General features: G+C 52.9%; 4 protein-coding genes across 4 annotated transcripts; 2 read left to right on the plus strand and 2 right to left on the minus strand.

The window, feature by feature from the left end:
* Positions 1 to 3163: 3163 nt before the first annotated feature.
* Positions 3164 to 3568, plus strand: LOC119696377 (olfactory receptor 14I1-like; the record flags this gene model as incomplete). Its single annotated transcript, XM_038126092.1, has 1 exon — positions 3164 to 3568. A coding segment is annotated over exon 1 (378 nt), but the record flags the coding sequence as incomplete, so codon positions are not given.
* A 3-nt stretch (positions 3569 to 3571) lies between these two features.
* On the plus strand, positions 3572 to 6373 carry LOC119696269 (olfactory receptor 14J1-like; the record flags this gene model as incomplete). Its single annotated transcript, XM_038125994.1, has 2 exons — positions 3572 to 4033; positions 6332 to 6373. Coding segments are annotated over 2 exons (504 nt in total), but the record flags the coding sequence as incomplete, so codon positions are not given.
* Positions 6374 to 30083: 23710 nt separating this feature from the next.
* On the minus strand, positions 30084 to 31016 carry LOC119696348 (olfactory receptor 14J1-like). Its single transcript, XM_038126056.1, has one exon. It carries the CDS (start codon positions 31014 to 31016, stop codon positions 30084 to 30086), a length of 933 nt encoding a protein of 310 aa, XP_037981984.1.
* Positions 31017 to 53474: 22458 nt separating this feature from the next.
* LOC119696270 (olfactory receptor 14J1-like) lies at positions 53475 to 54469 on the minus strand. Its single transcript, XM_038125995.1, has one exon. The coding sequence runs from the start codon at positions 54405 to 54407 to the stop codon at positions 53475 to 53477; it is 933 nt and encodes a 310-aa protein (XP_037981923.1). The 5' UTR covers positions 54408 to 54469.
* Between the last annotated feature and the right edge of the window lie 15570 nt (positions 54470 to 70039).

Raw genomic sequence — 70039 nt, forward strand, 5'->3', positions numbered from 1 at the left:
CAAAGCTGGCCCCAGGTGACAGAGGAGAGACAGGATGGGCTTGGGGAATGTGGACCAAGATTGTCCACACTGGGTCAGACCTCAAGGCACAGCTACTCTGACCAAGCCAGACCTCCTCAGGAAAGTCCCTGGGTCAATATCAGTCACAGCATGCTGCAATCATCTCTAACAAGAAAAATACCCCCTTTAAAAGTACAAATGTGGATTTATTAGAATCTCTTTGAAATATTTTCCCAAAAAAAGTAGCAAAAGAACTTCCTGATGAACTGCATGAGAGCAGAGGGAAATCAAGGCAGAGCCATGGCTTGTCAGGACTTGCTTGATCCTAATGAGCCCCAAAGTGTTTTTGGAGTTGAGCCCTTGAACCTCAGGGCATGAGAGGAGATTGCACAAACTTTTCCAGGAGTTAAAGTCAGAGGAAACTCCCAAAGTGTCTTGAGGCATGAATGGGCCATGCTGAGGTCAATCCCCAACACAGGCCACACATGGACACCTTGGAGGAGAGAATTGGAGGCCAGGAAGAATAAAAAAAACTCTCAGAAGCCTCAGTGTAGAAAGGAAAATCCAAAGTACCTTAAAAATCTTGAGTATCTCAAAACATTAATGAGCTCCACTGAGTGTCAGTACAAAGCTCTCAAGGGACTCGTTAAAGCAGATAATTGGGGCCAGGATTGCACAAACCTCTCACAGAGTCTGCATCAAAAGGGAAACACCAAGTACCTGAAAATAACTGAAGTACCTGGAAGCATTAATGAGCCCCACTGAGTGTTGTTACTGACAAAGCCTCTCCAGGGACTAATTACAGCAGATCATTGGAGGCCATGATTGCAGAAACCAATCAGAGACTCCAAGGCAAAAGCAAAAGCCAAAGTCCTTTGAAAAGCCTGCAGTCCCTGGGAGCATGAAGGAGCCCCCAGGGCCATTGCTGAGCAAGGCTCCCCAGGGACTCCTTCCAGCAGATCCCTGAGGTCACTGGGCTGTGGGCTGGGGGGGATGCTGAGGGCAGGACAAGGGGCTGCCAGTGCCCAGCCTGGCTGGGGCTGTGCCAGGAGGCCCCAGGGCCTGAGGACAAGGTGTCTCCTGCCAGCCCTTGGTGGCACAGAGCCTGCTGTGCCCCAGGGCACCAAGACTTGGCTTCTCTTTGTCCCCACCTGTCATCACTGCCTGCAGTTCTCTGCTCTGCCTGGGGCCTGGGGACACTTTCTCAGTCGTGTCCCTCAGTGGGACCCATTAAAAGTGAAAGAAACTTTGGAGTGTGATTCTGACTTGGAGTTCTGGAGAGGTTTCTTCAGCTCCCTCTCAGGGACTGATGTTCAGGGCCTGAGCACAAAGCCCCAGAGGGTCATTAAAGTCCTTGTGCTGTGTCTGTGCTGCTGCGCTGGGCTGGGCTGCTGGCACAGAGGCAGCTCCAGGCAACCAAGAAGAGCTTGAAAAGCACATTTCTCTTGCTGAGCAGCTCTTCTGCCAGCCCAGCAGGGCTGGGGCACTGCCTGCAGCCAGCCTGGGCACAGCACAGAGGCACAGAGAGCTTCAATCAGTCAGGGCTGGCAAGGTGCTGAGAAGTGCCTGGGGCAGAATCCCTGCCAGCCCTTGGCACAGGAACCTCTGGCTGCAGGACAATGCAGCTGCAGCTCCTGGAGTGATCTACTACAGCTGGAACATCCCAATGCCTACAGACTCTGTGAGTACAACTCTGAGGATTTCTGGGGCAGGGAAGGTAAAATGCTTGTGAAGCTCTGACATGCTGAGGGGTTTCTGATTAGTAACAGAATATTTCCAGGGCAAGGATTTGTATAAAAATGAGGAAATTTCCGAAGACTTTGTATTCAGTTTACTACTATAGGAGGATGGCAGGAACAGGAGATAAATATTAAAGCTTAATTATGAATTTTGACAAGTGCCTGAGACATCTGAACTGTTGCTTTTAGTGATCAGTATGTTCACAGGAGATCCCTAATGTGCTTTCAGCCACTCTGCCCATGGACAGCAGCAGCATCACCTTTGCTGGACCCATCAGGCTCAGTCTGAGCTGTCCTTTCTCCAAGCTGCAAACAGAACCTGCCCCCAGCCAGTGCCCTGCAGACAGGCAGGCTTCTTTCTGGCCAAGGAGAGTGCCCAGATATTTGGGGTGTGTGAGTGCTGGCAGGGAGAGATCAGGCACAGGGAAACACCTTCAGGAGGAAAATCTCCAGGAAGCAGAGAGATCAGGCCATGAGAGAAAACAAAACCCAGAAATGCTGTGGCAGGGAGAGTTTAGAGATGTCCACAGGAGCCCCTCCAGTGCAGCCCCTCCCTCTGAACAAGCCCCCTCCCTCCTGTCCCCCAGCCAAGCCTCTGCCCTCAGGGCTGGGGTCCAGGGCGTGAAGCCCTTCCTGTGTAGGCAGAGCTGCAGCAGAGCCGTGGGGCAGCTCTGCAGCCCTGGGCCCAGTTCCCTCTGCAGAGCACAGGGCTGGGAGCAGCTGCCCGGCACTGGGGGCTCTGGCAGGGGGCACAGCTGGCTCAGGGTGACGCTGTCCCCAGTGCCTGGCTCTGGGCAATGCTGTCAGTGCAGCCAGGGAAGGAGCTGCATCTCCCTCAATCCAATGCCATCATAAGGACACTTGGAAGTCTCCCTGAGATTTCAGTCCAAGCTGGGAGCTTCAATCCAGGATGCAAACCTGTCCTAGAGCACCTCTGAGTTATAAGATTGATGGAGAAAGTCAGAGGTGTTCTGGCACTGAAAATGCTGCTGGGTTTGTGAAATGAGCAACGTGAGTCCTTGGCTACAAATGTGGAGCTGTGCTGTGGTGGATCCATCTGCTTTCAGCAGTACCTGGTGACATTTTAGGGGAAGCATGGGAAGGTGATAAACCTCCACCTGAGAAATGTTAAAGCCCAGAGAAACTCAGAACAGAACAGAATGACAGATCATCTCCCCATACTTTCCACTCATCACTTTTCCTCACAAAACTTGCTCTGTTCTCCCTGAGGGCAGCAAAAATGCTGAGGGTTTCTGATATACAAGAATACCTGGAGAGATATAGGAGTAATTAAAAAATTACAAAAACAGAACTCTTGAACAAGAAAGTGTGTCCATGTGTGTTCCAGAGGAGGGTGTATGGGAAATGGGTTTGAGTTTGCTTACAGGTATCTGCTCTAACTCTTCACTGTCCTTTCTCCATGAACAGGTCCCCAAGTGCAGCCCCAGCAAATGTCCAACAGCAGCTCCATCAGCCACTTCCTCCTGCTGGCATTGGCAGACACGCGGCAGCTGCAGCTGCTGCACTTCTGCCTCTTGCTGGGCATCTCCCTGGCTGCCCTCCTGGGCAACGGCCTCATCATCAGCGCCGTAGCCTGCGGCCAGCACCTGCACACGCCCATGTTCTTCTTCCTGCTCAACCTGGCCCTCACTGACCTGGGCTCCATCTGCACCACTGTCCCCAAAGCCATGCACAATTCCCTCTGGGACACCAGGAACATCTCCTACATAGGATGTGCTGCTCAGGTTTTTCTGCTCATCTTCTTTCTTGCAACGGAGCTTTCCTTCCTGACCATCATGTGCTACGACCGCTACGTGTCCATCTGCAAACCCCTGCACTACGGGACCCTCCTGGGCAGCAGAGCTTGTGTCCACATGGCAGCAGCTGCCTGGGCCACTGGCTTTCTCACTGCTCTCATGCATACAGGCAACACATTTTCCCTGCCCCTGTGCCATGGCAATGCCCTGGGCCAGTTCTTCTGTGAAATCCCACAGGTCCTCAAGCTCTCCTGCTCACACTCTAACTTCAGAGAACTTGGCCTTCTTGCTGTTAGCTCTTGTTTAGCATTTGGCTGTTTTGTGTTCATTGTTTTCTCCTATGTGCAGATCTTCAGGGCCGTGCTGAGGATCCCCTCTCAGCAGAGACGGCACAAAGCCTTTTCCACCTGCCTCCCTCACCTGGCTGTGCTATCCCTGTTCCTCAGCACTGGCATATTTTCTGACCTGAAGCCCCCCTCCATGTCCTCCCCATCCCTGGATCTGGCCCTGTCAGTTCTGTACTCGATGGTTCCTCCAGCCCTGAACCCCCTCATCTACAGCCTGAGGAACCAGGAGCTCAAGGCTGCAGTGTGGACACTGATGACTGGATGCTTTCAGGAGCATTAAACTACTGGCATATTTCGGCAAATCACTTGTAATAAAAGTCATCTTTGATACTTCTTGTTGGCTTCATTAAGGATATTTCTTTTCTTTGTTTTACATGGTAATATTTTCCACTACGAAATGTCATTCCTTGTGTCATTTCTCATTTTGTTTCTCTCCATTTTCCCTGTAGCCACACACTGTGACAGTGAGGGGCTGTGCTCTTGGTGACTAAAGGATCTCCCAGCAAAGTTTTCTGCAGAGATGCCCTTTGGTTGCCTTCTCTGGAGCTGCAGCAGCAATGTCTGTGTGCAGAGCTGGGGGCAGATCAGTGCTGGCCCAGCAGCTGTGCCCAGCAGCAGCAGCAGCACTTGGTGTTGCCAGTGCTGCTGCCGTGGCCCTGCCCCGCTGCCCTGGTGGCCCTGGTGTTGCTGTAGGGCCTGAGTGCTCTCGGGGCCGGGCACAGTGCTGGGGGTGGCAGTGCCGGGGCTGCAGCAGGGACAGGCCATGGGCACTGCTGGGGCAGCGCTGACGCCTCAGGCCAGGGCCTGGGGGCTGCAGGCTCCTTGCCCAGGCTCTCTCAAGAACACAGCCAGGCCAATGCTCAGCACAGAAAACCCCCGTGAGCAGCCCCAGGCTGGCCGTGGGCAGGCTGGGGGCAAACAGCATGGCTGGGGCTCTGCAAGGGCCCTGGGGGAGATGGGAAGGAGCAGCAGAGCAGGGGCTGATCCTTCCCCAGTGCGCTGGACAGCCCAGGGCAGCGTCCCAGAGCGTCCTCATGGAGCTGCCAACACCATCCCCCCTCTGCAGCCCTGGCCTCTCCCCCAGCTGACACAGGTGCCCCATCCTTGCAGGCACAGGCACGGCAGCACTGGCTCAGGAGCCCCTGTTTGCATTGCACAGAGCAGGCGGGAGCACCCCCATGCTGCTGCTGTGGGGACATGAACCTGAGGGAGCACAAATGCCATCAGCCCCTGGGGCCACCAAGGGCTGGGGGACACCAGGGAAACCACTCAGCTTTGTCCTGGCCTCTGCAGGCAGCCAGAAAGTTTGTTCCCATCAGCAGGGAGTTTCCTGTCCCACTGCAGACGCTGTTGCTCAGAGCCAGGGCTGCCTGGCAGCCACCCCTAAACTGCCCTGAGCATTTCCTTGGCTTCACCTTTGCTTTCTTTACTCTTTCCTGGTACAAATGTTTTCCTCTTGCCCAGCCCTGTTCTGTGCCCTGCAAACAGCCCACCCCTGTTTGCCCTTTCCTCTCTGGCCCCACTCCCCATTGCACTTCCTGACTTGGCACCATGGGAATGTCCCTTGGGGAGCAGGATCATCCTCCAAGTGCTGCAGCAATTGTCTGCAGGCTCCTGCAGTGCCCCGTGCTGCTCCCTTGCCAGAGGCAGCCCAGGCCAGGGGGGCCCATCTGGGCTGCTGTGTCTGCCTGTGGGGCTCCCTGTTCTGGGCAGTGAGGAGGAGCTGCAGAGGCTCTGCAGGACTGACAGGATGGGCTTTGGGGCTGGCAGGAGAAGCTGAGGCACCTGGGCTGCTGGAGCTTCTGAACAGGAGGCCCAGGGCTCATCCTGACACTGCTCCAAGGGTGGTTTCAGAGAATCCCAGAATCAGCAAGGTTGGAAAAGACCTTGGAGATCATCATGTCCAACCTTTCCTCTTCTGAGCCTCCTCTTGTGTGGGAAAAAACAACCCCAGCTTCTTCAGCCACTCCTCACAGGACTTGTGTTCCAGACCCCTCTGCAGCCTTGTTGCCCTTCTCTGGACACGCTCCAGCCCCTCCATGTCTTTCCTAAATTGGGGGCCCAGAACTGGACACAGCACTCGAGGTGCTGCCCTGCCATTGCCCAGCACAGGGGAAGAATCACTGCCCTGCTCCTGCTGGCCACACCATTCCTGATGCAGGCCAGGAGCCATTGGCCTTCTTGGCCCCCTGGGCACACTGCTGGCTCATGTCCAGCCTGCTGTCCAGCAGTCCCTGCAGCTCCCTTTCTGCCTGGCTGCTCTCCAGCCACTCTGTCCCCAGCCTGTGGCGCTGCAGGGGTTGTTGTGGCCAAAGTACAGGACCCGGCACTGGGACTTGTTAAACCTCACTTTGTTGGATTTGGTCCCTGGATCCAGCCTGTCCAGGGCCCTGTGCAGAGCCCTCCTACCCTCCAGCAGATTTACATTCACACCCAGATTGGTGTCATCTGCAATTTTGCTGATGGTGGACTCAATTCCCTCATGCAGACCCTCAATGCAGATATTGAAATCCACACTGGCTGGCTCTGATCCCTCAGCCATCCTGTGGGTGCCCTATGGTGGCACTCAAGTTGATCTGTTCCATAACCTTGCTGGTCACCCCGGTCAGGCTGACAGGCCTGCAGCTCCCCAGATCCTCCTTCCAGCCCTTCTTGGGCATGGGGTCACACTGGCACCTCCAGTCCTCTCGGACCTCCCCACTGAGCCAGGACTGATGATAATTGACAGAGATCAGCTTGGGGAGCTCATCCACCAGCTCACTCATCCCCCAGGATGGTTACCATCTGATCCCATACACCTGTGAGCATCTGAGTGGCTCAGCAGGTCACCAGCTCCTTCCTCCTGGATTCCAGGGCCCTGTTCTGCTCCCTGTGCCCATCTACCAGCTCAGGAGAACACTTGTCCTGAAGACAACCTGTCCTAATATTGAAAATTGAGACAAACAATGTGGTAAGTAGCTCAGCCTCTTCTTCATCTTTAGTCCCTATTTTCTCCACTGCATCCAATAAAGAGTAGAGTTTCTTCTTATACCATGTTGTGCTAATAATTTATTTATAGAAACCTTATCTAATATTTTTCACAGAAGTGGCCAGGTTAAGCTCTAATTGAGCATTCACCTCTTTCTTTTTCTGTCTGCATGACCTAATAACATCCTTAAACACCATGTAAGTCGCCTGACCTTCTGTCCAAAGCTGAAGAACCATCTTTTTTGCCTTGAGTTCCCACAAAAGCCCCAAGGGCAGCCAGGCCAGTCATTTTTCCTCACCAGCTCATCTTTTGCCACACTGGGACAGGCTGCTCCTTCCCCCTTAACATTACTTTCTTGAAATGTGTCCATCCTCCCTGGACCCCTTTGTTTTTAAGGGCTGTTTCCCTTAAAAAAAATCAGTACTTGATATGGTACTCCCCAAATCATCATCCTAAACAGGCCAAAGTCTGCCCTTCCTAATTCCAGTGTAGAAGTTTTGTTGCTGCCCCTCCTTCTATCACAGAACATTGAAAACTTGATTATTTCATGGTCACTGTGCCCCAGGCAGCCTCTGACCACCACATCTGCCACCAGCCCTTCTCTGTTTGTGAACAGCAGGAGACAGAGCTTTCCTTGGCAGTGGGAGTGCTACCAAAAATTTGTAAAACAGAAAACTTTTAAACACAATGCAGCATTAAGAAGCAGCATTCTTTATTCAGCCGGATGCACGGGGGAGAGCTCCTCCCAAATCCGTGCAGACTGAGTACAGGCAAGTTTCTGTTTATTTTCTGTATTTTGCAACATATTCATTGATTGTCCTGGACTAAACACACATAGGGTAATAATTTCCCCAAAATAATTAAGACATTTCCTCTTCCCTCTACCCATGTGTTCTTCTGTCCTGGGGGTCTCTCTGGTGGTCCCTGGTGGTCGTGGACCCCAATGTTCCAGTGGGCCTGGCTGAGCTGGCAGGACACTGAGGCTGGTGAACTTCCAGTTCCCCTTCTCACACAAGGGGCATTGTGTGGTTTCCATAGGCCTGGGGTTTTGGAGAACAAGCTCCAGGTGTCAGCTCACCTGGTGCAGACAATTGATCATCTGGTAACATGAGGTCACAAAGTGGGCTATGACATGACAGAGTGGGTTGTGTGAGGTCATCGAGAAGCTATAACATCATAGGCTGCCTCTGTGACATCACAGGGCCAGCTGTAACATCACAGGGCAGAGGTCTGACATCACAGAGCAAACTATGACATCACAGAGCTGGTGGTGACATCACAGAGCAGATGATGTGACATTAGAGAATGGACTGTGACATCACAGAGCAGGCTGTGACATCCCAGAGGGGCTGTGTGACATCCCAGGAGGGCTGTGTCAGGTCACTGGGTTGGTCACTCTGCGCCAGCTCCCCCTCACAGTTTCTCCCAACAAGTCCAATGCTGTTCATGCCCAGCAGGGTCCCTGTCCCCCGGGATCCCCCTGTCCCCCTGGAGGCACAGCCTCCAGCAAAGGATGTTCCACAGGATCCACCCCAGAGCCTGACATGGAAACAAGGGGCCAGGGCTGTGTGAGCAGGACATCAAGGCCGGGGATTGTCCAGGTCACTGTGGCCTGGTTTGGGTTGCCCAGGGCAGGAAAGATGTCTGGCAGCTGGAGCAGGGTTAGGGAAGGGCCTCCAAGGTGGGGCTGGAGCCCTTGGGCTGTGAGCAGAGGCTGAGGGAGCTGGGCTTGTCCAGCCCGCAGCAGGGAAGGCTGAGGGGCTCCTCATCCCAGCCTGGCAGTGCCAGCGAGGAGGTGCTGGAGAACACAGAGCCAGGCTCTTCAGCGGGGGGCCTGGTGGGAGACAGAAGCCAATGGGTGGAAGGGGAAAGAGGGGAGATCAGCCAGGACAGGAGGAGATGAAATGAGTCAGGCTGGTTTCAGCATTTCCTCAACACCAAGAGCAGCCTGAGCTCCCTTCTCCATCCACCAGTGACAGCTTTGCAAATCAGGAATTGTTGGAGCTGTTTTGCCCCCACTCCAGGACGAGCATCCTGATACAAGAACTTAATTGTGTTTATATCTACCAGTTAAGGATGTTTCTATACTAAAATCAATTCTAGTATGGAAATCATTTGTGGATGTTGGACTCAGCTGACACTGCTGGGACATTGCACATAGCTCAGGGAAGAGTGTGATTGTTATTAGATTGTGTCCTGTTCAACTATGGTCTGTTGGCCATGAAGAGAAACTTTCTGTGCCTCTGAGTCTCACCAGTTCCTGACCCCCAAAGGACACACACCTGATGAGTTGTGCTCCCACTCCAGTGGTGGCACCTGGACCTCCCTCCATCGCCAGAGCAGAGCTCCCTTGTTCCAGAAAGTCCCTGGCAAAGGAGGGATGAAGGAAACAGGACAGGCTGTGGGGATCAGGGGCAGGGTATGGCCACGGATTTGGGGTGGTTGTGAGCCCAGGGCAGGACCCGGCCCTTGGCCTTGGTGAACCTCATTCCATTGTCCGGGGCCCATGGCTCCAGCCTGTCCAGATCCCTCTGCAGAGCTTCCTGCCCCCCAGCACAGCCACACTCCCACCCAGCCTGGGCTCACCTGGGAACTGACAGAGGGTGCCCTCGATGGCCTCGTCCAGATCAGCAATAAAGAGATTTCACTGACCAGGCTCCAGTTCTGAGCCTTGGGGCACCCCTGGATGTGACTCCATTCCTCAGTGGCTCTGAGTGCCAGGGGTTGGATGAGGGAAATGGTGGGGTGGGGGTAGGGACAAAGTATGATTGATTGTCAGCTATGAAGGGACTTGATTTTCATAACTATTCAAACTGGATTAGGAGGAGCTGGGGGTCAATGTCAACTGGGGATTGCTGCTATCAATCTATAAACAGGTAAAGAAAACTTAACAAGACAAAACAATTCTCTCTGTTTTCAATATAGTAAACTCATTTTGAATACTCTTCTGAAATCTGTCTAATTTACCACAAAGAATTGAAGCCTTGCAATATTCCCATGGGCTTGTCTTGTTTGGCTGTTTTGAACAAATGTTTTTGAGCTTTTCTCACTGAATTCCTCAACTGAAGAGCTCAAGAAAGAAGAGGCCTCTGGAGGAGTCAAATTCATCAGCAACTTCCAAGTGGCTGAGGATGCATCCCCATCAGAGCAGCAATGAACAGAAATGGGCACAGCTTTGTGCCTGGCCCAGCTTTGGCATGGGCCCTGGGCCTGGAGCAGGAGCAGCTCTGGAGGGCCCCAAGGCCGGGGCTCTTGTGCTGCCCTGGGCAGATGGGATGGCAGCAGGGGCTGCAGAGCTCTCAGCACCTGAGCCAGAGGGGAGCAAGGCAGCCAGGGAGCCTCCTTGTGCCTTGGCCAAGCACCTTCCCCCATGGCTGGGGCTGAGTCCTGTGGCAGCTGCAGCTGCTGCTGTGCCCTGGCCAGGGGCTGAGGCCGTGGGGCCAGTGGCCAGAGCAGCCTGGGCTGAGCAGAGCTGTGGGGCCAGAGGCGGCTGGGCTGGGCTGGGGAGAGGCCCTTGGTGCTGCCCAGAGCTCAGGGCAGCTGGCAGAGCTTGCAGGGAGCTGGGCTGGGCTCAGAGAGCCTGGCACAGAAACCATCAGTGTCCATCTCAGCCTGGCTGAGCGTGCAGTGGACAAGAAGAGCACCCCAGGGTCTGCAAGTTCTCTGTGTGGGAGCTGAGCTTGTGACCCCCCTGAGCCCACCTATGTGATTTGGCTGCACTTCCAGCTCCAGAGATGTGACAGATGGGACAGAGACAAATAATTCCTGCGGGATTCTTTTTTGTGTTTGCATATACAGGTGACCTGGATCCGTATGTAGACAAGGTGTTTTGTGTCAGATAACACTGAGTTATAAGAATAATATTTTTAGCTGAAAAAATTGTTTTATGCATAATACACAATGGGAAAAAAAAAAAAGACACATATGATCAGAAGAGCATCTGAGTTTTTCAGAGGATGACAAGCTCATTGATGTCCCAGCATTCAAACCTGTTCAAATACTTTCCTCAGGGCACTCTTGAGATGAGAGGCGACCACCAGAGGCTGAGGTCAGCCAGAGCTCTCTGTCCTAACAGCTTTTGTCTCGAAGAACCCTTGCATACAGGGACTATCAATTTTGGCTGTGGGCACCTGGAAAGACAGACAGTTCTTTTCCATATCAGAGTAAGCACAGAGCCACAGTTCTCCAGGGGCTGATGAGAGTCAGCCCTCAACATTCCAAGATCAGCTGGACCTTTCAGGTGGCCCCTGGGAGGCCAAACCAGCCAGACCTGTTCCATATTCCCTTGGTTCCATAAGGTCCCACAGTGTCACAATGCTCTCCTTGCTTTCTGAAGTGTCACACCAGTCTCCATGCTTCCATGAGGCCCTGCAGGGTCACAATGGCCCTTTGGTTCCGTGTTGCCCCACAATGTCACAATGCTCTCCATCATTCCATGGAGCCTTGCAATGCCACAATGCTCTCCATGGATCCACGGTGCCCCGCAGGATCACAATGGCCCCTTGGCTCCATGAGGCCCTGAAATGCAACAATGGCCTCTTGGTTCCCCAAAGCCCTGCTGCTCCACACTGGCCCCTTGGGACCATGAGGCCCAGCAGAGCCACAGGGATGTCCTTGGTTCCATGAGGCCCCACAGTGTCACCATGGTCTCCACAGAAAGGAAACCACAGAGCCCCCGTGTTTCAGGGCTTGATGAACTGCAGTCACCAGAGGCCAAGGCCAAGCAGACCTGTCTCTCCTGGCAGGTTTGTCCAGGAGCAACTCTTGGATATTTGAAATTTTGAATGTTGAATCCCAATTTCAGCCCTTTTTGCCTGGAGGAGAAGGCCAGCTCATTTCCACAGGAAGGAAAGCACGGAGCCCCTGTGTTTGGAAGGCAGTTGAGACCTGGCCCTAAGGAGGCCAAGGCCAGCCAGACCTGTCTGTAATGGCAGCTTTTGTGTAGGAGCAATCTTTGGATATAGGACTTCTGGTGGTGGAATCCCAGTTTTGGCCATGGGCACCTGGAGAAGGATGATTCTTTCCCATGGGAAAGGAAGGGTGGAGCCCCAGTGTTTCAGGGCAGAATAGAGGCAACCACCAGAGGCCAAGGCCAGCCAGAGCAATCCATCATGGCAGCTTTTGACTGGGAGAAAACCTTGCATATAGGGAATTTTGGAGGAAAATTACCCATTTTAGCCATGGGTGTGTGTGCAGGAGGGACAGTTCTTTTCTATAGGAAGGAAAGCACAGAACCTCAGTGTTTGAAGGCAGGTGAGAGCCAGCTCTCAGGAAGTCAGGGTCAGCCAGACTTGCTGATAATGGCAGCTTTGTCTGGGAGTAATCCCTGGATATTGGGAAGTTTGGAGACAGTATCCCATTTTGGCCATGGATGCTTGAAGGAGAAGGGCAGTTCTTTTCCATGTGAAGGAAAGCCCAGAGCCCCAGTGTTCCAGGGGTACATGAGAAGAGACCCTCAACATGCCAAGGGCAGTTGGAACAGTCAGGCCAGGCCAACCAGAGCTGTTACCTGTTCCCTTGAATTCATGGGGCCCACAGCATCACACTGGCCCCTTGTTTCCATGGGGCCCTGCAGTGTCACAGCGGTGGTGTCATATTGGATCCTTGGTTCCATGAGGCCCAGCTGTGTCACACTGGTCTCATGTTTCCATGGGGCCCCACAGAGTCACAGTGGTGCCTCACTTCCATGAGGTCTTGCAGCATCATGGGGGTCTCCTTAGTACCACAGTGTCACAAGGGACCCTTGGTTCCATGGGGACTCACAATGTCAGAAGGGTCTCCTTGGTTCCATGAGGCCCTGCAGAGCTCCTTGATTCAATGGGGCCTCAAAGTGTCCTAATGGCCTCCAGGATTCCATGAGGCCCTGCAATGTCACAATGGACCTTTGGTTCCATGGGGTCCCATCCTGTTCCATGAATCCTTAGTTCCATGGGGCCCTGTAGTGTCACAATGGACTCTTTGGTTCCAGGGTGCCACACAGTGTGACAACTGCCCCTTGGCCTGCCAACACTCCACAGTGCCACAATGGTTCCTTGGTTCCACGAGGCCTTGCAGTGTCACAACAGACCCTTGGTTTCACTGAGCACCTCAGTGTCACTATGGTCCCCTTGGCTCCACCTGGCTCTCAAGTGCCACAAAGGCCCTCTGGTTTCACAAGGCCTCAAAGTGTAAAAATGGCCTCCATGGTTCCATGAGGCCCTGCTGTGACACAATGGACCTTTTGTTCCATGCTGCCCCAGAGTGACACAATGGTATCCTTGGTTCCATTGGACCCTTCATCCCATGGAGACCCACAGTGTTCACTGTAGTGCCCTTGATTCCATGAGGCCCTGCCCTGCTATAATGGCCCCTTGATTCCAGTGGGTCCCAAAGTGTCTGAATAGTCCCCATTGTTCCCTGAGGCCCCACAAAGTCACTGTGGTCCCCTTGGTTCCACAGGGCCCCACATTGTCACAATGGACTCTTGGTTCCATGAGCTTTCGTTCTGCCCACAGCAGTCTCCTTGGTTCTGCAGTGTCACCATGGTCCCTTTGTTCCATGAGGTTCTGCAGTAGAACATGGTCACCTTGGTTCCGTGAGGTTCTGCAGTGCCACAATGAGCCCATGGTTCCGCGAGGCCTTGCTGTGTCAGAGTGGCCCCTTGGTTCCAAGAGGTTTCTCAGTGTCACAATGGTCTCCTGGGATCCACAGGATCACAATGGGCCATTGGTTCAATGTGGCCCCAATGTGCCACAATGGATTTTGGTTCCATGAGGTTCTGCAGAGTCACAATGGACCCTTTGTTCCATGAGTTTGCTCAGTTTCACAGTTGACTCCTTGGTTCTGTGAGGCCCTGCCATCACCAAGTCTCTGAAATATCAGAGTAAGCCTCCTTAACACTAATTTGCTATTTAAGAGGGTATCATTAATTCAGCTCTGAGGTCCAGCAGGAGATAACTCCTAACCTTATGTGGACATGTAATTCTACCAGTGTGTTGCTTATATACAGTCACTAAATGTGTATTACCATTTACTCGTTACCATAAAACCCACACCAAATTCCATGGTTCAGTCCTTCTTTCTTCTATCACTGCATTCTTGAGCCAGATGTCTTCTTCTACTCTTCCAACTATCCTTGCTGGGAAAGCAGGCCCTGCATGCCTTGTTCTTGTGCTAAAAGTTCACAGGTACAGTAAAAATTGAATTAACCCTTTTGGTACCAAGGCCAAGGCTTTGTGTGGGCAGGCAGAGGCAGAGGCAGGCAGAGCTGTCAGCAAAGGAAGGGGCCAGCCAGGTGGGGCAGCCGGGGCATGGCGACAGCCTGCAGGGACAGAGGCGCAGGGCAGGGACACCGTGGGACAGCCTGGGCTGCACAGGGCACAGGGATGGGCAGCAGCTGCAAGGCCCTGACAGAGCCAACTTGGGCAGCACTTGGGCCATGGCTGCTGGCCCTGGGCCTGAGGCCACGAGGGGACAAGTGACCCTTGCAGGCCTGGGGCCTCATTGCCTCCTTGTCCCTGCTCAGCAGCCTGGCAGGGGCCGCCCCATGGTGCTGCCCTTGGCATTGCCCATCCCCACATGCCAGTGCCCCTCCCGGGAAGAGCCCTGAGCAAGGAGGGAGGGACAGGATCTGCCTTGCCAGGGGCTGGGGCTCAGGCCTTGGCCCTTTGCATTCCTGAAACACAGCCAGCTTTGCTCAGCACCAGAGACACCTTTCCCTTGCTTTTCCCCAGCTGTCATCACTGCCTCCAGTGCTCTGCTCAGACTGGAACCTGGGGACACGTTCTCAGTCATGTCCCTCACAGGGATCTCTTGGAAGTGCAAGAAAGTTGAGTGTTTCAATGGAACCGAGTTCTTGAGGGTTTTGTGACATCACTGAGGGGGTTGTGACATCACAGAGCTGGCTGCAATGTCACAGAATGGGGTGTGAGGCCATAGAGAATGCTATGCCATCATGGAGGGTGGCTCTGTGGCATCATAGAGACGGCTGTGACATCAAAGAACAGACAATGACATCATAGGGTATCTTTGTGACATCACCGAGTCTTCTGTGACATCACAGAGCAGCTGTATCACATCACAGGCTGACATCTCAGAGTTGATTCTGTGACATCACAGGGGCTGTGTGACATCATAGAAGACTGTGTGGCATCACAGGAGGTAGTATGACATCACAGAGTGTATATGATATCATAAGAAGGCAGTATGACATCACAGGGTCTGTGTGAGGTCGCTGGGGAGGTCACTTTGCCCCAGCCCCCTCACAGTTCCACCCAGAGAAGTCCAACGCTGCTCATGCACAGCGGGGTCCCCTGTCCCCCTGAGTCCCCCCGCCCCCGGTGCCGCAGCCTCCCCCAGAGGATGTTCCACGAGATCGACTCCAGAGCCGGATATGGGGACAGAGGGCTGGGGCTATGGGGGGTGGTACAGAGGGACAGGGACCCCCTGGCAGCATCCCCATGCCCCCCAGGGCCAGAGCCTGGGACAGGGCTCCTTCACCCTGTTACAAACCAGGGCTTGAGAGCGCTGAAAAAATCCCCAGCAAGGGATCAGCAAAAACCAGATTTAATATTCAGCCACAGCACCACAAAGTTCCTTGGCAAGAGTCACTCTGCTCCTGACTGGACACTTCAGGCACACCAAGGAAACAAAGCAACAACAAAACCAAACCAAATCCAGGCAATCATACAGAGAAATGAACAGAGTTCATTTGTTCCTCTGTGTGTGTGTGTGCGACAAAAGGACAGTCAAAGCAAGGATAAAAGGAATACTGCACAAAAGATTAACACAGCTTAAAATTAAAAGGACTTCTTTATGCCTTAACCTATACTGATACCTTAAACTTCACTGTTTAGCAAAAGAACAGAGCTTAGGAGTATTTAACCTAACTTATAACCTATGACTTTGAAATTGAATGAGTAACACTTAGAAGTATTTCACTCAGCTTATAACTTATATTGAAAATAATAACTTAGCAAAAGAAAAACTCCTAACACCATTTAACTTAACTTATCCCTCATGATGTAACCTTACCTACAGTCCTGACTGACTCAGCCATCCAAGGCACTCAAGCCCCTCAGAGAGCAGCATTTCTGCCCCATTTCCCCAGCACAGGCACTCCTGTGTGCACACAGACACCAAGAGTCAGTACAAGAAACCTGTGAGAAATTCCCCTGAGGGCAGGAAATGCTCACTGGGGAGGCTTTGGCATCTCCCCATGGGGCAAAGGGTTGAGCCTGGAGGAGTGGGGGGATCGGCCCAGGCTCTGTCATTGTTCAGGGATCCCCAAGTGCAGCAAACGGGAGAGTTCCCGGCTGGGAGAGGCCCCACTCAGAGGGAGTCGCTGGCCCAGGAGAGCTCCAAGGGGCTCCTTTTGGAGCTGTTTGTAGGGCCCCAAGAGAGGGGCTCCAGTCACAGCAATGGCTCATCCTGGCCGCACTCGGCATCAACAGCTTTCTTTGGCAGGGTGAGAACAGGGATGTTGTGGCACTGAGGGAACAAAACCAGTTCCCAGGGCTGCTCCTACAGAAAGCAGGAGCTCCTTGGGCAGCAGCAGTGCCTGGGGCAGCCAGTGTTTGTGATGAGCTCCAGAGGAGCTGAGCCCAGGGGCTGCTGGCCAAGGCCGAGGCCCAAGGAGCATTTCTCAGCTGGCAGGGTGGCCTGAGAAGGGGAGGGGGGAATGCAGCAGCACAGGGCCCATGGAACCAAGGGACCATAGTGACACTGTAGGGCCCTGTGAGACCAAGGGACCATTGTGACACTGTGGGGCCCTTTGAGACCAAGGGACCATTGTGACACTGTGGGGCCTCATGGAATCATGGAGAGCACTGTGACTCTGCTGGGCCTCATGGAACCACAGGGAACATTATGACACTTTGGGGTGTCATGGGACCACGGGGCCATTGTGACACTGCGAGACCCCATGGAGACAAAAATCCTTTGTGACATTGCAAGGCCTCATGGAACCATGGAGAAACCATTGTGACACTGTGAGGCCTCATGGAACCAGTGAGACCATTGTGACCCTGGGGGTCCCCACAGAACCAAGAGGACCATTGTGATACTGTGGGGCCTGGTGAAACCAAGAGGCCTTTGTGACACTGCAGGGCTGCATGGAACCAATGGTCCATTGTGACATTCCAGGGCCTCGTGTCATCAGGGGTCCATTTTGACACAAGGGAACCAAAGGAGAACATTGTGGCACTGCAGGGCTGCATGGAACCAAAGGTCCAGGGTGACACTGCTGTAATCAGTGGTTCATTGTGACCCTGTGGAGCCAAAGGAGACCATTGTGACCCTGCAGGGCTGCATGGAACCAAAGCTCCAAGGGGACACTGCTGTAATCAGTGGTATTGTAACCCTGTGGAGCCAAAGGAGACCATTGTGACACTACAAACCCCCAGGGTTCAAAGATCCATTGTAACACTGCAGGACCCCATGGAATCATTGGGACCATTGTGACACTGTGGGGCCTTATGAAACCTAGAGGCCACTGTGACACTCTGGGACCCCATTGAACCAAGGGTCCATAGTGACACTGCAGGTCTTCTTCTAATCAAGGCACCATTGTGACACTTCAGGGCCCCATGAAACCAAGGGAACACAGAACAGGTCTGGCTGCTTTGGCCTCCCCTGGAATGCCTGACTGGGCCAGCTGACCTTGGCATGTTGAGGGTCTCTTCTCATCTGCCACTGAAACACTGGGGCATCGTGCTTTCCTTGCTGTGGAAAAGAACTCTCCTTCTCCTGCAGGCACCCATGGTCAGAATTGGGATTTCACCTCCCAATTTCTTTATATGCAAGGATTGTTCCAATAGGAATATTTGCGAGACAAGTCTGGCTGGCAGTGTTTTCACAAGGGTCATTTCCCATTTGTCCCCAAAACACTGGGGAAGGCTCTGTGCTTTCCTTCCTATGGGAAAGAACAGTCCTGCTTCTCCAGGTGCCCATGAGTGAGATTGGGATTCCACCTCCAAAATTCCTTAAATCAAAAGACTGCTCCCAGACAAAATCTGCCATTGCTGACAAGTCTGGCTGGCCTTGGACTAGTGAGGCTCTCACCTGCCTTCCAAACACTGGGGCTCTGTGCTTTCCTTCCTATGGAAAAGAACTGGACTTCTCAGCCAGGTGCCCATGGCCACAATTGGGGTTCCACCTCCAACATTGCCTACTGTGAGAGACTGGAGCAGATTGTTGGCTCAAAACATTTCATGTGTGAGGGAGGAAGGGGCAGGTCTACCCTTGCCCTGCCTTGGAACCCCAGTGTTATGTTTGCCCAATTATCCAATTACAAATAAAAAACAAACAGAATTAAATGTAGCAGCAATTTTAATGAATAGTTTAGAATATATAAAATTTAATACACTCTAAATATTGACAATATAATTTGGTAAAATGAGGAATAATCTAGTTCTGATAATAACACATAAGTAAGAAAATTACAGTGGGGTACGGAGTGCAAGGGCTTTGGGACCCCTGCCACCTCACGTACAAGGTCATCATGTTACAATTCCCCTTTTTATGCTGTGTGCCATCACCATCTCCTCCCATTTTCGATTTGTCACATTCGTATTTCCACCTTCATCCTCTTCTTCATCACGCATGCACCACCATCCCTTTCAGGTGGTCACACCTCTCTTTGGGGATTGTCTGAGGAAGGCTTCTCCTCTTCCTCAGGTGTCCTTTATTTCACCTTTGGATTACACATGTGCACCAAGCTGGTATAGTATGAGCCAAAACTAACATTATATGAGCCAACACCATGTTCTAACATTAAAGCAATAAATCTCATACAATTAACATGTTCCTGATTTCCACCCAAGTTTTCCCTCTCTTTCAGATAACTTTAGTAATTGTTATCTCTTACTCCTTCCTGTCCTGAACATCTGCAGGAGATGGGGGGGAGCAGACCCCTCCCCTCCCTTCTTCCTGGCATTTCACTTTTTAACCATTTTGTTATTGCCAAATAATAATTACTGTCTCAATATTGATTACTGTTTCAATTTTGTCAGCACGAATCACACCTGTTTATCACAATTAGATATTAGGAAAAAGCTTTTACTGAAAAAGTGATAAAGTACTGGAATTGTCTGCCCTGGGAGGTGGGGGAGTCACCATCCCTGGATGTGTTTACCAAAAGACTGGATATAGTACTGAGTGCCATGGTCTAGTTGAGATGGTGTTAGCGAATGCGTTGGACTTGATGATCTTCAAAGTCTCTTCCAGCCTTGTGATTCTGTGATTCTGTGCTTGTGTGACATCACAGACCAGGTTGTGACACCATACAGTAGGCTATGACATCGCTGGTTTACTATGTGACATCACAGAGCTGGCTGTGACATCACAGTGTGGCAGTATGACATCACAGAGCAAGCTGTGAGGTCACAGAGTGTACTGTGACATTACAGGGTGGCTGTGTTACATCACGGAAGGTGTTGTGACATTGCAGGGCGGTTCTGTGAGCCCACAGAGGTGCTGTTTGACATGCTAAGTGAGTTTTGACATCAGGATGTGACATCACAGAGCTGGCTGTGACATTCATTGGCTGGTTGTGTGACATCATAGAGCAGGTTGTGATGTTACAAAGTGGGCTGTGACATCACAGGATGGCTGTGTGACATCACAGAATAGGCTGTGAGGCCACAGAGAAGACTCTGGCATCGTAGATAAGGGCTCTATGCCATCACAGAGAAGCTGTGTGATGTCACAGAGAAGGCTGAGACATGACAGAGTGGGTTGTGACATCACAGAGCTGCCTGTGAAATCACAGAGTGTGGGAGGACAGATTGTCAAGAGAACAGAGATAGTGCTGAAGGCTATCTTGCTCCTGATAAATTGCAGCTGGACTAATTCCCAAAGAGTGGGAAAAGCCTTGCCCTTAATAGGATGTATTTTACAAAGAGTGGGTTTATAAAGGAGTGGGTTAGCTGGCCGAGAATCAACTGCAGTCTGCAGGCTGTGCTGTGGGGAAAAAGAGCTGAGCAGTTGTGTGAGGGGCAGCAAAGGGAAGATGTTGTGTGAGGGAGAGACAGGCTCATGTGGTTGTGCAAGGGGCAGGAAAGAGTTAGCTGGTGCCACAGAAGGAAGAGAGAAGGAGTCAGAAGGCTGCATGGAGTTGCCTGAGGGTAGTCTACAGACAGAAAGGTATGAGAGTTTTTAGATAATAAGGGGCTGGCACTTGGGTCATGACCCAAAGTCACACCTGGGGGAAGGGCCCAGGAAGAACAAGGGGTATTGAAGGCTGACCACGAGGCAAGAGCACATCTTGACCCTGCCTCCTCTTGGAATTTCCATCTGAACACCTCTGGAATCCAGGAGTTGGCAGCTGTGTGTGTGCCTCTCTGTATCTTTTTCGTCTTTCTCTCTTTCTGTGTTCTTCTTCTAATTCCCTTCTCTTGCAAATTTTGATTAACTTAAAATTAAACATGCTTAGAGTTTGCAATGTTGAATGGGCCAAGTTAATGCTTGGAGAAGTGTTTTTTGTTGATTGAATGTCTGTCATAGTTTGACATGAGAAGAATTTTAAAAAGTAATACAAAACTTGTTGTGTAACTGACAATCTGTTAAACCACTGAGATGCTGAACACGCCTCTGTGAAACACAGATGTTAAAGATGAAAAAACCCAGGAACCTCCTCTTTCTTCTCCAGTCAACAAAGAAGTAGCGGCCCCGGCCCCAGCCCCCATCTCAACCAAACCAAGCAACCCTGCCACGGGCTGAGCCCCTTCCCCCCTCCCCAGGCTGCCCCCTCCCATTGCCCCCAGTTAAACTAAACCAAACCCCAACAACTGCCAAACAGGAAAACAAAAGAGGCTACAAAACCCCAACCAGAACAAAGCTAACCACACCTATTAAAATCTTACCATCAAGTCCCCTCCCCCCAACACAACTCAAACCAAAAACCCCTACAACCTATAACCCACACAAAATAACCCTACAACTAAAATTTAGCACAAAAAACCCAAAAAACCAACCATAAAACCAATCCTAATACAACCCAACCACAACTTCCACTACAAGTTACTGGTGGGTCAGGTGTTACCCCTTGCAATACTTCAATCCTCCCATGAGTTAAAGAAAAACAAAATACAAGCATATTAAAAAACAGTATAAAACCATCAAAGTCAGTAAAGAAGAAATTAAATCCCCCTAAAAAAAAGAAGAAAAATTACCTTACTCTTAAAACTAAAATCCTCCTTTAAATTATAAAGAAAAACCTCTTGTTCATTATAACACATAAAACGAAAAAACAAAAACTAAAAAAGATTCAAAGTAATATCAAAAAACCCCACAAAATAAAAGAAAAAATTAGAAGAAGTGTAGTTCATCAAAATTTTAAACAGAAAAAAAAAAAAGTAATCCAGTACCCCCAAAAGAGGATCTCTATTTTCAGTGATAAAAATATTTTTAAAAGTAAATAATAAAAATTTTCCCCTTTAAATACATCATCTTCAAAACAATACCCCATAAGTTCACATGGCCCATCAACAAGCTGTAAAAAAGCTTGTAGCAATGAAAATAACTTCACAATAAGAAAGTTCTCCGGACAACTGTTATCCATTACTAAAGTAAGAACCACAAAAAAACTATTTTTCCTTAACTAAAAAAAAATCTCCATAACCTTAGCAAAAAGAACGTCTCTCCCGAAGTAAACTAAAAAAAGATTATTCTAGAAATAGTAAACTAACTAGAAATTTTAGGTTTATTTTCTTTACATTGTCAGTAAAAAAAAAGCTGTACAGAAAAAATGAGTTCAAAAGATTTTATTTTAATGCTTACTACCTTTTTTCTTTTAGTTACTTTCAATAAAATTTTCTTTATACCCTTTTAAAAGTTTAAGCCTATTTTACCTGTCTCCTAATCCTATCTCACAGCAAAAAAAAATGCATAAATAATTAACCAACAAAAAAACCTACCAAACTCATCAATATATTAAGAAATCTCAAAATTAGAAAAATCATAAATTAAGAAACAAAAAAAAACCCCTACAATGTCATAATAAAACCTTTTGCCAAAGTTTCTCTGATTTTCTAAAGTTCTCAGTACAATCTGTTTGGCTGTTTTGAGCTCCTGAGAATCTCTTGATGATATTTCTCCAGGGAGTCCAACTCAGAGTACACAAATAATTGTAAATAATTTTAAATGTCTCCTTCAGAGAATGGTTTGGGGGATGGTAGTAGGGGCTTGTGTGTCCTGCTTGGCACAGCCCAGGCAGGGCTTTCCCAGCCACATTCCACACTCCATTTCCCAGCTGGAGCCGCTGGTGCCTCTGAGTTGTGCTGCCCCAGCCCCTGGGACGCTCTCCTTGGCTGCCCATTCCCCCACGGGCTCTGGGCAGGGATGGCCTCAGTGGGGGCTGCTGACATCCTCAGCAACTTGGAGGCTGCTGCTGAATTGTACTGCTGCAGAGGCTTGTTCAGCCTTCAGCTCTTCAGTGCAGGAATTCAGTGTCCCAGGGCTCATTAACATCCAAACACCTGAACAAGCCATGCCTCTGGGAATAATTTGATTTCACTTTCCAAATCCTGTGTGGTTAATTAGATTCCAGCACTGTATTCAAAGTGAATATATTCTACTTACAAAGATAGTGAGGAAATTTTTTCAGGACCTGTTTAGGGTTTTTTTTTCCTGTTAATACATCGATATGTGCAATCTCCACTTGACACTGAATCCAAGCCCCTCCTCATGCAGTTTGAGTAGATATGAAAATCAAGACCCTTCATGGCTGACAATCCATCAGACTCTGTCCCTACCCCCACCCCACCATTTCCCCCATCCAAGGCCTGGCACTCAGAGCAGCCCTGTGCACATCTGAGCTCCCTCCAGCCCAGGCTGCAGCTGCAGCTTTCAGCTCCTTGGCTCCAACTCCCACCTGCTTTCCTTGCAGAAGGAGCTGCCTGAGACACAGAGGGATGTTCATTTCTTGTCAGCCAACACAGCCAAGGCACAGCTCCATCAAATGCAAAAGTCATTCCTCTGCTGCATATTAAATCCCCTTTCCACAGCAGACAGTCTCAGAGCAATGGAAAACACCTTCTGTGCCCAGCACAGATCCCAAGGTCCCCACAAACCCTCCGTGCCCAAATTCTGCCCAGATTTGCTCTTTGCACACACGAGTCCCAGGCTGCAGTCAGGAGCTCCCTCCATGCCCAGAGGGAGGAAAAGAGAGAAAGTGGATGAAGAGCTCTCCTGTGCAGAGCCAAGGTACAAGTGCTCTGCAGTGGGAGCCACAGCTCATCAGGCTTGTGTCCTTTGGGGGTCAGGGACTGGTGACACTCAGAGGCACAGAAAGGTTTCTTGCCAACAAACACAAGTTGAACATTTGAACAGTTTAATCACCATCACAGCTCTTCCCTCAGCTCTCTGTGATGTCCCAGCTGCATCTGACATGTCCCCCATCCCCAAGGCTTTTCCATACAGGAGCACTTTTAGACAAAGATATAAGAAAATGTAATTCTGTGATAGACATAAACACAATTAAGATGTTGACTAATGGATATTTATTTGAACTTTGAAAAGATGGGGCAACTCGTTGAAGCTCAAAGCATAAAGCCAGTCAGTTGAGAGGCACTTGAATGACCAGAGAGCATCTGGAGGAGGAGATCTGGGAGCAAAGGGAAGAATATAGATCAAGCTGGTCTAGGGAAGAGATGTCCTTCGACATGGCCATTTAACCAGGAGAGCTGGAAACACTTGATGGAAAAGAGAGAGATTACATAATAGACTGAATATTGGTGACACAAGTAGATGGGAAGATCAGTATTTCTTCTCCTGCCATCAGTACACTTCCAGGAAATTCCTCTTCCTTGGGGGAAAACTTTGCCATTTCTTAAAAGTGCTCAAATGACCCAGATAATAAAGATTTGCTTGTATATTATGAAACCAGCAGGTATTAAAATGTGCCCCATTCCAGGCAGAAATCAGCTGTGTGCCCATGAACAAGCAGTGCCACTTGTGCCCTCAGGTGTTGAGCTGGAATTGGATCTCTCAGAGAGCACCTGAGGGAGAGCAGAGCACCTTGCAAGCTGCAGGTCCCTGCCAGCCCTGCAGGGCTCCTGTCCCATCAACATCTGCTCTGCTCCAGACTGAAACAGGCACCAGCATGGTGCCGGGATCATCAGAGAACTGCGGTGTGTGCTGGAATTCCATGCCCTCCCCATCCCACAGCAGCCCTGCATTTCCCTCCTGCAGCCTTGGTCTCCAGCACAGCCAGGGAGGCTCTCTGGGCTCCTGACTGTTCCGGCAGCCCCCAAGGGCAGCTGAGCTCTGCCTTTGGCACAGTCAGGCCTGGCCAGCGCAGGCCATGCTCAGCAATTGCTTGTCTGTGCCTGGCCTTGCTGCCAGCCCCGGCAGCGGCTGTGTGGCCCCTTGGTGGCCCTGTGCTGGCCCAGCCATGGTGCCCCAGCCCCTGGGCAGCCCCAGCCCAGGCCAGGAGCATTGCGGCTGGGAACGGCCCCTGTGCCGTGGTGCCCAGAGCAGCCTTGGGGCTCTGTGCCCCATGGCCTCCCTGCTGGGCATCCTCTGCCAGCTCCTGAAGGGCCCCTGGCACCTGTGGGGCTGCACAGACAGCCCAGCCCCGGGCTCTGCCAGCCTCTGGGCCAGCAGAGAGGCAGCCAGGGCTGGCCATGGCCGGGAACAGGCCCTGAGCCCTGCAGGAGGATGGAGCTGGGCCACAGCCAAACTCAGCCCAGGGCAAAGCTGGGCTCAGCAGCCAGGGCTGCCAAGGGCTGGGGACAGAGGCTGGCGGTGACAAATGTCCTGGGCCCCCTCCCTGCTCTGCCCATGCCAACAATGGAACAGAGCAGCCTCCTCTCTGGGCCACTTGCCTCTTTTCAATGCCTTGCACAGGCGCTGGCCCTGCCCCACAAGGCCTGGCCTGAGTCCTGCCCCTGCCTGCTCAGCCAGGCTGAGATGGACACTGATGGTTTCTGTGCCAGGCTCTCTGAGCCTGGCCCAACTCCCTGCAAGCTCTGCCAGCTGCCCTGAGCTCTGGGCAGCACCAAGGGCCTCTCCCCAGCCCAGCCCAGCCGGCTCTGGCCCCACAGCTCTGCTCAGCCCAGGCTGCTCTGGCCACTGGCCCCACGGCCTCAGCCCCTGGCCAGGGCACAGCAGCAGCTGCAGCTGCCACAGGACTCAGCCCCAGCCATGGGGGAAGGTGCTTGGCCAAGGCACAAGGAGGCTCCCTGGGTGCCCTGCTCCCCTCTGGCTGAGGTGCTGAGCACTTAAGGGCCGTGTCCTGCCGTGGGCTCACAACCACCCCAAATCCTAGGCCGTGCCCTGCCCCTGATCCCCACAGCCTGTCTGGTTTCCTTCATCCCTCCTTTGCCAGGCACTTTCTGGGACAAGGGAGCTCTGCTCTGGGGATGGAGGGAGGTCCAAGTGCCACCACTGGAGTGGGAACCACAACTCATCAGGTGTGTGTCCTTTGGGGGTCAGGAACTGGTGGGACTCAGAGGCACAGAAAGTTTCTCTTCATGGCCAACAGACCATAGTTGAACAGGACACAATCTAATAACAATCACACTCTTCCCTGAGCTATGTGCAATGTCCCAGCAGCATCTGCTGAGTCCACCATTCAGAAGTGTTTTCCATACTAAAATTAATTTCAGACAAACATGGTTCTGTGATAGATATAAACACAATTAAGTTCTTGTATCAGGATGTTCATCCAGGAGTGGGGGCTAAACAGCTCAAACAATTCCTGATTTGCAAAGCTGTCAGTGGTGGATGGAGAAGGGAGTTCAGGCTGCTTTTGGTGTTGAGGAAATGCTGAAACCAGCCTGACTCATTTCATCTCCTCCTGTCCTGGCTGATCTCCCCTCTTTCCCCTTCCACCCATTGGCTTCTGTCTCCCACCAGGCCCCCCGCTGAAGAGCCTGGCTCTGTGTTCTCCATCACCTCCCTGCTGGCACTGCCAGGCTGGGATGAGGAGCCCCTCAGCCTTCCCTGCTGCGGGCTGGACAAGCCCAGCTCCCTCAGCCTCTGCTCACAGCCCAAGGGCTCCAGCCCCACCTTGGAGGCCCTTCCCTAACCCTGCTCCAGCTGCCAGACATCTTTCCTGCCCTGGGCAACCCAAACCAGGCCACAGGGACCTAGAGAATCCCCAGCCTTGATGTCCTGGTCACACAGCCCTGGCCCCTTGTCCCCATGTCAGGCTCTGGGCTGGATCCTGTGGAACATCCTTTGCTGGAGGCTGTGGCTCCAGGGGGACCGGGGGGATCCCGGGGGACAGGGACCCCTCTGGGCATGAACAGCATTGGACTTGTTGGGAGAAACTGTGAGGGGGAGCTGGGGCAGAGTGACTAACGCAGTGACCTGACACAGCCCTGCTGGGATTCACACAGCCCTCTGTGATGTCACAGCCTGCTCTGTGATGTCACAGCCCATTCTCTAATGTCACACAGCTGCACTGTGATGCCATAGTCTGCCCTGTGATGTCAGACCTCTGCCCTGGGATGTCACAGCCAGCTCTGGAATGTCACAGAGGCAGTCTATGATGCTGTAGCTTCTCAATGACCTGACATAACCCACTCTGGGATGTCATAGCCCACTCTGTGACCTCATGTTCCCAGATGATCAATTGCCTCCACCAGGTGAGCTGACACCTGGAGCTTGTTCTCCAAAACCCCAGGCCTATGGAAACCACACAATGCCCATTGTGTCAGAAGGGGAACTGGGAGTTCACCAGCCTCAGTGTCCTGCCAGCTCAGCCAGGCCCACTGCAACATTGGGGTCCACGACCACCAGGGACCACCTGAGAAACGCCCAGGACGGAAGAACACATGGGTAGAGGGGAGGGGAAATGTGTTAATGATTTTGGGGAAATGATTATCATATGTGTGTTTAGTCCAGGACAATCAATGAATATGTGTGCAAAATGCAGAAAATAAACAGAAACTTGCCTGTACTCAGCACGCATGGCTTTGGGAAGAGCTCTCCCCCGTGCATCTGGCTGAATAAAGAATGCTGCTTCCCAATGCTACAGTGGTGTTTTGTGGTGGAGTTTTCTGTTTTAGCAAATTTTTGGTAGCACTCCCACTGCCAAGGAAAGCTCTGTCTCCTGCTGTTCACAAACAGAGAACGGCTGGTGGCAGATGTGGGGGTCGGAGGATGCCCTGGGGCACATTGACCATGAAATAATCAAGATTTCAATGTCCTGTGAGAGAAGGAGGGGCAGCAACAAAACTGATTTTTCTAAGGGAAAGAGCCCTTTAAAACAAAGGGGTCCAGGAAGGATGGACACATTTCAAGAAAGTAATCTAAAGGGGGAAGGAGCAGCCTGTTCCAGTGTGGCAAAAAGATGAGCTAGTGACGAAAATGACTGGCCTGACTGCCCATGGAGCTTTTGTGGGAACTAAAGGGAAAAAAGGAGCAGCAACTCAGGAAGAGTTTAGGGATGTTGTTAAGTTATTAAAGAAGAAAACTTGAGAGATGAATGTGCAATAAGAATTAACCTGGTGGCTTCTGTTAAAAAATACAAACGTTTTTGTAAAAAAATAATAGCAAAAGGAGGGAGAAGGAGAACCTCTACTCTTTATTGGAGGCAGTGGAGAATACGGTAACTGAAGATAAGGAAAGGTCTGAATTGCTTAACACCTTGCTTGTTTCAATTTTCAATAACAAGACAGGTTGTCCTCAGGACAAGTAATCTCCTGCGCTGGTATTTGGGCACAGGGAGCAGAACAGCCCCCTGGAATCCAGGAGGAAGCAGCTGGTGACCTGCTGAGCCACTCAGAGGCTCACAGGTGTCTCTGGGATCAAATGAGATCAATCCCAGGAAGATGAGTGAGCTGGTGGATGAGCTCCCCAAGCTGCTCTCCATCATTTACCATCAGTCCTGGCTCACCCGGGAGGTCCCAGAGGACTGGAGGTGCCAGTGTAACCCCATCTTCAGGAAGGGTTGGCAGAAGGATCTGGGGAACGCCAGGCCTGTCAGCCTGACCTGGGTGCCCAGCAAGGTTATGGAACAGATCACCTTGAGTGCCATCATAGGGCACCCACAGGATGGCCGAGGGATCAGAGCCAGCCAGTGTGGATTCCAATATCTGCATTGATGATCTTCATGAGGGGATAAAGTCCACCATCAGCAAATTTGCAGATGACAACAAGTTTTCTGTGAGTGTTGATTGGCTGGAGGGTAGGAGGGCTCTGCACAGGGCCCTGGACAGGCTGGATCCAGGGACCAAATCCAACAAGGTGAGGTTTAACAAGTCCAAGTGCCGGGTCCTGCACTTTGGCCACAACAACCCCTGCAGCATTACAGGCTGGGGACAGAGTGGCTGGAGAGCAGCCAGGCAGAAAGGGAGCTGCAGGGACTGCTGGACAGCAGGCTGGACATGAGCCAGCAGTGTGCCCAGGGGGCCAAGAAGGCCAATGGCTCCTGGCCTGGATCAGGAATGGTGTGGCCAGCAGGAGCAGGGCAGTGATTGTTCCCCTGTGCTGGGCACTGGTTTGGCAGCACCTCGAGTGCTGTGTCCAGTTCTGGGCACACCAAATTAGGAAGGACATGGAGGGGCTGGAGTGTGTTCAGAGAAGGGCAACAAGGCTGGGGAGGGGTCTGGAGAACAGGTCCTGTGGGGAACTGCTGAAGGAACTGGGGTTGTTTATCCTGGAGAAGAGGAAGGTCAGGGTCGACAAGGCAGTGTCAGGGAACACTCTTGACATGATGATCTCCAAGGACTTTTCCACCCTTGCTGATTCTGGGATTCCCTGAAACCACCCCAGGAGCAGTGTCAGGATGAGCCCTGGGCCTCCTCTTGAGAAGCTCCAGCAGCCCAGGTGCCTCAGCTTCTCCTGCCAGCCCCAAAGCCCATCCTGTCAGTCCTGCAGAGCCTCTGCAGCTCCTCCTCACTGCCCAGAACAGGGAGCCCCACAGGCAGACACAGCAGCCCAGATGGGCCCCCCTGGCCTGGGCTGCCTGTGGCAAGGGAGCAGCACGGGGCACTGCAGGAGCCTGCAGACAATTGCTGCAGCACTTGGAGGATGATCCTGCTCCCCAAGGGCCGTTCCCATGGTGCCAAGTCAGGAGCTGCAATGGGGAGTGGGGCCAGAGAGGAAAGGGCAAACAGGGGTGGGCTGTTTGCAGGGCACAGAACAGGGCTGGGCAAGAGGAAGGAATTTGGAAAAGGGAAGAGAAAAGAAAGCAAAGGTGAAGCCAAGGAAATGCTCAGGGCAGTTTGGGGGTGGCTGCCAGGCAGCCCTGGCTCTGAGCAACAGCGTCTGCAGTGGGACAGGAAACTCCCAGCTGATGGAAACAAACTTTCTGGCTGACTGCAGAGGCCAGGACAAAGCTGAGTGGTTTCCCTGGTGTCCCCCAGCCCTTGCTGGCCCCAGGGGCTGATGGCATTTGTGCTCCCTCAGGTTGATGTCCCCACAGCAGCAGCATGGGGGTGCTCCCGCCTGCTGTGTGCAATGCAAACAGGGGCTCCTGAGCCAGTGCTGCCGTGCCTGTGCCTGCAAGGATGGGGCACCTGTGTGAGCTGGGGGAGAGGCCAGGGCTGCAGAGGGGGGATGGTGTTGGCAGCTGCATGAGGACGCTCTGGGACGCTGCCCTGGGCTGTGCAGCGCACTGGGGATGGATCAGCCCCTGCTCTGCTGCTCCTTCCCGTCTCCCCCAGGGCCCTTGCAGAGCCCCAGCCATGCTGTTTGCCCCCAGCCTGCCCACGGCCAGCCTGGGGCTGCTCACGGGGCTTTTCTGTGCTGAGCATTGGCCTGGGTGTGTTCTTGAGAGAGCCTGGGCAAGGAGCCTGCAGCCCCCAGGCCCTGGCCTGAGGCGTCAGCGCTGCCCCAGCAGTGCCCATGGCCTGTCCCTGCTGCAGCCCCGGCACTGCCACCCCCAGCACTGTGCCCGGCCCCGAGAGCACTCAGGCCCTACAGCAACACCAGGGCCACCAGGGCAGCGGGGCAGGGCCACGGCAGCAGCACTGGCAACACCAAGTGCTGCTGCTGCTGCTGGGCACAGCTGCTGGGCCAGCACTGATCTGCCCCCAGCTCTGCACACAGACATTGCTGCTGCAGCTCCAGAGAAGGCAACCAAAGGGCATCTCTGCAGAAAACTTTGCTGGGAGATCCTTTATTTCCTTTAAAGCCACTGAGAGCGCAGCTCCTCATTGCCACAGTCTGTGGCCACAGGGAAGATGGAGACGAACAAAATGAGAAATGGTACAAGGAATGATATTTCTTTGTGTAACGTATTATAAAAGTAAAAAAAAGAAAAAGAACCTTCAAAATGAAACCAACAAGAAGTATCAAAGATTACTTTTATTACAAGTGATTTGTAGGAAGTGGCACGCAGTTAGTGTTCCTGAAAGCATCCAGTCATCAGTCTTCTCACTGCCGCCTTGAGCTCCTGGTTCCTCAGGCTGTAGATGAGGGGGTTCAGGGCTGGAGGCACCACTGAGTACAGAACTGACAGGGCCAGATCCAAAGATTGGGAGGACATGGAGGGGGGCTTCAGGTAGGCAAATGTGCCACTGCTGAGGAACAGGGCCACTACTGCCAGGTGAGGGAGGCAGGTGGAAAAGGCTTTGTGCCGTCCCTGCTCAGAGGGGATCCTCAGCACAGCCCTGAAGATCTGCACATAGGAGAAAACAATGAACACAAAACAACCAAATACAAAACAGGCACTAACTACAAGAAGCCCCAGTTCCCTGAGATAGGATTTGTTGCAGGAGAGCTTGAGAATCTGAGGGATTTCACAGAAGAACTGGCCCAGGGCATTGCCATGGCACAGGGGCAGGGAAAATGTATTGGCCGTGTGCAGCAGTGAATAGAGAAAGGCAGTGGCCCAGGCAGCTGCTGCCATGTGGGCACAAGCTCTGCTGCCCAGGAGGGTCCCGTAGTGCAGGGGTTTGCAGATGGACACGTAGCGGTCGTAGCACATGATGGTCAGGAGGGAATACTCTGCTGAGATGAAAAAGACAATAAAAAATAGCTGGACTGCACATCCTGTGTAGGAGATGTTCCTGGTATCCCAGAGGGAATTGTGCATGGCTTTGGGGACAGTAGTGCAGATGGAGCCCAGGTCGCTGAGGGCCAGGTTGAGCAGGAAGAAGAACATGGGCGTGTGCAGGTGCTGGCCGCAGGCTACGGCGCTGATGATGAGGCCGTTGCCCAGGAGGGCAGCCAGGGAGATGCCCAGCAAGAGGCAGAAGTGCAGCAGCTGCAGCTGCCGCGTGTCTGCCAATGCCAGCAGGAGGAAGTGGCTGATGGAGCTGCTGTTGGACATTTGCTGGGGTTGGACCTGTTGATGGAGAAAGGACAGTGACAAATTAGAAGAGGCTGATTTGAGCCATACCTGGGCCATTCCCTGCAGACTGTCCCACTGGGATTCACCCAGCCTTGTTCCTGCTCTGGGAAAACCTTCACCCAGGAAGCTGCCTCAGCTCCAGTTGTTCTGGCTGAGTGTGCCAGGAGCAGCCAGACCTCTGCATGGGGGCTCTCGAGGAGCTATCCCTGCCCTGCTGCCCTGGGTTTTTGGCCATGTGGCAGAGGGACAAGCCCTGATATTCAGGATTTTTCTGGGGAATCACTCCTACTGCAGGCTTGGTAGCATCTGCACTCCTAGTTCTATAAGACATGGATGGCAGGAGATGGATTAAGGATTGTTTTCCTACCCTCGCATCATTCCTGGCTCTCTGAGGTCAAAAATCCCCAGCATTTCTGCTGCACTCAGAGTTTGCCACTGAGAGATGGGAGAGACAAAGGATTCCCTGTGGCTGAGGGAAGGTGAGGGGCTGCATGGGCTTGTTCCCAGCTGCCCTGGCTTTGCACCCTTGGCTGCAATCAGAGCACAGTCACACTCCCGGGTCAGCCTGGGATAAAGCAGACCCTGCCCAGAGCACAGGGATCCCTGAATGTCTCACCCTCTCTAAAGGTCTCTGGGCAAGGTCTCAGCACCCCCTTGTGCCAAGGACACTCACGGCTCCCTTGGCAAACCCAGCAGCATTTCCTCAGCTCTGGCAGCTCTGCCCTTCCCCGGGGGACATTCAGGGAACTCCCAGAGGCTCTGGCACACATTTGCACCCAGGAGGGCAGCTCAGAGCTTGCAAGGGCACAGCAAGGAGATCCCCGGCTGTGCCCATGATGGGATCTCAGGGAGGGGGCTCAGCTCATTCCCCTTTCCCATGGACTGTTTTGCCCACAGCCCCACGGGTCCCAGGGAAGCTTGGACACCCCATTCCCATGGGCACCCCTGCCTGGCAGGAATGCCAAGGGCAGTGCCTGACTCAGCTGCTGCAAATGCCAGAGCCTCCCTGAGAGCAGCAGATCACAGTGACAATATCAGGGCAGTGCAGAAACAAGAGAAGATGTTGTGGTGCTATGCCTGAGAGGGCAGGGCAGAGACAGCCGGGCACTCAGGACAGTGTTCCCATGCCCAGCTGTGCCCGGCACCTCCCACACACCAACAGTGCCCTCCTGCCCCCAGCACTGCTCTCTTCAGCCCCCTCTCCTTCCCTGAGCATCTCCCTGGGCCTGGACATTCCCTCCTGAGAGGAGCCTTGTCCCTGCCAGCGCTCACAGAGCCCATCCCACCCTGTGTGCCCTCGCCCCGGCCCTACAGAAACCTGCCTGTGTGCAGGGCCCTGCCTGGGGCAGGCTCTGGCTGCAGGTGGGCAAGGGCAGCTCAGGAGAGCCCTGCTGGGCCCTGCAAAGGTGATGCTGCTGCTGTCCAGGGCTGAGGAGTGGCTGAGGGCCCTTTGGGAGGCTCCCAGCAGAGAGACTGACCACCCAAAGTTACAGTTCTGGAGTCTCTGTAAATGTTCAAACATTCCTTTGATGATCCTGTGTGTCCCTTTCAACTTAGAAAGTTCTGTGATTCTGGCATTACAATTCCTGTGCTGCTTCTGTCATCCCCCTCTTGTCTATAATCCAAAGAGAAAAAACAACCCTTGCAACAGTGTTAGAACAGTAAAACAAAAACCAGACCTTGATTGGAAGCTTCCAGGTGTCCCAGTGGGGATGGGGCACACTCAGCCTCTGATTTCAACAATTTATTAAGGTTGATCATTTAGGATATTTAACAGGAACATCCAATAGCAAATTCAGTTGCCCCAGTTACACACCCCTGGGTCAACACATTGGACTAGGTCCAAGGGCTTCATTGCCTTTACTTTTTGTTGTGACTGCTCACATTCTGGTCAATAAACAAAATGTCCTTGTAGGTTCTCTTCCTGATAATAAGAGTATTTGATTATAAGACTGATAATAGGTATTTCAGGAATGTATTTAGACAATGATCTTATTGTTCTAAAATCTAATAGAAAGGTTAGGAAATATACTAAAGTTAATTAAGGATTGTAGTTATAGAAGTATATAATAGTAGCTTTACAGAGTTAATTTAGGATTAAATAGAATAAAGTAAGGATTATAGTTTTATAACTATATAATAGTAATTTATAGAGCTATGAATATATAAAAATGTAAAAAAAGCAAAACTAGTTTTGTCATCACCCCAACTTTCCCATCCTTCTCCAAGCAGGAAATTGAAAACACTCTCAGGAAAGCTCCTGATCTTTCCAGCAATCCTAAGTTTACCTTCTTTTGGGAAGTCTCCTCCGGAGCTGTGCCCAGGCTGGTCTGGAGCTGGGAGCAGCCCTGCCCCACCCAGCCCCTCTCAGCAGCAGCACTGCCCTGCTCAGGGTGGCTCCTTCCCCCCACAGCTTCTCCCCAGCGCTGGCAGCAGCTCCCCGGGCCGGCTGAGAGCTGTCCCTGGCAGGCAGCAGAGTCCCTGCCCCAGCACAGCGCCCTGGGCTGCAGGAGCCTGCTCTGCAGGACAGCCCTGGATACCCCTGGCTGCATCCGTGGCTGCTCAGCCCTGCAGCAGAGCCTGGCAACAGGAGCTGCCTTGGGCTGTCCCTGGGCTGGGGCAGCAGGGAAAGCCAGCCCTGCCCTAGGGCCACATGCCTTCCCTGGAGCAGCTCTGAGAGTCCTCCTGAAAGCTCCTCAAAGCTGTGGGATGTGCCAGTTCCAGGAGATCCCTGCAGGAACTGCAGCTTCTCTTCCCACAGCCAGGGAATGACTGCTTCAAACCTGGGATGATTTCTGCTCCAGTAAGCCCTCAGTGAGCTTTGCTCTGTGCTCCCAGCCCAGGCTGAGTTTAACCCCTCTGTGCCTCTGTGCTGTGCCCGGGCTGGCTGCAGGCAGTGCCCCAGCCCTGCTGGGCTGGCAGAAGAGCTGCTCAGCAAGAGAAATGTGCTTTTCAAGCTCTTCTTGGTTACCAGCAGCTGCCTCTGTGCCAGCAGCCCAGCCCAGCTCAGCAGCACAGACACAGCACAAGGACTTTAATGAGCCTCTGGGGCTTTGTGCTCAGGCCCTGAACATCAGTCCCTGAGAGGGAGCTGAAGAAACCTCTCCAGAACTCCAAGTCAGAATCACACTCCAAAGTTTCTTGGACTTTTAATGGGTCCCAGGGAGGGACACGACTGAGAAAGTGTCCCCAGGCCCCAGGCAGAGCAGAGAACTGCAGGCAGTGATGACAGGTGGGGACAAAGAGAAGCCAAGTCTTGGTGCCCTGGGGCACAGCAGGGTCTGTGCCACCAAGGCCTGCCAGGAGACACCTTGTCCTCAGGCACTGGGGCCTCCTGGCACAGCCCCAGCCAGGCTGGCCACTGTCAGCCCCTTGTCCTGCCCTCAGCATCCCCCCCTAGCCCACATGCCAGTGGCCTCAAGGATCTGCTGGAAGGAGTCCCTGGGGAGCCTTGCTCAGCAATGGCCCTGGGGGCTCCTTCATGCTCCCAGGGACTGCAGGCTTTTCAAAGGACTTTGGGTTTGGCTTTTGCCTTGGAGTCTCTGAGAGGTTTGTGCAATCATGGCCTCCAATGATCTGCTGTAATTAGTCCCTGGAGAGGCTTTGTCAGTACCAACACTCAGTGGGGCTCATGAATGCTTCAAGGTACTTCAGTTATTTTCAGGTACTTGGTGTTTCCCTTTTGATGCAGACTCTGTGAGAGGTTTGTGCAATTCTGGCCCCAATTATCTGCTTTAACGAGTCCCTTGAGAGCTTTGTACTGACACTCAGTGGGGCTCATTAATACTTTGAAATACTCAATGTTTTTAAGGTACTTTGGGTTCTCCTTTCCTCACTGAGGTTCCTGAGAGGTTTTTTAGCCATCCTGGCCTCCAAATTCTCTCCTCCAAGGAGTCCATGGGCAGCCTATTTTGGGGATGAACCTCAGTTTGACTCATTAATTTATTTTGACACTTTAGAGTTTTCTTCTGACTTTGCCTCCTGGAAAAGTTTGTGCAATCTCCTCTCATGCCCTGAGGTTCCAGGGCTCAGCTCCAAATGCACCAGAGGGCTCATTAGGATCAAGCAAGTCCTGACAAACCATGGCTCTGCCTTGATTTCCCTCTGTTCTTCTGCAGTTGATCAGGAATGTTTCTGTAGTGGTTTTGGTTCGCTAATTTGAGATTTCTCGGCCAATGTATCAATTAGTGTGGTGGGTTCAGTGTTGGCTAATTACCAGTGCACTCAGTAGAATATACTTACTCATTTCCTGCTGTGAGGTGGGATTAGGGGAAAGGCAACGTAGGTCTAAATCTTTAAAAGGTTATAAAGAAAAGTTAATAATAGTAATAAATATTAAGAGCAATAGGAATCAGAACAAAACTTTCAGAACACTTCTCCTTTCCCTACAACATTTTCTTTCTTACTGACAATGTAAAGAGAGAAACCTAAAATTTTCAGTTTCCTATCTCTAGAAAAATCTTTCTTCAGTTCTTTTCAGGAGAGGAGTCTCTCTTTCATGCTGTGGAGTTTTCTCCATAAGAAAACAGTTCTCTCGTGGCTCTCAATTCCCACAAATAGCAGCCACCCCAAAAATCTACATTTATGAAGAAGTCCCACCCATTTGTTCACAGCCTTTCCCACAGTTGTGTTTATGGGCCATGCCAACTTAGTGGGTATTGGTAAAAAATGAGCTGTTTAAGAGCAAAGGTTCTCTTCATCTATTACTGAAATCATCTTCATCTCAGGGAAGAGAGATCTTTTTCTTCTCTCCATGACGGCACAGGGTCTCATCACTCTTCTCTTTTTCTCTGTACAAACTTCTCATGGGATCACAGCTACTTGAACATTTGCTTACTTTAGCATAGAGGCCTTTACTGAACAAGTCATCTTCCCATACTTTTCAGTGTGTTATAGGGAAAAAGAGAGTGAGAGTCTGATGTATCAATTCCATCCTTCTCCATAGCTTTACAAGAGGATTTCAGCCCCAAGATCAAGGCATCTCCTCATCTCTCCCATCTAAGACTCAACTTCCTCTTCACTGTCCTCGGTGTCTTCATGTTGCTCCTCTCTGTGCCTGCACTTTGTCCTTTTCTCTCACTCAAGGGAGGATGGAAGCACTGAAAGAGTTCATATCTCACCCAGGGCCTGCAGATGGTTACGTGACCCCGGCTGGGCTCGGTACTTGCGGCCAGAGCTGTTTTACCATGGAGGTTTCTGCAGCGGCTGCGCTGGGGCTGTGTCAGGATGGGCCGCGCTGGGGGGAGGGCCAGGATCTCAGCAGCCAGGCCAGAACACAGCAGCAGCACGGCCGGGGGCCGATGGCTTCTCCTCCCCCTGCCCGGGGGTTGCAGATGAACCCCAATGATGGCAGAATCTTGGCTGAACCGGCCTGGGGCTGCTCCTGGGGCCCAGTGGATCCTGGCTCAGCCTGTCGGCAGGGCAGGGCCTAGTAGTGGCCAGATGTTCACAACTGCAGCCATGGCCCAGCCTGGCCTCAGCCCCTGCGGCCTTCCCTCCCCCTGCCCAGCAGCTGATGGGGCCTGGCGGGGTCCCCGGGAAGGGGCCCGGCCCCACAGCAGGAGCCACCTGGCCTGCCCTGGCCAAGATGTGGACTGGGTTGGCCTTGTTACCTCTTTGCCAGCCAGAAGGGAAAGGGACCCTCCCAGGCTTCTTTGTCTTTATGTCTTCACAGAGGCGTGTACAGTTTCCTTAGTGGTTTAACAGATTGTCAATTATCAAAGCTAATTAGTGACTGGATTTTTGTCAGACACAGAGGAAACTGCTAGCAGCTTCTCTTAGGACATCACTTCTGTGATGCAAAACCACCACAACAGCACAGAGCACAGAGCTCCTTTGTCCATTTGTACTGGTCATGTGCCTGAGGCCTCAAAACCCCTCCTTGGGAGATCTCTGGGCCCTCTCCAAGGTTTTTTCAATGAAAACATTCAGCTCAGAGTCTAAGAAAATCACCAGAGGACAGGGCCAGCCTGACCTGTCTGTCCTGGCTACTGTTGTCTTGAAGCAATCTTTGGATAGATGGAATTTGGGAGGCCGAATTCTAATTTTGGCAATGGTCCCTCGACATGAAGGCTGGTTCTTTCTCATGGGTATGAAGGAATAGAGCCCCAGTCTTTCAGGGACAGATAAGGGGTGGCCACCAGAGGCCAAGGCCAGCCAGAGCTGTCAGATTTTGTTCTGAGAGATACCCTTGCATAGAGTAAATATTTTACGGGCCAGTACCAATTTTAGCAATTGGCATCTGAAAAGAGGGACAGTTCTTTTCCATAGCAAGGAACGCACAGAGCTCCAGTGCTCCAGGAGCTGATGAGAGGCAGCCCTTGACATCCCAAGATCAGCCTGTCACATGGCCCCTGGGAGGCCAAGCCAGCCAGACCTGTTCCATGTTCCCTGGGTTCCATGGGGCCCCACAGTGTCTCAATGGTCCCTTGCTTCCCTGAGGCCCTGAGGTGTCACAATGCCCCCTTGGTGACACGAGGCCCTGAAGGGTCACAATGGTCTCCTTGGCTCCATCAGGCCCCACAGAGTCATCATGGTCTCTGGGCTCCATGAAGCCCCGCTGTGTCACCATGGCCCCTTGGTTCCATGGGCTCCAGTGGTGCCACAATGATCCCCTGGGTTCCATGAGGTCCCCACAGTGTCCCAGTGATCTCCATGGGAAGGAAAGAACTGAGCCCCAGTGTTGCAGGGGCAGCCACCAGAGGCCAAGGCCAGCCAGACTTTACAGTACTGGCAGATTTTGCCTGGGATCAACCCTTGGATGTATAGGATTTTAGAGGTTGAACCCCAATTTCAGACATGGCCACCCAGAGGGGAAGGGCAGTTCTGTTCCACAGGAAGGAAAGCAAAGAACACCAGTGTTTCAGGGACAGATGAAAGGCAGCCATCAGAGTCCTAGGGCAGCCAGACCTCTCTGTCCTGGCAGCTTTTGTCTGAAAGCAACCTTTGGATCTAGGGAATTTGGGAGGTGGAATTCTAATATTGGCCGCTTCTACATAATAAGAAGCACAGTTCTTTTTCATAGAAAGGAAAGCACTGAGCCCCAGAGTTTGGAAGGCGGGTGAGAGACAGCCCCCAGGAGGCCAAGGGCAGCCAGTCCTGTCTGTCCTGGTAGCTTTCACTTGGGAGCAATCCTTGGATGTACAGAGTTTTGGAAGTGGCATCCCATTTTTGGCCATGGGCCCCTGGAGAAGAAGAACAGTTCTCTCCCATTAGAAGGAAAGCCCAGAGCCCCAGTGCTTTAGGGGCAGATGGGAAGCAGGCCTCGACATGCCAAGGTCAGCCGGACCTGTCACATGGTCCCCAGGAGGCCCATCCAGCCAGACCTGTTCCGTGTTCCCTTGGTTTCAGGGGACCCCACAGTGTCCCAATGGTCTCCTTGGTTCCATGAGACCCTGGAGTGTCACAGTGTTCCCCTTGCTTCTGTAGTGCCACAAGGCCCCGTGCTTTCGTGAGGCCTTGCAATGTCTCAATGGCTTCATGGTTCCACAAAGCCCTGATGTGTCACCATGGCCCCTCGGCTCCATGCACCCTCGCTGTGTCACAATGGCTCCTCCGTGACACTACGGGCTGCACAAGGTCACCATGGAGCCTTTGATACTTGGGGCCCCTGAGTTTCACAATGGTCTCCTTGATTCCATGAGGCACCACAGTGTCATGATGGCGCCTTGATTCCATGAGGTTCCGTAGTGTCACCGTGGTCGCTGTCAGAGGCTGGATGAGATCGATGTCCCGAGACACCTTGGGATGCTCGGAATGCCCGTGTGGGGCCAGGGGCGGGTCAGGCCTGGGTTTGTGGTGGGACAGAGCCCCGCCCCCAGCCCTGGCCTGGCACAGCTGTCAATCACACTGCAGGGGCTGTGTAACCCAGCTCTGATTGGCTGAGCTGTCAGTCAATCACACCCAGACACACCCAGACACACCCAGACACACCCAGACACACACACACACACACACACACACACACACACACACACACACACACACACACACACAGAGCTGCTGCCTACCCTGACTCTGATTGTGCAATCACCTGGCAGTCCCACCCCAGGGGCGGGCCCTTGGAGGCCCAGGGGGTTAAAAGCCGGAGCAGGAGACCAGCCCAGGGTCTGGATCCTGCCTTCTGCTGGGCTTCCTCTGTTAGCGATGCTGGAACCTGAGCAGTTGGTACCTATGTGCGAGTCTTTCTATAGATCTTCTGTCTTTTTCTTCTTCTCTGTTTCTTCTCCTAATCCTGCTGACCTGGAACATTTTTGAGTAAGTTACCGTCTTAAGAGTTAAAGGTTTTTAGGTGAAATTTGCTAAGTTAATAAAGTTAATGCTAGGATAAGAGTTTTATGTTGAATTGGATGTTGTATTAAACCCTTTGCCAAAGTTTGTTGATTGTCTATATTTTGCTGGTAAAGTTTTGTGCTATTTTGACCTCTTAGCTCAGTTGGTCAGAGCATGGTGCTGGTATCACTGAGGCTGGGGATTCAATCCCTGTGTGAGCCATTCACTTAAGAGTTTGGCTTGATGATCCTTGTGGGTCCCTTCCTACCAAGAATATTCTTTGCACCTGGCCATGTTTATAATATCTGGTTGGTGTTTCTCCTGTGCACCAAACCCAAGTCAAGGAACCTTTGGTTACCCCTAGCATTTCAGTGTTCTGGGGTGTTGCAGCCCTGCAGGCTCACAATGGACTCTTGTTTCCATCAGGCCCCACAGTGTCCCGCTGGCCCCTTGGTTCCATGAGGATCTGGAGGGTCACACAGGTTTATGACATTTGTTCTTGCTGCCCCTCACATCGCCCTGCCCCACAAACAGCCCCGAGGCACCCATGAGGGACAGGCCCTGCTGTGCCAGGCTGGGCTCAGGGCTTGGCCTTTCTGCTTCCCCCAAGCAGCCCAGGCCTTGCTCAGCATTGCAGTTCCCTGCTCAGAGCCTTTGGCTGCCTGCAATCCTGGCCTCAAGGATCTGCTCTCAGCAGTCCCTGGGGAGCCTTTGGCACTCCCTGCCCTCAGTGGGGCCCAGTGATGCTCCAAGGGACTTGGAGTTTTGCTTCTGACTCCTTGAGCACCTTCTTCAGCCTTCTCTCAGTGCCTGAGGGTCCTGGACTCAGCCTAAATCCACCATGGGGATCACCAAAATACACAAATCCCTTGGGTGCTCTTTCTCTTCCTTCAATGGTCTTCAAATCACCAGGCCTTCTGCAGCTGATTGGAGTCAGTTTGGAGTTCTGTTAAGGAGGGAGAATTCAATGTGCACCTTATGACTTCTTTTCTTTAATCATGGGAGTATTTTTTTATTTTCCTGTTCAGAGAAGAGCTGATAGAAGCATTCCCCAGGCGATCTTGATGCTGAATGTCTCCAGAGGAGGTCTGGGCACAGAGAAGAATGAGCCCCTTGAGGGCTGACCCTGTTTGGACAAGCTGCTCCTCACCCCCAGCCTCACCATGTCTGACATGGCCCAGCTGGCACTGACATCCCTGTGCCCTGCAGCAGAACCTTGTCCCCTGAGCTCTGCAGCTCCATGGCCCAGCCCATTGCACCATGGGCCACCTGCTCTCCTCAGGGCTCTGCCTGCACACAGGCCCAGGAGAAGTTCTCCTGTGTGGAAGGAAAGAATGGAAAAGCCTGAGCAGGTTTCCTGAACAACAAACCCCACTCAGGAGCCACCTGCTCAGTCCAGGCTGCCTGGAATGGTGTCACCTTTCTGCAAGGGACAGTGTGAGCAGAAATGATCTCTGGCAGCAGAATTCTCTGCGTCTTCTGGCTGAATTCTCTGTCCCTGTCCTTTCCCTGGATCTCTGTTGCAGATGGAAGCTGCTGGTGCCATCCTCACCTTGAACCTCTCTCTGGAATGCAAGCAGATGTTCCCAGGTGTGTTAAGCAGGATTTGATCAATGTTTCTACAAATCCTTTGCGTTCCTCATGGAACAAAGGGGCCATTTTGACACTGAGGGGGTGATGTGGAGGCAAGGAGTCAATTGTGACCCTGGGGTCCCATGGAACCAAGGGGCCATGGTGACACAGCAGGGGCTCATGGATCCAGTGGTCCATTGTGACACTGTGGATCCAAGGAGACCATGGAGACACCCCCGGAACCTCCTGGAACCAAGGAGTCCATGGTGACCCAGCGGGGCTGCACGGAGCCAATGGTCCATGGTGACACTGCCCATCCAAGGAGTCCATGGTGACCCAGCGGAAGCTCATGGAGCGCGGGAGGCCATTGTGACACTGGAGAACTTCATGGCACCAAATATCCATGGTGACACAGCAGGGCATCATGGGAACCAAGGAACCGCTGTTGGCAGTGCGGAAACTCATGGAACCAGGGGCCGTTGTGGTACTGCAGAAGCAACACAGCTGCTGGACCTTGTCCCCTGGCCCTGCACAGCTCCTTGGCAGGCACGGCAGGAGCAGCACCCTGGCAGCCTTGGGAATGCCCCTCCGGGATCCATGGCACACACTCCCAGGGGCTGGAATTCCAGTTCTGTCTTGGTTTGGAAAGACAGGTGTCTGCTAAAGAAGGAGGAGCCTCCCCCGAAATGGAGAATGTGAAAACCCCCCCTCTCCCAATTGCTATAAATTTTAAATTAAGGATCTCTCAGGCAAAAAATATGGGAGCAAGAAGTAACTGTTCTTTACTAGGGAAGAAAATAAAAGGATGTAATGAACAATGCAGTAAACTAAAACAACACTGACAGAGTCAGAATACAACCTGACACCCTGTTGGTCAAGCTGTTGGTAGCATTCCAATTGGAAATGTGGCTGCAGTCCTCCTGGAGCGTCAGGTGTGGTTCTCTTGGAGCAAGGATCGTGTAGAAAACAATCTAGTCTTCCTCTGAAGATCCAGTGGAAGAGAGCAGCTGTTCCTCTGGGAAATGCAATGGAGAAGCTGTGCTGGTGTTCCAGAATCTCAGAATCTCTACATTATATCTGGGTAGAATGCTTGGCTCTTCCCTCTGGGTGGAGCATCTCACAGTGGGATGCTATAGTTCTTATCAGTCATGCAGTGACATTCAACAGCCTCTTATCAGCAGATGTTCCCCCCCCAACCCCCATCCCCCGCCCCTCCTGTGGAGGGAGGAGTGATTGTGGAAGAGATAAGGAAAACTGCCCACTTAACAGAAGACAACTGCCATACAGATGGCAAATAGAAGACATCTAGCCTTGCAATGTGGGACGAGTTCCCAGACAGGAAATGATGCTCCTGCCCGCGAAGGCAAAGCTCTTATGGAAGAGCCAAAGGCCAAGCAGAGCAAGATCCTACAGTGACATTTCACTGCCAGCCTTCATCACTTCACCCATGGTGGTTGTAGCTCCTGGACAGGGAATGAAATCAGGGCAGGGTCTTTGGTGGGAGCTGCCCTGGATCAAGAGAGACACTGAGGGAGAAACAGAGGAGGCAGAGAAAGGCAGGAGAGAAAGGAGGGCACAAACAGAATCAGCTGAGAAGGTGGCACTTTAAAAACCAGACCAGAACTGACTGAAAAGGAATGCAACAGAAAGAAATAATTTTGCAACTTTTATTTCCTATCAAAACACATTTTCCTCCCTTTCTCACAAGCCTCCTCCTGGTGTCATTCAGCAGGGCTGTCAGAAAGTTTTTCATTCTGAGTGAATGTTCCAGGCTTCAGCCAAGAAGAAAGAGGGAATGGGGATTTTCCTGCTCCTGGGGAGTTTGACATGCTCAGCTGAGGAGAGCAGGAGGCACCAGAAGAAAAGGGCAGCTGGGCTTCACCCTTCCACAGGAAAGAGGGGGGGAAAAATCTCTGGTCCTGTCTGCAGCCACTCCCACAGGGATGTGAGGGCTGATCCCAGAGCCCCAAGGGTCACAGTCAGGGCTGCCCTCAGGGAATGCTCGCCTGGTATTGAGGGGCAGGATGGGAGCACCTGGATCTTGGAGCACCCAGCTGCCCCCCATGTTTGGAGGTGCCTGAGGAGGGCTGGGATGATGTCAGGGACATCCTGCAGTGACATCCCCCCATCCCACTCTGGGTGAGCTCTGTCCCAAACCTGACCCTGATCCTGGTATCAATCTCACTCCATGTTTAGCCACACTGACGGTCCTGTGTTTAATCCCATCCCAATCCCAGACTCGTCGAGCCCCAGACCCAATCCCAACCCCAGCCCTAAAGCCAATCCCATGTCTAGCCTGAACCCCAATCCCAGCTCAAATCCAAATCTCAGCCCCAACTCCAACCTCAGCCCCAAATACAGCCCCTTCCTAAATCCTCAGCCCCAAACCAAATCCCATGTTCAGCCCTTCTGGGGCTTTGGGGGTGTCTCTGTCCCTCTGAGCCTGATGATGTTTTGGTGGGGTCCCACCAGGGCTGAGAGGGACAGAGACCCCCCCCGGCCTCCCCAGGGATGAGATGGTCGCAGAGGCCCCCCAGCCCCGAGCACCCTCAGCGGTGAGAGGGACACAGAGCCCCTGGTGCCCAGCCCTGCACAAGCATTCCCTGAGGCCAGAGGGATGGAGACCCCCGAGCATTCCCCAGGGCATGGGGACTGAGACCCCTCGAGCATCCCCTGGGCACTGGACAAAAGAAACTTGGCAGAAATCAAACTTAACTCTGAATTAAATACTTTGCTGAATATTTGCTCTTCCCACAAGTCACTTCTGATGGAAATGCAAACAAATCCCAGACTTAAATAAACTGACAATAGAAGCAATTCTGTGGCAATTCCAAGTTTCATCGGGTCGTGCACAGCTCCAGCTCAGCTGCTGGCAGGTTCCAATAAAAGAGAAGTGGAAATTCGGCCCAATACAGATTATTAAAAGGGAGGGAAAGCTCTGGGTAGCTGTCACAAAGGTGACAGGGATAAGGAGAAAAATGATTCTCACATTTGGCAAAGCCCCAAGCCTGTGAATTTGGGACTTATTTGGGAATTTAGCTACTTGAGCTGGGCTTCTTGTGGGACTTTTAGCAGCCTTGTGTTCCTCACCGTGGGGTGAATGAACCTTGTCAGTCTCGCTGGTATCATTTGCTCCCTTTCCTCCTATGATTTTAACAAACTTTTCAAGGAAGGACAACAAAATATTTTCTTTGCATTGGCCACCCACAACAGCCATTTTCCTCATCAGGTCTCCCATAAGTCACTCAGAGGCAGCTGTGTCCACGTTTCCAAGAGCTCCTCCAGAGAGAAGCACAACCTCCTCAGAGGAGAGAGCCATGCTGTTGTCAAAGGCACTTGGGGTCAGAGAACAGTGCCCTGAACTCACTGTGCCAAAAGATTGTGGCAATGTGGTTAAGAAAATTGTTAGAGAGATGCCTCTGCCCCAATTAAGGTGCTGACGAGACCAAATCCAAAGTGGATTTTCTTGAACAGTAAATGTGAGACAGAGAGAGAGATGGAAAGAAAGAGAAAAGCGGGGAGAGCAAGAGAGTGACAGGGACAGAGACCTCCCCTGGGGCAGGGCAAGTGTGACATTGTGACATTGTGTGGCCTTCCTGGGGTGGGGGTTTTACACCTGAGCCAGTTTGGGTAAGGGCGGTGGTGTTCACCGCCCTGAGCAGGGATTGCCCCGCTGTTTCAGGTTGCAATGTAAGATGTAACCAAAAGCATGTTTGCAATCACCATCTTCATAAACTGCTATAAACAGGCGGGGCAGTGCTCTTGATCTCTCCCATGACTCACCCCTGATAACGCCCTCCAGGGGCTCTCTTCTGTTAATGGGCCATTGAGTGTCACTGCAGGACTGATCAAATTCCATCCTCCCATTGTGGGATGCTCCGCCCAGGGGGAGGAACCAAGCATTCCTACCTGGATATAAGCTGAGCCTTGCAACACCAGGAGCACCTTGCCCACTGGATTCCCAGAGGACAAGAGCTCCATAACCAGCACTGGACCTTCAGAGGAAGACCAGACCCTTCTACAGGATCACTGCTGCGACAGAATCACGTTCATCACTCCAACAGGACTGCAGCCACCATTTGATCAGACTGCTGCCACCACCCTGACCATGAGGGTGTCAGGTTATATCCTGACTCTGTCAGTTTCAGGCAGTGTTTCTGTATCATTGCCTTGACCTTAATTCTCTTTTTAACTTGTAATTCTGCATTAGACTCTCCCCCAGATTCACCTTCCATGGCGCAGAAATCCAACAGGGAAGAAAAGCCCCAGAGATCCCACAGGAGGAGGGGCTGCAAAGCCGGCCCAGGGTGCTCTGAGGAGGAAAGACCCAGCCTGTGCCAGGAAGGTGGGCAGAGCTTCAGCCAGAGCTCAGAGCTGGTGGTCTGTGAGCAGCTTCATGATGGGAAGAAGCCCTACAAGTGCTTGAAGTGTGGGAAGTGCTTCAGGCAGAGCAGAACCCTGATCCGCCACCAGATGATCCACACCAGGGAATGGCCCTATGAGTGTGGGGAATGTGGGATGAGCTTCAGCTGCAGCTCCGCACTCATCATCCACCAACGCATCCACACTGGGGAGAGGCCCTATGAGTGTCCTGAGTGTGGGAAGAGGTTTCACACCAGCTCCAGTCTCCTCCTGCATGAGCGGATTCACACGGATGAGAGGCCCTTCCGCTGCCCCGACTGCGGGAAGGGCTTCAAGCACAACTTCACCCTCATCAGGCACCGGCGCATCCACACTGGGGAGAGGCCCTATGAGTGTCCCCAGTGTGGGAAGAGCTTCACCCAGAGCTCTCACTTGGCCAGTCACCAACGGAGGCACTGGTAAGAGAAGCCCTGCAAATGCCCCAAATGCAGTTGGAGCTTTGTGCACTGCTCCAACTTCATCCCCCAATGGAGGATCCACATTTGGAAGGGCCCTGGTGATCCATGTTCCCTGTGATCCATGCTTGGAAGACACCTGTCCCTTTTCCTTCCTCTGCCAATGACATGATGAGTGGTCAAAGAAGATGAGGATCTGGCTATGGCTGTGTCATTACACTCACTCCCACCTCAGGTCATTGCCAGAGCAGCCAAAGGACTCTCTCTCTCTTTCCCCTGAGGAGAAGGGTGTCCTTTTCAGGCAGGAGGAAATTGTGGCTAGGAAGAGCCAGGCAGTTGTGTTGTACTTTTCCTTGTTAATTCTGTTCATTATCCCTTTTGTTATCAATATTATTTCTGTTCCTGTTTGTTCATTATCTCGTTGCTGTTCCCAGTAAATTCTTCTTATCCCAGCCTGGGATCTTTGCCTTTTGTGCTTTCCATGGGAGTTGGGAGGGCAGCGAGCAGCAGCACGGTTTTAGCAGGAGCAGGAAATTGGGGAATCCCATTCCTAAACCCCAGCCCGTGGAAACCGAGCATCCCAGCTGGTCCCAGCCCTGGTGGCCATGGCAACAGCCTTGGGAGCAGGTCCCTGGCTGGGGCTGTGGGTACCTCTTCCCTCTGGTGCCCAGGGACAGCACTGGAGGGAACGGCTGCAGCTGAGTCGGGGCAGGCTTAGGGTGGATCTCAGGAAAAGGTTTTTCCCCAGAGGCTGCTGGGGCCCTGCCCAGGCTCCCCAGGGAAGGGTCACAGCTCCAGGGCTCTCTGAGCTCCAGCAGCGTTTGGACAGTGCTGCCGGGCCCAGGCTGGCATTGTTGGGGTGTCCTGGGCAGGGCCAGCAGTTGGACTCGAGGATGCTGCTGGGTCCCTCCCAGCTCCGGCAATTCTGTGGATCTGGGATCCCGTGACCCTGGGGATGGGACTGCCAATGGTTGCCATGGCAACGGGCTCTGGCTGCAGGCCTGAGCTGGTGTCCATGGCAACCACCCCTGGCATGGGGTCTCCATGGAGCTGCCGAGGGACTGACCATGGCAACAGGGGCTGGGGATGGTTGCCATGGAAACTGACCATGGCAACAGGGGGCTGGGGATGGTTGCCGTGGAAACTGACCACAGCATCAGGGGCTGGTGATGGTTGCCATGGAAACTGACCATAGCAACAGGGGGATGGTGATGGTTGCCTGCTGAGGATCAGGTTTGTCACAGGCCCTCCGAGGGGTTCCTTGGGGATATTCCAAGAGTCTCCAGGCTGTTCAAGAGCTGGAATGTCACAGGCAGAGAAAGCGGCTCCATGGAGACCTCCCAGGGGTTTCTGGGGATGGTAAAGAGCCGTGTGCTCAGAGGCAGTCCCAGCCATTCCATGGTGACATCCCAGGGAACCTGGGGCTGCTCAGCCACCAGTCTGTCACAGGCACTCATGGGGGCTCCACGGTGACATCCCAGGAGTCCCCAGGCAGCCCAAGAGCCGGGATGTCCCAGACACTCACAGGGGCTCCTGTCATGGGCAGAGTGGGTGCTTCAGGCAAAAGCTTTATTTCTTTATTACAGAAACTCCTGCTGAGTCATGGGGTGAAGAAAGGACACCCAACAGCCACCATGGATCCTCAAATCCCTGCAGGATCCCTATACTTCTAAAATTCCTTCTGAGAGAGGAGACTGGTAGCGACTGGATCCAATCCCAGCCCAGACTTTGTCAAAGGTGTAAAGGATTGGACAGGTGGAATTGAACCTTAACGCAATTTGTCCCACAGGATTAATGATGGAATAGCAGATAGATTTATATAAATACAGCTCTGAATGATTCATATCATGATTAGACAAGAAGATCTTAACCAGCGTTATTTACTCCACAGTACAGGAGCTGTAACAATTATTAGAATATTCTGTTCTAGGAAGCAATTTCAAAGTCACCAGGGCCTTGCTGGAGTTGTTGGAGCCCATTGCAGGCAGTGCCTCCTGCTGCAGCAGGAACTGCCTTTCCTGTGCCATGAGCAGGGCAGGTCCCACTGCAGGAAAAGCCCCAGGCCAGCCCCAGCACAGGGAAGGGTTCGGGCACAAGGGCAGAGTGCCGTGCTGGGAGCTGTGCCAGGGAGAGCCTGAGGCACCAAAGGCACCTTGGCAGCAGCAGCTGCTTGCAGGGCATGGCCAGAAGCCTCCCTTGGCAGCCCGGCCTGCTGGCCACCACTGCAGAGCTGCTGCCTCAGGGCTCATTTCTGGCTGGGCTCTGAAAAGCCCCTTGTGCTCCAGGAGCCTGCCTGGGAAGCCATTGGCCCCAGCACCTTGGGGACAAGATATCAATGACAAAACTCTTCATGTCAGCAGAGACAAGGCAGGGCCAGAGGAAAGGGGAGAGCCAGGCCCAGGGACAGGGCTGCCATGGTGATGGCTCTGAGGTCACTGCCCCTGCAGCAGCCTGGCTGGCCCTCAGCAGACATTCTGGCCAGAACGCTGTGAGGGCACCCAGCACATCAGAGACCCACACAACAGGAATTCTGACCTTGGGGAGGGAAGGGGGTTTCACTGGGTCAGGTTGCACAAAGCTCCTGATCTTGAACAATTCCTAGCATCAGACTTGCAATTCTCTGGAAAAACAGTTGCAGTTTTGTACCACTCTCACACTTCTAAAATGTTTCCTCCTTCTAAAAAAATGTAAATCCACCCTCATTCAGTTTAGAGATATTGACCCTTGTACTGTCACTGCAAGATTTAGGAGAAAATTAATTTGACCCAAATTTTCCCATTTTCACAGACCTTGGACAGGAACCAAAAATGTCCCAAGATGGGGTTTGGAGGCCTCATCCCATAACCAGCAGGTAGAGGCTGAGGGCTCTGGGCTCAGTGGTGTGGAGACTGAGGACAGAACAGGAGTAGCCTGGCAGGGATTGAAGGGTGGTTTCAGAGAGGCTGGAGCTTTTCTTCCTAGAGGATATAAGCACAAGAAGGGAACAATGGCACCAAGGGCAGCTAGGGAGGCCCAGACTGGACACCAGGAGAAAGGAATTTCCCTGCCAGGGCAGGGCTGTGGTGCAGCACGTGCCCCAGAAGGAGCCTGGAGCAGCCCAAGGCTTTGTGTGGGCAGGCAGAGGCTGGCAGGAGGCAGAGCTGTCAGCAAAGGAAGGGGCCAGCCAGGTGGGGCGGCCGGGGGGTGACGACAGCCTGCAGGGACAGAGGCGCAGGGCAGGGACACCGTGGGACAGCCTGGGCTGCACAGGGCACAGGGATGGGCAGCAGCTGCAAGGCCCTGACAGAGCCAACTTGGGCAGCAGTTTGGCCATGGCTGCTGGCCCTGGGCCTGAGGCCACAAGGGGACAAGTGACCCTTGCAGCCCTGGGGCCTCATTGCCTCCTTGTCCCTGCTCAGCAGCCTGGCAGGGGCCGCCCCATGGTGCTGCCCTTGGCATTGCCCATCCCCACAGGCCAGTGCCCATGCCGGGAAGAGCTCTGAGCAAGGAGGGAGGGACAGGATCTGCCTTGCCAGGGGCTGGGGCTCAGGCCTTGGGCCTTTGCATTCCTGAAACACAGCCAGGTTTGCCAGCAGCAGAGACACCTTTCACTTGCTTGTCCCCACCTGTCATCACTGCCTCCAGTGCTCTGCTCTACCTGGAACCTGGGGACACATTCTCAGTCATGTCCCTCAGAAGGTTCTATTTAATGTATGAGAAACGTCAGTGTTTCAATATCTTTTTGACTTTTGAGAAGTTTTTTGAGGCCTCTCTGAGGGACTGAGTGTGATGCAAAGAGCACCAAAGCCCCAGAGGGTCATTAAAGTCCTTGTGCTGTGTCTGTGCTGCTGAGCTGGGCCGGGCTCCTGGCCCAGAGGCAGCTCCTGGCAAGGGCAGCGCTGCAGAGAGACAGCTCTGGCCAGGAGCAGCTCCTGTGCACAGCCCAGCAGGGCTGGGGCACTGCCAGGGCAGCTCAGGGACACGAGCAGGGCCCAGACAGAGCTCACAGGGGCTCAGCACTGGCAGGGGCTGTGGCATGTCCCCAAGGGGGCTGTGTCACAGCGGCACCTCTGTGGCTGTGTCACAGAGGCACAGAGCAGCTGGGATGTCAGCAAGGGGCTGTGTGACAGCACAGAGTGGGCTGAGTGAGGTCACAGGTTGGGCTATGACATCTCAGACTTTGTTGGGTGAGGTCACTGAGCAGCTAGAGCATCATAGAGGGGATTCTGTGACATCACAGAGCAGGCTGTGACATCATGGCATGGCTGTATGACATCATAGAGCAGGCTATGAGGTTAAGTGTTTGCTGACAATACAATACAGAGTGGCAGTATGACATCACAGAGAGGTTTTGTGACATCACTGAGGGGGTTGTGACATCACAGAGCTGTCTGTGACATCATAGAGTAGGGTGTGAGGCCATAGAGCAGATCCTGCCACCATAGAGAGTGGCTCTGTGACATCAGAGAGTAGGTTGTGACATCACTGGCTGGCTGTGTAACATCACAGGGCAGGCTGTGACATCAAAGAACCAACAGTAACATCACATGGTGACTTTCTGTCATCTTAGAATCTTCTGTGACATCACAGTGCAGCTGCATGACATTCCAGGGTGACATCCCCGAGTTGGCTCTGTGACATCACAAGGGTGCTGTGTGACGTGCCAGAGTGGGCTGTGACATCACAGGTGGCCTTGTGACATCGCCAAAGGTCTCTGTGGCATCAAAGGGGCTGTGTGATGTCACAGGGGCTGTCTGAAGTCACAGGGGAGGTCACTCTGCCCTGGTCCCCTCACAGTTCTCCCCAGAGCAGTCCAACGCTGCTCGTGCACAGCGGGGTCCCCTGTCCCCTCCAGGTTCCCCCAACCCCAGCGCCAGTCCCCTGGTGCAGCCAGGTGGGGGTCGGGCTCTTTTCCCAGGCAACAGGGACAGGACAAGAGGACACAACCCTAAGCTGCACCAGAGGAAGTTTAGGCTGGACTTTATTAAATATTCTTCACACAAAGGGTGATTGGGCATTGGAATTGCCTGCCCAGGGAGGTGGGTGAGTCACCATCCCTAGAGGTGTGTCAGACAGGATGTGGCACTCAGTGCCATGGTCTGGGTGACAAGGTGATGTTGGGTCCCAGATTGGACTTGATGCTCTCCCAGGTCTTTTGCAGCCTGGTTGATTCTCTGATGGTTGTGACACTGCAGGGCCCTGGGGAAGCAAGGGGCCAGTGTGACACTGTGGGGCCTGGTGGCACTAAGAGGACCATGGTGACACTGTGTCCAACATGGCAGCACAGAGCCCAGGGGCCATGGTGACACTGAGGGGCTGAATGGAAGCACGGAGTCCATTGTGACAGTCTGGGTCCTGGTGGAACCACAGAGGCCACTGTGACACTGCAGGGCCTTGTGGAACCAAGGGGCCATTGTGCCACTGCGGAACCAAGGAGAGCATTGCTGCACTGCCAGACCTCATGGAACCAAGGATCCATTGTGACACTGCGGGGCCCAAAGTTCCAAGTGACGTTGAGACACCAAGAGATCCGCTGGATCCAAAGGGACATTGTGACACTTGGAGGCCTCATGGAATCATGGAGACCACTGGGACACTCTGGGGCCTCATGGAACCCTGGTGACACCAAGTTGGCTGCGAGTGTTGATCTGCTGGAGGGTAGGAGGGCTCTGCACAGGGCCCTGGACAGGCTGGATCCAGAGAACCAAATCCAACAAGGTGAGGTTTAACAAGTCCAAGTGCCGGGTCCTGCACTTGGGCCACAACAACCCCTGAAACACCACAGGCTGGGGACAGAGTGGCTGGAGAGCAGCCAGGCAGAAAGGGAGCTGCAGGGACTGCTGGACAGCAGGCTGGACATGAGCCAGCAGTGTGCCCAGGGGGCCAAGAAGGCCAATGGCTCCTGGCCTGGCTCAGGAATGGTGTGGCCAGCAGGAGCAGGGCAGTGATTCTTCCCCTGTGCTGGGCACTGCTTGGGCAGCACCTGGAGTGCTGTGTCCAGTTCTGGGCAACCCAATTTAGGAAGGACATGGAGGGGCTGGAATGTGTCCAGAGAAGGGCAACAAGGCTGGGGAGGGGTCTGGAGCAAAACTCCTATGAGGAGTGGCTGACGGAGCTGGGGGTGTTTCTTCCCACACAAGAGGAGGCTCAGAAGAGAAAAGGTTGGACTTGATGATCTCCAAGGTCTTTTCCAAACTTGCTAATTCTGGGATTCTCTGAAAGCACCCTTTGAGCAGTGTCAGGATGAGCCCTGGGCCTCCTGTTCAGAAGCTCCAGCAGCCCAGGTCCCTCAGCTTCTCCTGCCAGCCCCAAAGCCCATCCGGTCAGTCCTGCAGAGCCTCTGCAGCTCCTCCTCACTGCCCACAACAGGGAGCCCCACAGGCAGACACAGCAGCCCAGATGGGCCCCCTGGCCTGGGGTGCCTCTGGCAAGGGAGCAGCACGGGGCCCTGCAGGAGCCTGCAGACAATTGCTGCAGCACTTGGAGGATGATCCTGCTCCCCAAGGGCCGTTCCCATGGTGCCAAGTCAGGAAGTGCAATGGGGAGCGGGGCCAGAGAGGAAAGGGCAAACAGGGATGGGCTGTTTGCAGGGCAGGGAACAGGGCTGGGCAAGAGGAAAAAATTTGTAGCAGGAGGTGGAAAGAAAGCAAAGGTGAAGCCAAGGAAATGGTCAGGGCAGTTTGAGGGTGGCTGCCAGGCAGCCCTGGCTCTGAGCAACAGCGTCTGCAGTGGGACAGGAAACTCCCAGCTGATGGGAACAAACTTTCTGGCTGAGTGCAGAGGCCAGGACAAAGCTGAGTGGTTTCCCTGGTGTCCCCCAGCCCTTTGTGGCCCCAGGGGCTGATGGCATTTGTGCTCCCTCAGGTTCATGTCCCCACAGCAGCAGCATGGGGGTGCTCCCGCCTGCTCTGTGCAATGCAAACAGGGGCTCCTGAGCCAGTGCTGCCGTGCCTGTGCCTGCAAGGCTGGGGCACCTGTGTGAGCTGGGGGAGAGGCCAGGGCTGCAGAGGGGAGATGGTGTTGGCAGCTCCATGAGGACGCTCTGGGACGCTGCCCTGGGCTGTGCAGCGCACTGGGGATGGATCAGCCCCTGCTCTGCTGCTCCTTCCCGTCTCCCCCAGGGCCCTTGCAGAGCCCCAGCCATGCTGTTTGCCCCCAGCCTGCCCACAGCCAGCCTGGGGCTGCTCACGGGGTTTTCTGTGCTGTGCATTGGCCTGGCCGTGTTCAAGAGAGAGCCTGGGCAAGGAGCCTGCAGCCCCCAGGCCCTGGCCTGAGGCGTCAGCGCTGCCCCAGCAGTGCCCATGGCCTGTCCCTGCTGCAGCCCCGGCACTGCCACCCCCAGCACTGTGCCCGGCCCCGAGAGCTCTCAGGCCCTGCAGCAACACCAGGGCCACCAGGGCTGCAGGGCAGGGCCACGGCAGCAGCACTGGCAACACCAAGTGCTGCTGCTGCTGCTGGGCACAGCTGCTGGGCCAGCACTGATCTGCCCCAGCTCTGCACACAGACATTGCTGCTGCAGCTCCAGAGAGGGCAACCAAAGGGCATCTCTGCAGAAAACTTTGCTGGGAGATCCTTTAGTTCTTTTAAAGCCACCAAGAACACAGCCCCTCCTTGACACAGTCTGTTACCACAGGAAAGGTGGAGAGAAACAAAATGAGAAATGGCACAAGGAATGATATTTCTTTGGGAAATATATTGTAAAGATAAAAAAAAAGAAAAAGAACCTCCAAAATTAAATCAATAAGAAGTATCAAAAATTACTTTTATTACAAGTGATTAGCAGAAATTGGTCAGCCGTTTAATGTTTCTGAAAGCATCCAGTCATCAGTGTCCACACTGCAGCCTTGAGCTCCTGGTTCCTCAGGCTGTAGATGAGGGGGTTCAGGGCTGGAGGCACCACCGAGTACAGAACTGACAGGGCCAGATCCAGGGATGGCGAGGACATGGAGGGGGGCTTCAGGTAGGCAAACACTGCAGTGCTGATAAACAGAGAGGCCACGGCCAGGTGAGGGAGGCAGGTGGAAAAGGCTTTGTGCTGTCCCTGCTCAGAGGGGATCCTCAGCACGACCCTGAAGATCTGCACATAGGAGAAAATAATGAACACAAAACAACCAAATGCTAAAAAGATGGAAAACACAAGAAACCCAAATTCCCTGAGGTGAGATTTTTTGCAGGAGAGCTTGAGGATCTGGGGTACTTCACAGAAGAACTGGCCCAGGGCATTGCCATGGCACAGGGGCAGAGAAAATATATTGGCCGTGTGCATGAGAGCATTGAGAAAGGCACTGGCCCAGGCAGCTGCTGCCATGTGGGCACAAGCTCTGCTGCCCAGCAGGGTCCCGTAGTGCAGGGGTTTGCAGATGGACACGTAGCGGTCGTAGCACATGATGGTCAGGAGATAAAACTCTGTTGTGATGAAGAAGAGAAAGAAAAAGAGCTGTGCAGCACATCCTTTGTAGGAGATGGTGCTGATGTCCCAGAGGGAATTGTGCATGGCTTTGGGGACAGTGGTGCAGATGGAGCCCAGGTCAGTGAGGGCCAGGTTGAGCAGGAAGAAGAACATGGGCGTGTGCAAGTGCTGGCCGCAGGCTACGGCGCTGATGATGAGGCCGTTGCCCAGGAGGGCAGCCAGGGAGATGCCCAGCAAGAGGCAGAAGTGCAGCAGCTGCAGCTGCCGCGTGTCTGCCAATGCCAGCAGGAGGAAGTGGCTGATGGAGCTGCTGTTGGACATTTGCTGGGGCTGCACTTGGGGACCTGTTCATGGAGGAAAGGACAGTGAAGAGTTAGAGGAGATACCTGTAACCAAAATCAAAGCCATTTCCCATACACCCTCATCTGGAACACACATGGAGACACTTTCTTGTTTAAGAGTTCTGGTTTTGTTTTTTTTTTTAATTACTCCTATATCTCTCCAGGTATTCTTGGATATCAGAAACCCTCCGCATTTCTGCTGCCCTCAGGAAGAACAGAGCAAGTTTTGTGAGGCAAAGTGATGAATGGATAATGAGGGGAGATGATCTGTCATTCTGTTCTATTCAGAGGTTCTCTGGGCTTTAACATTTCTCAGGTGGAGGTTTATCACCTTCCCATACTTCCCCTAAAATGTCACCAGGTACTGCTGAGAGCAGATGGATCCACCCCAGCCCAACTCCACATTTGTAGCCAAGGACTCATGTTGCTGATTTCACAAACCCAGCAGCATTTTCAGTGCCAGAACACCTCTGCCTCTCCCCATCAATCTTAGAACTCAGAGATGCTCTAGGACAGGTTTGCATCCTGGATTGAAGCTCCCAGCTTGGACTGAAATCTCAGGGAGACTTCCAAGTGCCTTATACTGCCATTGGATTGAGGGAGATGCAGCTCCTTCCCTGGCTGCACTGACAGCATTGCCCAGAGCCGGGCACTGGGGACAGCGTCACCCTGAGCCAGCTGTGCCCCCTGCCAGAGCCCCCAGTGCCGGGCAGCTGCTCCCAGCCCTGTGCTCTGCAGAGGGAACTGGGCCCGGGGCTTCAGGGCTGCCCCACGACTCTGCTGCAGCTCTGCCTGCACAGGAGGGGCTTCACGCCTTGGAGCCCCAGCCCTGAGGGCAGAGGCTTGGCTGGGGAACAGGAGGAAGGGGGCTTGTTCATTGGCAGGGGCTGCACTGGAGGGGATCCTGTGGACATCTCTAAACTCTCCCTGCCACAGCATTTCTGGGTTTTGTTTCCTCCCATTCTCTGATCTTCTCTCTGCTTCCTGGAGATTTTCCTCCTGCAGCTGTTTCCCTATGTCTGATCTCTCCCTGCCAGCACTCACAGACCCCAAATCTCTGGGCACTCTCCTTGGCCCTACAGAAGCCTGCCTGTTTGCAGGGCACTGGCTGGGGGCAGGTTCTGTTTGCAGCTTGGAGAAAGGACAGCTCAGACTGAGCCTGATGGGTCCAGCAAAGGTGATGCTGCTGCTGTCCATGGGCAGAGGAGTGGCTGAAAGCACATTAGGGATCTCCTGTGAACCTACTGATCACTAAAAGCAACAGTTCAGATGTCTCAGGCAATTGTCAAAATTCATAATTGTTTTAATATTTATCCCCCCTTTCATGCCATACTCCAATAGTAGGAAATTGAATGCAAAGTCTTTGGAAATTTCCGCATTTTTGTCAAAATCTTTGTCTTGGAAATACTCTATGACTGATCAGAAGCCCTCAGCATGTCAGAGCCTCATGAGCATTTCACCTCCCCTGCATCAGAGATAATCAGAATTGTACTCACAGGTCTGTAGGCATTGGGATGTTCCAGCTGTAGGAGATGGCTCCAGGAGCTGCAGCTGCATTGTCCTGCAGCCAGAGGTTCCTGTGCCAAGGGCTGGCAGGGATTCTGCGCCAGGCACTTCTCAGCACCTTGCCAGCCATGACTGATTGAAGCTCTCTGTGCCTCTGTGCTGTGCCCAGGCTGGCTGCAGGCAGTGCCCCAGCCCTGCTGGGCTGGCAGAAGAGCTGCTCATCAAGAGAAATGTGCTTTTCAAGCTCTTCTTGGTTGCCCGGAGCTGCCTCTGTGCCAGCAGCCCAGCCCAGCTCAGCAGCACAGACACAGCACAAGGACTTTAATGAGCCTCTGGGGCTTTGTGCTCAGGCCCTGAACATCAGTCCCTGAGAGGGAGCTGAAGAAACCTCTCCAGAGCTCCAAGTCAGAATCACACTCCAAAGTTTCTTGGACTTTTAATGGGTCCCAGGGAGGGACACCACTGAGAAAGTGTCCCCAGGCCCCAGGCAGAGCAGAGAACTGCAGGCAGTGATGACAGGTGGGGACAAAGAGAAGCCAAGTCTTGGTGCCCTGGGGCACAGCAGGGTCTGTGCCACCAAGGGCTGGCAGGAGACACCTTGTCCTGAGCCACTGGGGCCTCCTGGCACAGCCCCAGCCAGGCTGGGCACTGGCAGCCCCTTGTTCTGCCCTCAGCATCCCCCCCTAGCCCACATCCCAGTGGCCTCAAGGATCTGCTGGAAGGAGTCCCTGGGGAGCCTTGCTCAGCAATGGCCCTGGGGGCTCCTTCATGCTCCCAGGGACTGCAGGCTTTTCAAAGGACTTTGGCTTTTGCTTTTGCCTTGGAGTCTCTGAGAGGTTTGTGCAATCATGGCCTCCAATGATCTGCTGTAATTAGTCCCAGGAGAGGCTTTGTCAGTAACAACACTCAGTGGAGCTCATGAATGCTTCAAGGTACTTCAGTTATTTTCAGGTACTTGGTGTTTCCCTTTTGATCCAGACTCTGTGAGAGGTTTGTGCAATCATGGCCCCAATTATCTGCTTTAACGAGTCCCTTGAGAGCTTTGTACTGACACTCAGTGGTATTCATTAATGATCAGAGATACTCTAGATTTTTAAGATACTTTGGATTTTCCTTTCCACACTGAGTATCTGAGAGATTTTTTAACCATCCTGGCCTCCAATTCTGTCCATCAAGGAGTCCATGAGGGCCTTGTGTTGAGGATGGACATCAGTGGGACTCATTCATGCTTTGAGACACTTTGAAGTTTTCTTCTGACTTTGACTCCTGGAAAAGTTTGTCCAATCTCCTCTCAGGCCCTGAGTTTCAAGGGCTCAGTTCCAAATGCACCACGAGGTTCATTAGGATCAAGCAAGTCCTCACAAACCATGGCTCTGCCTTGATTTTCCTGTCCTCTCCTGCAGTTCATCAGGAAGGTTTTTGCAGTGGTTTTGGTTTGCCGATTTGAGATTTTTTGGCCAATGTATGAATTAGTGTGGTGGGTTCAGTGTTGGCTAATTACCAGTGCACTCACTAGAATATACATATTTCCTGCTATGTGGTGGGATTAGGAGGCAGACAAAGCAGGCTGAAAATTTTTAAAGGGTATAAAAAAATTTTATTAATAGTAACTAAAAGAAAGAATAATAAGAATCAGAACAAAACTTTCAGAACATTTCTCCTCTCCTTACAACCTTTTCTTTCTTACTGACAAGGTAGTTAAAGAGACAAAACATAAAATTTTCCGTCAGTTTACCACCTCTAGAATAGCCTTTCTCAGTTCACTTTTTGAGAGGAGTTTCTCTTTCATTCTATGGAGACTTCTCCATAAGAAAACAATTATCTCGTGGCTCTCAGTGTCCACAAATAGCAGCTGCCCGGAAACGCTGCAGTCGTGGAGTCCTTCCCATTTGTTCACAGCTTTTCCCACAGCTGTGTTTATGCACCATGTCAACTTATGCAATACTATTTCAAAGATGAGCTCTTTAAGAATGAAGCTTCTCTTCATCTATATCTGAAATCATCTTCATCTCTGAGATCAGAGGTATTATTCTCTCCTTTAGGGCACAGGCTCTCATCACTCTGCTCTCTTTCTCTTTTCAACCTCCTCATGGGATCACAGCTACTTCAACATTTGCTTACTTTAGCATGGAGGCCTTTGCTGAACAAGTCATCTCCCCATACTTGTCAAGGCATTATAGGGAAAAAGAGAGTCTGATGTGGCAATTATATCCTTTACATGAGGATTTCAGCCCCAGAATCAAGACATCTCCTCATCCTTCCCATGTGGGACTCAACTTCTTCTTCACTGACCTCGGTGTCTTCATGTTGCTCCTCTATGTGCCTGCACTTTGTCCTTTTCTCTCCCTCGAGGGAGGATGGAAGCACTGAAAGAGTTTATATCTCACCCAGGGCCTGCAGATGGTTACGTGACCCCGGCTGGGCTCGGTACTTGCGGCCGGAGCTGTTTTACCATGGAGGTTTCTGCAGCGGCTGCGCTGGGGCTGTGTCAGGATGGGCCGGGCTGGGGGGAGGGCCAGGATCTCAGCAGCCAGGCCAGAACACAGCAGCAGCATGGCCGGGAGCCAATGGCTTCTCCTCCCCCTGCTTGGGGGTTGTGGGCAAACCCCAATGGTGGCAGAATCTTGGCCGAGCTGACCCGGCCCGGGGCTGCTCCTGGGGCCCGGTGGATCATTGCTAATCCTGGGCCAGCAGCGTGGCAGGGCTTAGTAGTGGCCAGATGTTCACAACCGCAGCCATGGCCTGGCCTGGCCTCGGCCCTGCGGCCTCCCCTGCCCCTGGCCAGCAGCCGATGGGGCCTGGCAGGGTCCCTGGGAAGGGGCCCAGCCCCACGGCAGGAGCCACCTGGCCCACCTTGTCTGAGACGGGGACCAGTCAGCCTTCTTACCTCTTTGCCAGCCAGAAGGGAAAGAGACCCTCCCAGGCTTTTTCCTCTTTAACATGTGTCTTCACAGAGGCGTGCACAGTTTCCTTAGTGGTTTAACAGATTGTCAATTCTCAAAGCTAATTCATGACTGGATTTTTTTCAGACATGGAGGAAACTGCTAGCAGCTTCTCTTAGGACATCACTTCTGTGCTGCAAAACCACCACAACAGCTCAGAGCACAGAGCTCCTTTGTCCATATGCAGTGGTCATGTACCCGAGGCCTCAAAGCCGCTCCTTGGCAGATCTCTGGGCCCTCTCCAAGGTGTTTCCAAATGAAAACATTGAGCTCATAGTCAAAGAAAATCACCAGAGGCCAGGGCCAGCCTGACCTGTCTGTCCTGACTGCTTTTGTGTGGAGGAATCCTTGGATATATGGAATTTGGGAGGCCAAATGCTAATTTTGTCCATGGCTCCTGGACATGAAATCTGGTTCTTTTCCATAGGAATGAAGGAATAGAGCCCTCTGACTTTCAGGCACAGATGAGAGGTGACCAGCAGAGACCAAGGCCAGCCAGAGTTGGAAGGTTAATTCTTTCAGATACCCTTGCTTATAGGAAATTTTTCAGGGAGAGTACCAATTTTGGCAATTGGCATCTGAAAAGAGGGACAGTTCCATAGGAAGGAAAGCACAGAGCCCCACTGCTCCAGGAGCTGATGAGAGGCAGCCCTTACATTCCCACATCAGCCAGAGGTGGCCCCTGGGAGGCCAAGCCAGCCAGACCTCTTCCATGTTCCCTCAGTTCCATGGGGCTCCACAGTGTCCCAATGGTCCCTTGCTTCCATGAGGCCCTGAGGTGTCACAATGCCCCCTTGGTGACACGAGGCCCTGAAGGGTCACAATGGTCTCCATGGTTCCATCAGGCCCCACAGAGTCATAATGGTCTCTGGGCTCCATGAAGCCCCGCTGTGTCACCATGGCCCCTTGGTTCCATGGGCTCCAGTGGTGCCACAATGATCCCCTTAGTTCCATGAGGTTCTGTGGTGTCACCGTCGTTGCTGTCAGAGGCTGGATGAGATTGATGTCCCCAGACACCTTGGGATGCTCGGAATGCCCGTGTGGGGCCAGGGCCGGGTCAGGCCTTGGTTTGACACACACACACACACACACGCACACACACGCACACACACACACACGCACACACACACACACGCACGCACACACACACAGCTGCTGCCTACCCTGACTCTGATTGGGCAATCACCTGGCAGTCCCACCCCAGGGGCGGGCCCATGGAGGCCCAGGGGGTTAAAAGCAGGAGCAGGAGGCCAGCCCAGGGTCTGGATCCTGCCTTCTGCTGGGCTTCCTGTGTTGGCGGTGCTGGAGCCTGAGTAGTTGGTGCCCATGTGTTTGTCTTTCTATAGATCTTCTGTATTTTTGTTGTTTTCTCTTTCTTTACCTTCTCATCTTATTGACCTGGAAGAGTTTTGCATAACTTACTGTCTTAAGAGTTAAAGGTTTTCAAAGTAAATTTGCTGAGGTAATGACGTTAATGCTAGGATAAGAGTTTTATGTTGAATTGGATGTTGTATTAAACCCTTTGCCAAAGTTCCTTGATTGTCTATATTTTGCCAGTAAAATTTTGTGTCACTTTGACTTCTTAGCTCAGTTGGTCAGAGCATGGTGCTGGTATCACTGAGGCTGTGGGTACAATCCCTGTGTGGGCCATTCACTTAAGAGCTGGTCTTGATGATCCTTGTGGGTCCCTTCCTACCAAAAAGATCCTTTGCATCTGGCCATGTTGAGAATATCTGATTGGTGTTTCTCCTGTGCACCAAACCCAAGGAAAGGAACCTTTGGTTACCCCCAGCATTTTAGTGTTCTGGGGTGTTGCAGCCCTGCAGGCTCACAATGGCCTCTTGTTTCCATGAGGCCCCACAGGGTCACACTGGCCCCTTGGTTCCATGAGGATCTGGGGTGTCACACAGGTTTATGACATTGGTCCTTGCTGCCCCTCACATCCCAGTGCCCCACAAACAGCACCGAGGCACCCGTGAGGGACAGGCCCTGCTGTGCCAGGCCTGGGCTCAGGGCTTGGCCTTTCTGCTTCCCCCAAGCAGCCCAGGCCTTGCTCAGCATTGCAGTTCCCTGCTCAGAGCCTTTGGCTGCCTGCAATCCTGGCCTCAAGGATCTGCTCTCAGCAGTCCCTGGGGAGCCTTTGGCACTCCCTGCCCTCAGTGGGGCCCAGTGATGCTCCAAGGGACTTGGAGTTTTGCTGCTGACTCCTTGAGCAGCTTCTTCAGCCTTCTCTCAGTGCCTGAGGGTCCTGGACTCAGCACCAAATCCACCACGGGGATCATTAAAAAACATAAAGCCTTCAGGGGCTTGTTATCTTCTTTCAATTGTTTTTCAAGTGTCCAGGGGTTGTGCAGCTGATTGGAGTCAGTTTGGAGTTCTGTTAAGGAGGAAGATTTCAATGTGCAGCTCATGACCTTTTTTCTTTAATCAAGGCAATATTTTTTATTTTCCACTTCAGAGGAGAGCTAATAGGAGCATTCCCCAAGTGATCTTGATGCTGAATGTCTCCTTAGGAGGTCTGGGCATGGAGAAGAATGAGCCCCTGGAGGGCTGACCCTGTTTGGACAAGCTGCTCCTCACCCCCAGCCCCACCATGTCTGACATGGCCCAGCTGGCACTGACATCCCTGTGTCCTGCAGCAGAACCTTGTCCCCTGAGCTCTGCAGCTCCATGGCCCAGCCCATTGCACCATGTGCCACCTGCTCTCCTCAGGGCTCTGCCTGCACACAGGCCCAGGAAAAGTTTTCCTGTTGACAGGGAAAGAATGGAAAAGCCTGAGCAGGTTTCCTGCACAACAAACCCCACTCAGGAACCACCTGCTCAGTCCAGGCTGCCTGGAATGGTGTCACCTTTCTGCAAGGGACAGTGTGAGCAGAAATGATCTCTGGCAGCAGAATTCTCTGAGTCTCGGAGCTGAATTCTCTGTCCCTGTCCTTTCCTTGGATCTCTGTTGCAGATGGAAGCTGCTGGTGCCATCCTCACCTTGATCCTCTCTCTTGAATGCAAACAGAAGTTCCCAGGTGTGTTAAGCAGGATTTGCTCAATGTCTCTACAAAACTTTTGTGTTCCTCATGGAACAAAGGGGCCATTTTGACACTGAGGGGGTGACGTGGAAGCCAGGAGTCAATTGTGACCCTGAGGTCCCATGGAACCAAGGGGCCATGGTGACACAGCAGGGCCACGAGGATCCAGTGGTCCATTGTGACACTGTGGATCCAAGGAGACCATGGAGACACCCCCGGAACCTCCTGGAACCAAGGAGTCCATGGTGACCCAGCGGGGCTGCATGGAGCCAATGGTCCATGGTGACACTGCCCATCCAAGGAGTCCATGGTGACCCTGCGGAAGCTCATGGGGCGAGGGAGGCCATTGTGACACTGAAGAACTTCATGACACCAAATATCCATGGTGACACAGCAGGGCATCATGGGAACCAAGGAACCGCTGTTGGCAGTGTGGAAACTCATGAAACCAGGGGCCCTCGTGGCACTGCAGAAGCAACACAGCTGCTGCTGGACCTTGTCCCCTGGCCCTGCACAGCTCCTTGGCAGGCACGACAGGAGCAGCATCCTGGCAGCTTTGGGAATGCCCCTCTGGGATCCATGGCACACACTCCCAGGGGCTGGAATTCCAGTTCTGTCTTGGTTTGGAGAGACAGGTGTCTGCTAAGGAAGGAGGAGCCTCCTCTGAAATGGAGAATGTGAAAACCCCCCCTCTCCCAATTGCTATAAAGTTTAAATTAAGGATCTCTCAGGCAAAAAATATGGGCGCAAGAAGTAACTGTTCTTTACTAGGGAAGAAAATAAAAGGATGTAATAAACAATGCTGTAAACTAAAACAATGGTGACAGAGTCGGAACACAACCTGACACCCTGTTGGTCAGGCTGTTGATAGCAATCCAATTGGCAATGTGGCTGCAGTGCTCCTGGAGTGCCAGGTGTGGTTCTCTTGGAGCAGGGATCCTGTAGAAAATGGTTTAGTCTTCCTCTGAAGATCCAGTGGAAGAGAGCAGCTGTTCCTCTGGGAAATCCAGTGGAGAAGCTGTGCTGGTGTTCCAGAATCTCAGAATCTCTACATTATATCTGGGTACAATGCTTGGCTCTTCCCTCTGGGTGGAGCATCTCACAGTGGCATGCTATAGTTCTTATCAGTCACACATTGACATTCAACAGCCTCTTATCAGCAGATGTTCCCCCCCAACCCCCATCCCCCGCCTCTCCCGTGGAGGGAGGAGTGATTGTGGAAGAGATAAGGAAAACTGCCCACTTAACAGAAGACAACTGCCATACAGATGGCAAATAGAAGACATCTAGCCTTGCAATGTGGGACGAGTTCCCAGACAGGAAATGATGCTCCTGCCCGCGAAGGCAAAGCTCTTATGGAAGAGCCAAAAGCCAAGTGGAGCAAGATCCTACAGTGACATTTCACTGCCAGCCTTCATCACTTCACCCATGGTGGTTGTAGCTCCTGGACAGGGAATGAAATCAGGGCAGGGTCTTTGGTGGGAGCTGCCCTGGGTCAAGAGAGACACTGAGAGAGAAACAGAGGCAGCAAAGAAAGGCAGGAGAGAAAGGAGGGCACAAACAGAATCAGCTGAGAAGGTGGCACTATGAAAACCAGACCAGAACTGATTGAAAAGGAATGAACAGAAAGAAATAATTTTGCAACTTTTATTTCCTATCAAAACACATTTTTCTCCCTTTCTCACAAACCTCCGCCTGGTGTCATTCAGCAGTGCTGTCAGAAAGTTTCTCATTCTGAATAAATGTTCCAGGCATTGGCCACAAGGAAAGAGGGAATGGGGATTTTCCTGCTCCTGGGGAGTTTGACATGCTCAGCTGAGGAGAGCAGGAGGCACCAGAAGAAAGGGGCAGCCGGGCTTAATCCTTCCAAAGGAATGAGGGGGGAAAAATCTCTGGTCCTGTCTGCAGCCACTCCCACAGGGATGTGAGGGCTGATCCCAGAGCCCCAAGGGTCACAGTCAGGGCTTCCCTCAGGGAATGCTCTCCTGGTATTGAGGGGCAGGGTGGGAGCTCCTGGATCTTGGAGCACCCAACTGCCCCCCATGTTTGGAGGTGCTTGAGGAGGGCTGGGATGATGCCAGGGACATCCTGCAGTGACATCCCCCTGTCCCACTCTGGGTGAGCTCAGTCCCAAACCTGACCCTGATGCTGGTCTCAATCTCACTCCACATTTAGACACACTCACAGTTCTGTATTTATACCTATCCCAGTCCCAGACTTGTCTAGCTCCAGACCCAATCCCAACCCCAGCCCTAAAGCCAATCCCATGTCTAGCCTGAACCCCAGTCCCAGCTTGAATCCAAATCTCAGCCTGAACTCCAACCCCAGCCCCAAATCCAGCCCCTTCCTAAATCCTCAGCCCCAAACCAAATCCCAGGTTCAGCCCTTCTGGGGCTTTGGGGGTGTCTCTGTCCCTCTGACCCCGATGATGTTTGGGTGGGGTCCCACCAGGGCTGAGAGGGACAGAGACCCCCCCGGCCTCCCCAGGGATGAGAAGGTCGGAGAGCCCCCCCAGCCCCGAGCCCCCTCAGCGGTGAGAGGGACACAGAGCCCCTGGTGCCCAGCCCTGCACAAGCATTCCCTGAGGCCAGAGGGATGGAGACCCCCCGAGCATCGCCCAGGGCATGGGGACAGAGACCCGTGAGCATCCCCTGGGCTGAGAGGGACAGAGACTGCCCCGAGCACCCCCTGGCACAGGGGTGACAGGGAGGGAGACCCCACAGGCATTCCCTGGGGTGAGAATGATGGAGACCCCCTGGGGAATGGCCTGGGGTGACAGGGTCAGGGACACCCCCAGGGGAGTGGCCAGGGGTGACAGGGGCACATCCCCCAAGCCCTGGCCAAGCATCCCCCAGGGCGAGAGGCACAGAGACCCCTCGAGCATCCCCTGGGCACTGGACAAAAGAAACTTGGCAGAAATCTAATTTAACTGTGCATAAAATACTTTGCTGAATATTTGCTCTTACCACAAGTCACTTCTGATGGAAATGCAAACCAATCCCAAACATGAATAAACTGACAATAGAAGCAATTCTGTGGCAATTTCAAGTTTCATCGGTTCCTGCACAGCTCCAGCTCAGCTGCTGGCAGGTTCCAATAAAAGAAAAATGGAAATTCAGCCCAATACAAATTATTAAACCCTTTTAATAATCTGGGAAAGCTCTGTGTAGCTGTCACAAATGTGACAGGGATAAGGAGAAAAATGATTCTCACATTTGGCAAAGCCCCAAGCCTGTGAATTTGGGACTTATTTGGGAATTTAGCTCCTTGAGCTGGGCTTCTTGTGGGACTTTTAGCAGCCTTGTGTTCCTCACCGTGGGGTGAATGAACCTTGTCAGTCTCGCTGGTATCATTTGCTCCCTTTCCTCCTGTGATTTTAACAAACTTGTCAAGGAAGGACAACAGAATACTTTCTTTACACTGGCCACCCACAACAGCCATTTTCCTCATCAGTTCTCCCATAAGTCGCTCAGAGGAAGCTGTGTCCACGTTTCCAAGAGCTCCTCCAGAGAGAAGCACAACCTCCTCAGAGGAGGGAGCCATGCTGTTGTCCAAGGCACTTGGGGTCAGAGAACAGTGCCCTGAACTCACTGTGCCAAAATAATGTGGCAATCTGGTTAAGAAAATTGTTAGAGAGATGCCTCTGCCCCAATTAAGGTGCTAACAAGACCAAATGCAAAGTGGATTTTCTTGAACAGTAAATGTGAGGCAGAGAGAGAGATGAAAAGAAAGAGAAAAGCGGGGAGAGCAAGAGAGTGACAGGGACAGAGACCTCCCCTGGGGCAGGGCAAGTGTGACATTGTGACATTGTGTGGCCTTCCCGGGGTGGGGGTTTTACACCTGAGCCAGTTTGGGTGAGGGCGGTGGTGTTCACCCCCCTGAGCAGGGATTGCCCCGCTGTTTCAGGTTGCAATGTAAGATGTAACCAAAAGCATGTTTGCAATCACCATCTTCATAAACTGCTATAAACAGGCGGGGCAGTGCTCTTGATCTCTTCCATGACTCACCCCTGATAACGCCCTCCAGGGGCTATCTCCTGTTAATGGGCCATGGAGTGTCACTGCAGGACTGATCAAATTCCATCATCCCATTGTGGGAGGCTCCGCCCAGGGGGAGGAACCAAGCATTCCTACCTGGATATAAGCTGAGCCTTGCAACACCAGGAGCACCTTGCCCACTGGATTCCCAGAGGACAAGAGCTCCATAACCAGCACTGGACCTTCAGAGGAAGACCAGACCCTTCTACAGGATCACTGCTGCGACAGAATCACGTTCATCACTCCAACAGGACTGCAGCCACCATTTGATCAGACTGCTGCCACCACCCTGACCAAGAGGGTGTCAGGTTATATCCTGACTCTGTCAGTTTCAGGCAGTGTTTCTGTATCATTGCCTTGATCTTAATTCTCTTTTTAACTTGTAATTCTGGATTAGACTTTCCCCCAGATTCACCTTCCATGGCGCAGGAATCCAACAGGGAAGAAAAGCCCCAGGGATCGCATAGGAGGAGGGGCTCCAAAGCCAGCCCAGGGTGCTCTGAGGAGGAAAGACCCAGCCTGTGCCAGGAAGGTGGGCAGAGCTTCAGCCAGAGCTCTAAACTGGTGGTCTGTGAGCAGCATCATGATGGGAAGAAGCCCTACAAGTGCTTGGAGTGTGGGAAGAGCTTCAAGCAGAGCAGCACCCTGATCCGCCACCAGATAATCCACACCGTGGAGCGGCCCTATGAGTGTGTGGAATGTGGGAAGGGTTTCAGCCACAGATACACCCTTTTGATCCACCAATGCATCCACACTGGGGAGAGGCCCTACGAGTGTCCCCAGTGTGGGAAGAGCTTCACCCAGAGCTCTGATTTGACCAAACACCAATGGAGTCACCAGTAAGGGAAGTCCTGCTGGTGTCTCAACTGCAGGAATGGCTTCATGCCCACCTCGATCCCCGACTGGAGAACCCATATTAGGAAGAGCCCTGATGATCCATGTTCCGTGTGATCCGTGCTGGGAAGACACCTGTCCCTTTTCCTGCCCCTTACAATGACATGATGGGGGATTTATGAACATGAGGGTCTGGCCATTGCCCTGTCATTACATTCACTCTCACCTCAGGTCATTGTCAGGGGCAGGAAAGGGACTCTCGCTCCCCATGGAGCAGGGTGTCCATTCCACGCAGGGGCAATTATGTGGCCATGAAGAGCCAAGCAGTTGTGTTGTACTTTTCCCTGTAAATCCTTTTTCTTATCCCTTCTGTTATCAATATTGTTTCTGTTCATGTTTGTTCCTTATCTCGTAGCTGTTCCCAGTAAATTGTTCTTATCCCAGCCTGGGATCTTTGCCTTTTGTGCTTTCCATGGGAGGTGGGAGGGCAGCGAGCAGCAGCACGGTTTTAGCGGGAGCAGGAAATTGGGGAATCCCATTCCTAAACCCCAGCCCGTGGAAACCGAGCATCCCACCTGGTCCCAGCCCTGGTGGCCATGGCAACAGCCTTGGGAGCGGGTCCCTGGCTGGGGCTGTGGGTACCTCTTCCCTCTGGTGCCCAGGGACAGCACTGGAGGGAACGGCTGCAGCTGAGTCGGGGCAGGCTTAGGGTGGATCTCAGGAAAAGGTTTTTCCCCAGAGGCTGCTGGGGCCCTGCCCAGGCTCCCCAGGGAAGGGTCACAGCTCCAGGGCTCTCTGAGCTCCAGCAGCGTTTGGACAGCGCTGCCGGGCCCAGGCTGGCATTGTTGGGGTGTCCTGGGCAGGGCCAGCAGTTGGACTCGAGGATGCTGCTGGGTCCCTCCCAGTTCCGGCAATTCTGTGGATCTGGGATCCCGTGACCCTGGGGATGGGACTGGCAATGGTTGCCATGGCAACGGGCTCTGGCTGCAGGCCTGAGCTGGTGTCCATGGCAACCACCCCTGGCATGGGGTCTCCATGGAGCTGCCGAGGGACTGACCATGGCAACAGGGGCTGGGGATGGTTGCCATGGAAACTGACCATAGCAACAGGGGCTGGGGATGATTGCCATGGAAACTGACCATAGCAACAGGGGCTGGAGATGGTTGCCATGGAAACTGACCAGCGCAACAGGGGGCTGGGGATGGTTGCCATGGAAACTGAGCACAGCAACAGGGGGCTGGGAATGGTTGCCATGGAAACTGAGCACAGCAACAGGGGGCTGGGAATGGTTGCCATGGAAACTGACCATAGCAACAGGGAGCCGGCAATGGTTGCCATGGAAACTGGCCATAGCAACAGGGGGCTGGTAGCCATGGAAACTGAGCATAGCAACAGGGGGCTGGGGATGGTTGCCATGGAAACTGAGCACAGCAACAGGGGGCTGGGAATGGTTGCCATGGAAACTGACCATAGCAACAGGAGGATGGTGATGGTTGCCTGCTGAGGATCAGGTTTGTCACAGGCCCTCCGAGGGGTTCCTTGGGGACATTCCAAGAGTCTCCAGGCTGTTCAAGAGCTGGAATGTCACAGGCAGAGAAAGCGGCTCCATGGAGCCCTCCCAGGGGTTTCTGGGGATGGTACAGAGCCGTGTGCTCAGAGGCAGTCACAGCCATTCCATGGTGACATCCCAGGGAACCTCGGGCTGCTCAGCCACCAGTCTGTCACAGGCACTCATGGGGGCTCCACGGTGACATCCCAGGAGTCCCCAGGCTGCCCAAGAGCCGGGATGTCCCAGACACTCACAGGGGCTCCTGTCATGGGCAGAGTGGGTGCTTCAGGCAAAAGCTTTATTTCTTTATTACAGAAACTCCTGCTGAGTCATGGGGTGAAGAAAGGACACCCAACAGCCACCATGGATCCTCAAATCCCTGCAGGATCCCTATACTTCTAAAATTCCCTCTGAGAGAGGAGACTGGTAGCGACTGGATCCAATCCCAGCCCCAGACTTTGTCAAAGGTTTAAAAGATTGGACAGGTGGAATTGGACTTTAACGCAATTTGTCCCACAGGATTAATGATGGAATAGCAGATAGATTTATATAAATACAGCTCTGAATGATTCTGATCATGATTAGACAAAAAGATCTTAACCAGAGTTATTTACTCCACAGTAAAGGAGCTGTAACAATTATTAGAATATTCTGTTTTTGGGAGGAATTTCAAAGTCAACAGGGCCTTGCTGGAGTTGTTGGAGCCCATTGCAGGCAGCGCCTCCTGCTGCAGCAGGAACTGCCTTTCCTGTGCCATGAGCAGGGCAGGTCCCGCTGCAGGAAAAGCCCCAGGCCAGCCCCAGCACAGGGAAGGGCTCGGGCACAAGGGCAGAGTGCCGTGCTGGGAGCTGTGCCAGGGAGAGCCTGAGGCACCAAAGGCACCTTGGCAGCAGCAGCTGCTTGCAGGGCATGGCCAGAAGCCTCCCTTGGCAGCCCGGCCTGCTGGCCACCACTGCAGAGCTGCTGCCTCAGGGCTCATTTCTGGCTGGGCTCTGAAAAGCCCCTTGTGCTCCAGGAGCCTGCCTGGGAAGCCATTGGCCCCAGCACCTTGGGGACAAGATATCAACGACAAAACTCTTCATGCCAGCAGAGACAAGGCAGGGGCAGAGGAAAGGGGAGAGCCAGGCCCAGGGACAGGGCTGCCATGGTGATGGCTGTGAGGTCACTGCCCCTGCAGCAGCCTGGCTGGCCCTCAGCAGACATTCTGGCCAGAAGCGCTGTGAGGGCACCCAGCACATCAGAGACCCACACTACAGGAATTCTGTTCACTGGGTCAGGCTGCACAAAGCTCCTGGACTTTGTGCATTCCTGGGATGTGGCATCCACTTCTCTGGAAAAGCACTTGCCATTTTTTGCAACAGTCATTGTAAAATATTTTCTCCTTCTAACAAATGTAAATCCACCCCCATTCAGTTTTAAGATATTGACCCTTGTTCTGTCACTGCCAGGATTTGGGAGAAAATAAATTTGATCATTATTTTTCCATTTTTACAGACCTTGAACAGGAACCAAAAATGTCCCAAGATGGGGTTTGGAGGCCTCATCACATAAGCAGCAGGTAGAGGCTGAGGGCTCTGGGCTCAGTGGTGGGGAGACTGAGGACAGAACAGGAGTAGCCTGGCAGGGATTGAAGGGTGGTTTCAGAGAGGCTGGAGCTTTTCTTCCTAGAGGATATAAGCATGAGAAGGGAACAATGGCACCAAGGGCAGCTGGGGAGGCCC

Source organism: Motacilla alba, unplaced genomic scaffold (assembly GCF_015832195.1).
Source record: "Motacilla alba alba isolate MOTALB_02 unplaced genomic scaffold, Motacilla_alba_V1.0_pri HiC_scaffold_28, whole genome shotgun sequence".
Taxonomy (NCBI): Eukaryota; Metazoa; Chordata; class Aves; order Passeriformes; family Motacillidae; genus Motacilla; species Motacilla alba.

Bases quoted from the DNA above. Each gene is read 5' to 3' on its own strand.
- LOC119696348 (XM_038126056.1), bottom strand. From the start codon at position 31,016: ATGTCCAACAGCAGCTCCATCAGCCACTTCCTCCTGCTGGCATTGGCA.
- LOC119696270 (XM_038125995.1), bottom strand. From the start codon at position 54,407: ATGTCCAACAGCAGCTCCATCAGCCACTTCCTCCTGCTGGCATTGGCA.